Source organism: Carassius carassius, chromosome 4, assembly GCF_963082965.1.
Source record: "Carassius carassius chromosome 4, fCarCar2.1, whole genome shotgun sequence".
In the NCBI taxonomy this organism is placed as follows: Eukaryota; Metazoa; Chordata; class Actinopteri; order Cypriniformes; family Cyprinidae; genus Carassius; species Carassius carassius.
Genome location: NC_081758.1, coordinates 32,832,913 through 32,894,455, shown reverse-complemented (window position 1 = coordinate 32,894,455; position 61,543 = coordinate 32,832,913). Strand labels below are relative to the sequence as shown.

Genomic DNA, 61,543 nt, shown 5'->3' with positions numbered 1-61,543 from the left:
TTTTTTACTCTTCAAATAATAGTGCCTATGTGATGATTCTACTGTTTTGTATTTATCGTAGTGATGAAACGAGCGTTTCGAGCAGCATGTATGATGAACTCTGCCATTCAGAGTGTGAGGAAATGGGGTAAAGCTCATTTCATCACAGTTTATTAATTAACTGCAATGTGCCCTGGACATTATGCACTCACAAAATAACTAATTTTCAATTGCTTCCTACTAATAAGCCTAAATAAGTGAGGATTATTTTTTAAGACTATTTATTTTGTAGGTCCCAGTAGCCAACTCATAATGAGGAGTTTCAGAGTCCATTGCACACACCTGACAAGAGCACCACTGCTAATGTGTGTGTTTGTATATCCTTTTACACCATAGATGTTTTTTTATTTTGGGGGATATAATGTTGAGAATTGTGTCTCTCCAACCACTGAGGAGCATTTGGGGGGGCACCCCTCGAGGGTGGAGGCAGATCAGACGGCTTCTGGAGGTGGATCAGCTGGCCCAGGAGACACAGAGGGCTGTGAAAGAAGAGGAGGAGTGCAAGAGGAGATTAGCAGAGAGAGAAAAGCAGAGATTGGAAATTGAGAGGAGAGAACGAGAAGACGCAGACTCAGAAGGTGATGCACTGCATGGTATCATATTCTATTCTGATTTGTAAATAATAAAGTGATGGTTTACTAGGAAAATTTAAAATATGTTATAATTTACTCTTCCTCATGTCATTCCAAACCTGTATGACTGATTGAGGGGAACACAAAATATTTTTTAGGGGATTTTGTAATTTGTTTTTGTCAATACAGTGAAAGTCTGTGGTCACCAAAATGGTAACCTGCACTTTTCAAAAATATAATTTTTTGTGTTCCGCAGAAGGAAGGTTTTTAAATTGTGTGTAAATAATGACAGAATTTTCCTTTTTGGATGATCTTTTTTTTTAATTGTTCATTACTAATGAAGTTTTTAATCTAAATGAAACATTTGTGTTTTGTCTGTATGTTGCAAAAAAAAAATCATCTCACCTGCTTTAGGTCATCTCAGTGTCTGAGAAACTGGCTCATAGCTTCACACCATTAGTTCTGGAGCAAGATGATGTAACACATAAGCCTGTGTTATGTTTTAAAATAGAACACAGTTGTTTTAAATTGAAATAAAATTTCACATATGTGATCCTGGACAACAAAACCAGTCTTTAGTGTAAATTTTTCGAAATTGAGATTTATGCACAGTCTGAAAGCTGAATAAATAATCTTTCCATTGATGCATGGTTTGTTAGGATCGGACAATATTTAGCCGAGATACAACTATTTGAAAATCTGTAATCTGAGGGTGCAAAAAAATCCAAATACTGAGAAAATCGCCTTCAAATTTGTCCAAATTGATTCTTAGCAATGCTTGTTACTAGTCCAAAAATATTTTTTTATATATATTTACGTTAGGAAATTTACAAATATCTTAATGGAACATGACCTTGACTTAATATCCTAATGATTATTGGCATAAAAGAAAAATCAATAATTTTGACCCATACAATTTTTGGCTACTGCTAAAAATATACCCCAGCGATTTAAGATTGGTTTTGTGGTACAGGGTCACATATATGCACAGTATGTCAGTAATAAATCAGTTATTGCATTTACTGTTTTTACTGTACACACAGAAATACAGGAGATTTAAAAATCTTAATGTAATGATAGCGTATACACATTTTACCTCATTTTATTATATTTAATATTAGACATCAAAGCTAGAGTAACTCTGAATTGAAGAACAAAAAGACATTTGTATTTGTAAACAATATAAATTAAAGCATTATATAATATTTTGTTTTGGAAGCAATTGGTAAATGTGAGACTGCTACATAACATGACACAATCACAGCCAGTCAGAACATACTTGATGTATAATATACAGTTATGTGGAACCAATCTGCTAGACATCTGCTAGAAGTCTAAGTCTCCTCCACACAAGACAAGATTTCCTCTGATGGTTATGATTCCAATGTGTCTGTCTCACAGGAGAGAGGCAACAAGTGAAGGTTTAGTGGGTGATGGAGAGATAAATACTGATCCAGTCTCCTTGGTCAGCGGGTCCAATCAAAATTCACAAAATCCAGATATCACAAACACAGCCACTGTGGAAATTTCTGAAGCTGATGGGAAAACAGTCTCTCTCTCTCTCTCTCTCTCTCCTTTAATCTGCCTCTCTTTTTCTTTATGTCTGTCTCATTCTTAGTGTCTCTGTCTATTGTTCAGGATTTGTTGTGGGTAATGGGCCATCTGCCGACTGGTATCTGCCATTTGTAACAGCGGCTGATGCCAAAGTGCTGGAGCATTCTGGGAAATTGCAGTAGCTACTGGATATTTTACGCTGGGCAGAGGAACTACAGGACAAAGTGTGAGGAAAACATTCTTGAATAGAAGTAGCACTTTTTATAAGCTTTGCATTGGTTGTTATGTTCATATAACCCACCGTTCAGAAGATGTTTTAAAAACAAATTAATACTTTCAGATTGATCAGAAAGGGATAGTAAAACTTTGCCATCACAAGAATAAATGACATTTCAAATAGAAAACAGTTGTTTTAAATTGTAATACTATTTCACAGTATTACTGTATTTTTGATCAAATAATTGCAGCTTTGATGATCATAGTAGACATCTTTCATAAACATAAAAAGAAAAAACATTCCAACCCCAAACTTTTAAATGGTAATGTAGATGAAATGATTGCGGTTTCAATGTTCAGTCATAATTAGGTTTTTATGAATGTTGTTTGCTTTTCTCAGGTTAGTGTTTATCCAGTCTCTGATATCGCTTGACCTTAATGAGAGTTTCCTTCTGTATGCAGATGAGACCAGGGGGAATAAATGTTGTCCACAAAAAGGTAAATGAAGAGTTATACAGGAGAATGTAAGAAATGTAATTTGTTAATTTCCCATAGTTATGTTTGTGTGTGTGTCTATTGTCAGGAAAATAAATTGTGGGTTAAAAATAAAGATTATTATGTTTTATTATGATTATTATTATCCATGTTTGGATGGCAACACCAGTGCTTGTGCTTGCAAGAGATGGGCTCAGGAGTTTAACAACATTAAAGAAATAAGGTACACTCAAAAAGTCACATCCACATCACATTTAAGTTGTCTGCATTTCTTGTCCTGACTCTTGCTGTTTCCTCTATGTCAGGGGACGGTTGTTTCTGATCTCCACTCGCAGGGGGTCTCTGGGAATCAACCTGGTTGTGGTGTTTGACGCTTGCTGGAATCCGTCATATGACATCCAGAGCATCTTCAGAGTCTATCGCTTTGGGCAGAAAAAAATTGTATGTGTGTACCATTTTCTAGCCCAGGTATACAAACGACAGATACTTGGGAGGAACTGAGAAGTCAATTGTCATTGTTAACCTGTTCAAGAAGATTTTACTATTGAGTAAAAAATGTCTTAATTTTTTTTGTTTAAGGTTTTATTTTGTTTTTTCACATACATTTTTATAGCTTTAACAAAAACTATATGGGAAACTATTTTCTTGCGTTTTTAATGTGGCGGTTTGTTTTGTATTTTTTGGGGCTGTATGGAAAGTTGCTAAACAGTCTCTGTCTTATGTTCTGGACCAGCAGCAGATTCAGAGACACTACACACACAGACAGCTGAATGAGTATCACTTCCAGCCAGATCTATGGCCCAGCACACATAAATGGCCCTGCTGTGGTACAGACAGCAAACAGACACACAGAGAACCATAATGTTTTGTCTTCCAGGATGACGTATTGGTCTGGCAGCTACAGAGCTGTGGGCAGCTCATAGTAAGTTATCATGAACACAACTCATTGTTAGACCACTGGGAAGAAGAGGAGCTGTGCAAGGAAGAGCACAGAACAGCCTGGGATTAATATCGTGCAGAAAAGAAGGTACAAACTGTAAATCTCAAGTCAGTGGATTTAAACTGTGGTATGGAGCGCCCTCAGGTGGTACACATCACATACCAGACAATTTACACTTAACTTCACTAATTATGTTTCTTTATACACCAGGGGTTCTCAACTCTGACCCTCAGGTCCGAACTCCTGCAGAGTTTAGCTCCAACCTTGATCAAACTCACCTGCCTATAACTTTCTAGTGATCCTGAAGTCCTTGATTAGCTTGTTCAGGCGTGTTTGATTAGAGTGGGAGCTAAACTCTGCAGGAAAGTGGACCTCAAGAGCCAGAGTTGAGAACCCCAGTTATACACTGTGTGTGTGTGTGTGTGTGTGTGTGTGTGTGTGTGTGTGTTTATACTCAGCCATGATGCGAAACACTGTAAAGTCACAGAGCGGAGTGCAGCGGTGCCAATGCTCTGCTGATTTCATAAGGTTTAAACCTACACTGGCATTAATATCAGCACAAAAATTTGTGGCGGGAGCTTCATGGAACAGGTTTAGATGGCCAAGCAACTGCATGCAAGCCCCACATCACTAAGTACAATGCCAAGCAGGGACGTGCACAGACATTTTGAGGGGCAGGGGCTCAAGTGAAATTAAGGGCACTTCTCATAATTAGTTTTTTTCTTTTTCTTTTTTTTTACAAAAAAGTATATATATATATATATATATATATATATATATATATATATATATATATATATATATTAAAGCAACTCTGACTTCCTTTTAAAAAGAAATAATTAAAAAAGTTAATTAATTTTATCTTCCTCAAACTCACGCAATTGTTTCATTTTCAAAAGATGTCTACAAAATAATCAGTTCACAGAAACCATGGTCTCCTTAGTCTTCACTAGGTTTATAGAGCCGCAAAGGAAACCATTCCACAATGTGCATGTTTTGAAAACATTTATGCTACTAGTTTCAACTATATATGAAGAGTTCAGATAAAAAAGCCTCTAAGAGCCATCTGAAATTTTCTTATGAGCTTTTTTTTTCCAAGCTCGTATTTAAGTTCAGTTATTTAACTTAAATGACAATTAAAAGGTAATTTTCATTGGCAGTAATGTGAAATAAGTGAACATAAACATACAAGCTTGATAAAAATGATCATTATTGAAGGAAATTTCAGATGGCACTTAGAGGATTTTTCATCTGAACTCTTCATATTTACAATAACCTAAATAACTGCATCAAACAGAGGGGCGTGTTTTACTAATAATTTGTTTATTTTTGCACAAGGCACTACATCGTTTTAATTATTTCGGTGTTATCAGAATACATAACACTTTAAAATTAAACTTACCAAAATAATTGAGTAAAAATTCAATAAAAGCCAATGTCATGTATGTATTTGTGGTGGTATGGAGTACTATTTTATAAAGGTTTCGAGGAAATAAAAAAAGTTAAATTACTTAAATAGTTAATTTATAAATATTGTTATTTTTGAAGTTTAATGTTAACTTATTTCTACTCAAATGCACACATTTGCATCTAATTGACAGGGAAATGCAGGTTAATAGGATAAACAAAATAACTAAAGCATATCACCTGGTGGTGATATATGCTTATTTTATTAACTTATTTTATTACATGGCTTGGTTGAATTCCAATGTAGAATGCGGTCTGTTATAACCAACAGACCACTGTGCGGAGTATAACAGACCGTTGCCATGAAAAACAGAGCGTTGCTATGGACTCACAGGATTCTAACCGTAGAGACGGAGAGGACTATTTTCTTTAGCGGAAGCAATACAATCGGGTTTAACAATCGGGGGAGAGGGAGAGGGAACGCTTCAGAACTCCTGACCTGATATTTAGATACTATATTTCAATAAATATATTTGTTTGACAGGGAAGCTGTGTGCAAACAGAAATATATATTATTTTTCAAAAATAAAAAAAAAGCATCCCAGAAAAAAGGGCACTTTCTCTCCAGGAATAAAAAGGCAGGTGCTCAAGCCCCCTTTCATGTCTATGTGTGCACGTGCCTGATTCGTATCATATCGTAGCCTAAGCTTTAAATCATTGCCTTTTAATTATATACAAATACTATAACGTATATGATGTATTATTATAGGTAAAGTTACTCTCTGATTTCTGAGAGATGAGAGAGGCGACAACAATGCGGTGTTTGATTTGCGCTCTTTTCACTCATAAAGTTTACATTCATTCACTTCTTGCGCTGATCCCCTGGCTCACCTGTTATCTAGCAAACACCAGACTGTGTCAGCTTCAGCCTAGTTATTCCTTGTCCGTTATTCGTTTTTAAGCCATTATCCTTGCCATTCCGAAAAAGGTATTCGGCTTCAGGCACAACCCTAATTATTACATTAACGTTACATATTTTATTTTTACATGCAACATAGATATAGTAACAGCTCCACCCAATATTGTAATCCTAAAATTCACGTCGTAGCCTACTTGCAAACACTTTGTATGCATTATATAATGCATGCTGGAGTAGTCGATTGTTTCCAACAGCGCCGAGTAGTCTATGCAAGCACTAGCACAGCATGACAAAAATTTCACTGTATTTATGTGCGCATGCCCAGTAGAGCCAAACGTATCCCTTCTAGCCTTGCTGCGCGCATTTGTCATATCCCGAGCTTTGCGTGTGTCTGTGCACTGTGCCAAGGCATCAGTCATATCAATTTTTGCTGTAACTGTAAGCTTAGCTTTTCTTTTTTTTTACTTGTCTGTAAAATCTCTGTACTTTTGTCATTTAAAGGCCTTCGTGCAGAAATTGTCTTTAAACCCCTTCCTGCCATCTGCACCATACCACACTAATGGAAAAATGGTGTGCACAAATGAAGCGGTCCTTCATTGACATTCAACCTGTAAGTATAAATAACACTTAAAATTACAGTGCCCTGTGTAGTCAAGTCACCTTTATTTATTTTTGTATAAGACACACGTTGTACAATACAAATAGTTCCAAGAAGATATTTTGAATAAAAAAAATGATGACAGAATTTTCATTTTTGGGTGAATTATCACTTTAACCAATTTACATTCGCTATAGCTTTTAACTCATTTAAATTCACTCATTTGTAAAGTGAGTGTATCAATGAAATATCAACACAATGCATGTTAACTGAACTTTTTTTAATTCTTTTAAGGTTGGCACTAATTAGTGCTGTACTTGAATCACGAGACAAGCCAGAATCCACATGTCCTGGTGCTTGGTGACAAGGAAAACTCCTCCCAAGATTTTATTATTTTAAATGGGGAGGCGATGGAACAGAAAATGATACTACAAGCAGTCTATCTGTGTTTTAAACTTTTCTTTGTATATGACATCTACTACCCAAAGCCCTCTGCTCATATTTGAGAGTTTTTGTAACACACAGTCTTTAATAGTTTCTTCTGCACACTGTCTCCTCCTTAAAAACTTGGTATTTAGTAATCAGTAAAAAACTTTTTTATTTTATTGATCATCAGTAGGTCCAGCAGTATATTTTTTATTTTTATTACTTGATTTTATTTTTATTATATGTTATGTTCATTTTATTTGAAAGTCGTAATATTTGCCAAGTATGGTAACCCATATTCGGAATTGGTGCTCTGCATTTAACCCATCCAAGTGCACACACACACCCGTGAGAAGTGAACACACACCCGGAGCAGTGAGCAGCTATAGATCCAGTGTCCGGAGAGCAACTGGGGGTTCAGTGCCTTGCTCAAGGGCACTTCAGCCATGGGTATTGAGGGTGGAAGAGAGCGCTGTTCATTCACTCCCCCCACCGACAACTCCTGCCAGCACCGAGACTCAAACCTGCGACTTAGCACATTTGTGTGTTTTGATATGAATATGAATTGACACATTTGTACATCTTGAAAATGTCAGTTGTATTTTTACACGTTCTTGTACATTTAAATAAAATATTTGTAAATGTGTTACTTGCATATTAAAATAAAATCTGTAAGTTACAACAAAGTAGTTTCAAAATATGGTTGTATTAAGTAATTTTTAATAAAAATACTGATGTTAATTAATATAAATAATTAACTCAACTGTTGGGTAACTTTTAACCCAACAGGATCTTAACCCAATGGGTTGGGTTGAAATAACCAACAGATGGGAAGGTGTTATACCAACCCATAGTTGGGTTACTTGTTGGGTTATTTTTAACCCAACATTTTTTAGTGTGTAGACACACTAATCAGGTGTGTTAAGGCCAGTTGGAGCTAAACTTTTCAGGACATTGGCCATCCAGGATCTAGTTTGGAGACCCCTGTCCTACAGAGTTGTTACTTTGCACATGCATTTTGATCATTACAAATAATAATGTAAAATTATTTTCTTAGAATAGGAAATATGCTGTTTCTCGCATCACAAACATTATCAGTAGTTAAGTATGTGGTCTTGAAGAGGACCCTTTTTTCTCTCATTTGGACTCGGTCTTGACTTGGACTCGAAACTTTTGGACTTGGACTTGACTTGGACTCGAACCTCTTTGGACTCGGTCTCGACTAGTCCTGGACTTGGACTTGACTTGGACTCGACAAAGCTGGACTTGACTACAGCTCTACTCTCAATATTACCAATATGAATGTAGTTTTAACTGAATGGATTCACAAGATAATGCTCAGGCACACGTTTTAAGACCTCAAAGCAAACTGCTGTTGTCAGAACCTTAAAAACAACACTAATTCCTTACTGTACTGAGCGGCCCTTTGGCGTTTCTAGCTACCTGAAAACCAGGGGGAGTATGAAGAAAAGTCCTCAGCACAAGTATATGCTAATAAAATTTGTTAAAAATTTTTATATATATATATATAATTTTGTTTAAAATTTAAATCCTCAGTCTGTGTTATGACATGAGCACTCTTCTCTGTTCAACTGCTTTGTATTTGCAATGAAATAATAGAAATAAAGAAATAAAAACACTTACTGTGTCCTGCGGGGGCGCTGTTTCTCTTATTACTTTGCTTGATTACTATGGACTCGTCGTTGCGGTCACAGATTGTCCAGAGACAGATAGACGTGCGCTGGTCTCGAGTCGACGGTCATCATGATGCTTCTGCCCGCGTGTCTCCGGCGCTGCGCGCGGCTTCTCTGCTGGATCCCGGTTACGGTCATTATTATGGTTGTGATGTGGTCATACTACGCATATGTCGTGCACTTCTGCTGGAGTGAGTAATATTTTTCCAAAGTCTTTGAAGTTAGCAGTTTTGTGACGCAGATTTCGTTATATATATAAATAAGATTACAGGTGATATCAAAATGTAGATGTTTGTGTCTGCAATATTTTTTGTTTTTTAACTTTTATACAAAACAACTGTATTTGTCACGTATGTGTAATTTCATGTCAGTTACAAATGACTCCATTCCTGATGTGAGGTTCTATTTAAATAATGGACATTCATTTTGTCTACTTAAATATACAAAATGTATTATGCCATTCAGCATCACCAACCCAATCCTTAATAATGTTAGTGCAAAAAGCTTAACCAATTTTGACTCGAAACATTGCAAACAAATATAGAAATACATAGTCACTCACCTAACTGAAAAATGAAGCCTGTACACTGGACTATTTTGTGCAATATTTGTTCGGTTTAGTAGAAGTGCATTGTTGTTATTTAACAGATATTAGTGATTTTACCCCGGTAGCACATTTCTTATTGGTTAAAATCATGTTGCACTCACCGATCTCCTCTTTGGCTTGGAAAGTCATTGAGCATTAGTAATTATTCCGAATATTTGTAACTCATTCAAATGTGTGTTATAGGCTCCATATTATCAGATCTTATAAATGACTGCGTTGACTCTTGTTCATTTTTGTGACAGTCCTGCTCACCTGTTCGATGCAGAGAGGTATGAAATCTTATTTTTTTTCTAGATATTCATTGTATGAAAATATGCAGTTCTAGTGTTTGAACTAACAAAATTGACATTTGCTCCCGGTTATTTTGATTGATAATTGTGTGTACTTGTCTGGACTTGTGTGTAATTGTCTGGACTTGACATGGAGTGTACCATGGAATAACCATTCTTTGAAGCACCTAACTTGGAGTACCACATAAACAGTGTATGATAGTATATCTATGTACCTTATTTAACCCTAAAAGGTGCATATTTGTACTTTTTGAAAGGGTACTGCACTTTTGACAGCTTTTATACATTTTCCTGAGAGTGTTGAATTGATGCTGCTCTGTTGCACTTCATTATGCACCACTGTGTTTGTTGTTAGGATGACAAAATGTTTAAGCTTTTTGTTGAGGCTTGGTGGTCTAGCAATGTCAAAATGATTAAGATGGCCAATGAAATCAAAGAAGAGGGTGTTTACTGTCCAACATGAGTCCGAACATGAATTACAGTTCTACACATTGAAAAAAAAAATATTGTGAGGTATCATGTAATAGCTAAACATATAATATTTGAGCGGTTTAACAAATAAAAATGTAAGTGACAGATAATAGTAATATTCAGTTATTCAGACTGCTTTTATGTCAAATCTCACTGTTTTGAATTGAAAGTAGAGCGTATCATTTACATGATTCATGTAACTCTTAAACGAATGTAATTGAAACGTTATCCTTTTTATGCACATTAGGTGTAAGACAAAGAAGTAATGTGTTCAAAATATATTTTGTAGGATTAAAATGTTATTTGCAAATAATTAAGATAGATTACAATCAATTCTAGTTCTTTTGCTGTCTATTTCTTTATTCCTAAACTCCTTTCAGTTGGATTATTTCTTTCAATTAAATTTGGTTTGGCCCCCCTAATGTTTGACATGGTTACGGCCTTGCATCACTGTACCATAGTATATATCAGGACTTTTTGGCTAGGGGAATTTAAACTGCTTCTCAGTTCTGCTGGCTTCACCCCAACAGAAGTGATAAGTAGATTTGGGCTCTTACGGGGGTCAGGCCGTCCACCTGCAAGTTATTCAAGTCAGGCATGTCATACGTGACAAATGAGCGTTAAAGAAACCCCTCTCCCTCTCAGAGCACCGCAATCTAATTGACTAATTGTATGTATGTGTGTGTGTTTGTGTGTGCGCGGATGTCTGTGTTCAGTTTCAGCTCTCATTTTCAGACCCGCTGCTCTATGAGGAGGAACATGGTGCTATGGAGAAGAGTCAGATTCTCCTGGAAATCTCCCAGAAGTTTCCAGTTCACACCCGTACAGCAGCCGGAGGTCAGGAAACCCTTCGGCACATAACATATAAAAACAATAGTGTGCCAGTGGTGCCAGTACTGAATATGTAGCACTATGGCAAGATAGATTATATTTTAGATCTATAATTTTAAGTAAATAAAATATGTGCAGTCCTTTAAGTGTAGCCCATTTCCCAAAATAAGTGACTTTTATTAGTTTGTTTTATTGAATATTTCAAAGAGTCAATATCAAACACTATCTTCATTTTCAGAATTAGGAAAGAAATAATTTTTCCCATATGTACTCAGAAAGGAGGTTATATCTGAAATAAACCCAAATGTATTGGAATCAGATTGAATCTAAAATTTTTATCGATACCCAGCCCTGCAGATAAACAAAATTCATTATTTGCTGAAAATGCCACTGTCTTGGCTTCAAAAACATTATGTGTGGTCCTCTGAATAATGTAAGTTAGTCTGGTTTATTACATCTTAAGGAGAAGAAAACAATGACATAATTTCCTTTTATACTATTTTATTTAATACAACTTGACAAATGATCAATTCAGAAACACCAGTGTCGATAATAAACAAAACCAAAAAACAAGGAGCAAAAAATTTAATGTCACACTACACTGCAGGAAGGAACACGGAGCCATGGATAATCGCAAAAGTCTTTATTAATCTAACACAGGGATAAATCCAACAAGGAAAACAGGAGAAAGACCGACGTATGGAACTGATAGACCCGACAACACTGAACTGAAAGGACACGGCTTATAAAGGCAGGATGATTGGGACAACACAGGTGCTAGGAATAAAACAATTAACATAGGACATGGAACACATGGAGGGAAAACCCAACCCAATGAGTCCAGGAGCGTGACAGAATAAGAAATTCATTGAGTAATACATGTATTTTATATATAGATCAGCATGTGCTAACAGTAATAGTAAGGATAACAATTGTAGGTGTTTTTTTTTGAGTAAACTAATAATTTTAGTATAATGCATAACTATTTTATAAATGTCATAAGTGTTTTACCTAAATGGCCAGTAGACTCCCTTAATTTAAGGGATTTTTTTTTTTTAGTTTGGGATCTAAGCATTAAAACACAAACTGAATTTGTACTGATTTTCTTATTATTTGTTAAGTGATTCATTTATCATTTTTAAAGCCATTTCATAAATCAAGACATGATTTATAGTGACTTTAAATCACTTATATGTTGAGACATAAGTTTCTGTTAACTAATCTTAAACTATCTTTTAATATAAGAGATTCTATGATGAACGAAGACATGTAACCGTCTGTTATTAAAGTGGGATTCCATTTACCTAAATGTTGGAGAAAATGTTATTTATTTATTTGTTTGTTTGTGTGTGTGTTCATCTCAGCTATCAGGTTCTGTCATCACTGCCAATTGATAAAACCAGATCGCTGCCATCACTGTTCTGTCTGCCAAAAGTAAGAATCGCTCTCTCTCTCTCTCGTCTTTCTCTCCCCTCCCTCTCTCCATTTCTGTGTGCGTATCAGTGCATCTCCAACTCATCTACACACTCTTCCCTTAATGAAAGGGAGACATAGAAATCTGATCTGTAGGTGAGTGTGTGTGTGTGTGATAATTACAGGATGTTGTTGAAGCGCTTGGTCACATTTATTTGAGTGGACACAGTGAATCTTCTCAAATGAGTTTTGCTCTGTGTCAGTATCACGTTCCCATCCTTCATTTAAAGTCCAGGTCTTAGTGTGTGAGAGAGTGAGTGAGAGAGAAAAAGAATGACTGTGTGTTTGTGGAGATTTTGAATGTGTGTGTTGGATTACACTGTTTTTTTATTTATTATTATTTAATGAGAATAGTTCCTGTGGCTTGTGCACTTCACTCCTGCATTTTTTTTTTCTATAGGTGTGTACTAGGGATGCCACAATTCTCAATATAATATTGAACCGTTCGGTACGACATCCACGGTTCAATATGCGCTTGTGAATTTCGGTTTTTCCGGTTTTACGTTTAAATAATTTAAGTTTGTTTTATTTCTCTCCGAATTTACTGTTTGTGTGTGCCTGGTCTACGAGCTGAGAGGAGGAAACTCCTCCCCGCGAGTAAATATTTAGGGGGCGCTGAACCATTATTCCAATCCACACTTTAACATGGCGAGTGGCGGTGAAGTGAGGCTAAAGTCTGAGGAAGCGCCGGCGTCTTTCAAATCCGTAGTGTGGAGACATTTCGGTTTTGCCGTCGACTATAACGCCGAGGAAGAAAAAACGGTAAACAAAAAAATGACTGTCTGCAAGCATTGTTTTACACGTGTAGCCTACTCAAACGGTAACACTTCCAACATGACTGCACATCTGCGGCGCCATCACCCAGCAATATCACTGTCTGAAGGCAGGATAGCAGAGCAGGTAATAAAGTCCTCCAAAAAACAACAGACCCTCTCTGAATCCTTCCAGCATACATACCCAACTGGTTCCGAGAGACACATAAAAATAATAAAGGCAGTGGGGGTGTTCATTGCGAAAGATTTGCAGCCGTTTTCGGTGACTGGAGATGCAGGCTTTTGTCATCTTATAAAAACTCTCGATCCGCGTTACAGACTACCGTCTCGCACTTTTTTCAGCACCGAGATAATTCCCGACCTCTATGAAAAGACGTGCAACAGTATTGTGCACGAATTGGCTAAAGCACAGAGCCTTGCTCTGACGACAGATGGTTGGACCTCGCGGGCAACCATGAGTTACCTCACTGTAACTGTTCACTACATGTCGGATTGGGAAATGAAAAGCGCTGTACTCCAAACGCGTCCCCTATACGAAGGTCATACAAGCGCTCATTTGGCAGAAGAGTTGACAAACGGAGTGAATACGTGGAAGCTGAGGAGGCCAATTATGTTACTCCCAGTCACCACAGATAACGCTCCGAATATTGTGAATGCAGTCCATGAAGCTGATGGGCTGGGGCCACAGATAAGTTGTTTTGCACATGTTGTAAACCTAGCAGCCAAAAAAGCAGTGTCAATCAACACAGTGTCCCGCCTCCTGGGGAGGGTTAGAAAAATAGTGACTTTTTTTCACAAAAGCACCAAAGCCCACCATGTTTTGACTGTGAAGCAGGAGATGTCAAACTTGCCCAGACACAAGTTAATTCATGATGTCACAACTCGGTGGAATACAGTACATGACATGTTGGAAAGATACACAGAACAGCAGCCCGCCATCTATTCTGCCTTACTGGACAAAGATCTGAAGCTGTCTGTCAAGAACGTAACCATGTTGAATGACAGTGAACAGAAACTTGCAGAAGAACTGATTCAGGTCCTCACACCACTGAAAACAGTGACAACTCTCATGAGCAGTGAAACAACCCCCACTATATCAATGATCCTTCCTCTGAAAGAGATGATTCTCAAATCCATGTCACCAGGAGACCAGGACAGTGTGACAGTCAAAGAAGTCAAAGCAGCCATTATAAATGACCTGGCAAAGAGGTACACTGACCCCAATGTTCATGATTACCTCCAAATTGCCACAGCCCTTGACCCCAGGTTTAAATCCCTGCCTTACCTTGATGAAGACTCTCGCGATAAGCTCTACAGGAATATCATCCATGAAATTCTGGAGCATGAACAGCAGGTACTATTTGATTTGTTTTTGGTTTTTATTGTTTGTTATTTTGATTGTTTTATCTATTTAGATGTTTTTTATATATTGTGTCCTTTTCACTGATCAATATAATTTCACATTTGTCATATGTTACACTGGAGGTGGTTGTGGTTCTGAGCTGTGTGTGCTTATATGTGTAATAATTATACTAAAGGATCATTCTCTTTGATGCAAAGGGTCTAGTGCAGAATCCTGTGCCCTTCACAGATGAAGACAATCCATCCTCTCCCCCTCCCAAGAAGAAGACCGCAATGTCAGAGGTGTTTGGGGAGCTTTTCAAAACTGAGGAACAGCAGGGTAAGCCATTTCCCCAGATCATTGAGGAGGAAGTCACTACGTACAAGTTAGCAGACAGTATTCATGTGGATGCTGATCCATTCATATGGTGGAAAACAAATGAATGCAAGTTCCCCCATGTAGCAAAAGCTGCACAACAACACCTCTGTGTCCCAGGAACCTCTGTTGCGAGTGAGAGAATTTTCTCCACTGCCGGGGACATTGTAAGTGCAAAACGCTCTCGCCTTGCTGCAGAGAATGTTGAGAGGCTTATCTTTTTACAGAAGAACTTCAAAATTCAAGAATAGATAGCTGACCTAAGTCAAATTGCACTTTACATTCTGAATAAAGGAAACTGTACTGGAGTACTGTTAAGGTTAATTAAGATGGTTTATGTTTACTGAAGTACAAGTATGTTTATTTGAAATGGTCAATTTATGTTTACTTACTTGACATGTATGCTTATTTTCAAAATTTAGGAATTTATGTGTTCCCCAGTTTGTACATGGGCTACCAGCAGCTGTGTGTTTGTTTAAAAAAAAAAAAAAAAAAAAAAATTATATTATACAATACACTAGGAACTAGTGGGCTTTTCTTTGCTCTTAAGTAAAATAAAGGAGTATTGCAATAAAAATATTTTTTTTTCTTCTTAACCTTTTACTGTTCTTATTGCCTAAGCATAGAATAAACAACCGAACCGAAAACCGTGGTTTAAAAACCGAGGTATGTATTGAACCATGGGCTAACCGTATTGTTGCATCCCTAGTGTGTACTAAAGATGGATCATCGTTGCCCATGGTTTGTAAACTGGCTGTTAAAATAAAAAAATACCCTGCTTACTTCCTAAATGCATATTTCCAGTTAATGTAAAGCTTATTGGTGAGAATATTTGTAGGTTTGTTATGTTTAATGTAAGTATGTATGTAAGTAATGTAAGAATCACTTATTCTTACTTTACAGTAGTAGATTATACGAAAATGAACATTTGCTGTAAAGTTACGCAACCGCAGGTCATCCAAGGTGTAGAGTTGGAACAGATTTGGAGAAAATTTGGATTACATCCCTTTGCTTACTAACAGAGGTGGGTAGAGTACCCAAAAACTGTACTCAAGTAAAAGTAAAAGTACTAGTCTTGAATAGTTACTTGAGTAAGAGTAAAAGAGTATCGGATAAAAAATCTACTCAAGTAGTTAGTTACTAGTTACTTTGGGTCATATATACTGAGCCTATTTTTATTTAGATATATAGATAAAATGTATGTAATGTATGTGTGCGTGTATAAATGTATATATTTCATCAGCCTTTACTCCAATTTATGTAATTTATTATAAAACTCTGTCTGTTTACTTAAGTAACAGATATAGGTGTCATGCCATAACATATTTTTAATACGACTGACTTTATATTAAATGTGAATTTAACATTGAAAGTTAATGTGATATAAATATTGCTACTAATCTTTCATTGTTCAGAAAGAGAGCAAATAACATTTACATTATTAAAGATCATTTTCACTGACAGTCTAGATTTCAATCACTCTCAGAAACTCCCATTAAAATCACTGAAACTGTTAACACTGTGAAATCAATATCTTAATTAAAGATTCGTACACACATCTGCACTTTGTTGTTTCTGACGAGAGAATTCGCCAGAAAGAGGTATTCAGTCAGTGAGCGAGTGAAGGAAGCACCGGCATTTTAGCGATGACTCATCGGAACACATCTGATGGGCCAATGCTTTAATAAGCTCAAAAGAATCATGTGTGATTGGTTATAATGCGCAGCGCTGTAAAAACGCGTCTGTCTCTGGCTCAGCGCCAGCAAGCAATCACAGATCTGAAGCAGCTGATGATAGGCTATGACTTGCTGAACGTAGGCCTACTCGCAACGGTGTGATTGTATTAAAATTAATAAAATCTTAATCGGCTATTTTTTGTCTTTTGGAAGCTGCATTCAACTTGACTCCCCTCTGTTATAAGCCACACACGTACAACAAACTAATGTCAGAGGTATGTGCTGTAATCGAATGTAGCCCAAGTTATTACCTGTTAAACAGTAGACAGCACACGCGGTGTTCATCTAATAAGGATCTCCATCGCTAGCAAATAATAACCTTTGCAGATTTGCTTTCAATTCAATGCAGTTCCAGCCACGTTTTCAACGCTGCTGATGTTAAACGTTACAACTCTGAGTGAACCGCTTCAGATGCTCAGCGCGTGCGGCAGGGAACTGAACGAATCCTTCAAACTGATTCATGAACCAGTTCACTCGTTTGCCAATTGGTTTGATCAAGCCTTTGAACAGAATTGACTCAAAAGAATGAATCATTCGCGAATGGGCATCGCTCATTGCCCAGAGAAAAGTAGACGGCGCGTTTGGAATAAACTGAAGCAGTTATAACATTTATTGCATTAAGATAAAGTAACGAGAGCAGCGTCGCCCACAGTAACGAAGTAAAAGTACAGATTTTTCCCCAAAAATTTACTCAAGTAAGAGTATAAAGTACCCATCTTTAAATATACTCCGAAAAGTATTAGTTACCCCAAAAACTTACTCAAGTAAATGTAACGAAGTAAATGTAACTCGTTACTACCCACCTCTGCTTACTAATGGATCCTCTGCAGTGAATGGGTGCCATCAGAATGAGAGTCCATACAGCTGATAAAAACATCACTATAATCCACACCACTTGTGAAGTAAAAAGCTGTGTGTTTGTAAGAAACAACTGCATTGTTGTGAATTCTGTCGCTTTAAATATTAAGTTGGTTGCGTGTGTGATATTTTAAGTTGCCTTGTAAGCAAATAACGTAGTGCAGCGTTCTCAGCACATACGGACTCAGCGTAATTGGCTATTCACTAAGCTACTCCAGTTGAGCGATCATATCGCGTGCACGCATTCATGTGCAGTGTTTATGTGCAAGAGAAAGTTTATGACAAAAGATTACCTCAAGTACACTATTATGTGTATATGGTCACTCTTGTGCAATAAACAGTTAAACTCTATCTGATGACTCCGACTCCCTGACCAGAGTTCTGCAGCGGTCAATAATATAATCCACCAGTTTCAGTGGGGCAAACCCCAACATATGGTCCTTCGAGCCGGATCTATTGACTACTGCAGTGATGTCATTGGAAGAGCGATCAACCTCTCTCCCTCATGTTGAGACGTCAGACAGACCCTCACGGCATCGTCGCACACCTAAGCATCTGGAGGAGTATCTCCTTGATTACAGCCATCACCGACCTGCTCTTTCCTCCCCACCTACAGCAGAGGTGCCAGCGGAGCAGAGAGGAGCAGCAGCCGCAGTGGGCATAATTAATCAATCACGACCAGTCTCCAGCCAGGGTGAGCATCCAGCCACAAGCTCCACAGACTTATTAAGCATGAGTTCACTGAGGGAATTAATGAAGTCTATCTCCGAGAAGGAAAGAGATGAAGCTGCTGATATGGCTGCACTTCAGAGCAAACTCAAGCAGTACGAAAAACGACAGCGTCGGCGTCAGGATCTGATGAAACATATCACATCATTCCTGAAGGAAGAAAGGGATGAAGAGGTGCAAAGTGTAAAGCCTGCCACACCACCGATGAGATCACCTCCAGAAAACTCACCTCATCCGACCCCTTCATCAAGTCATTCTTCCTATTCATCACAGTCACCTGACATTGAGTTACATACCAAAGGACAAGGACATGTGAGTGCCACACGAATAAATGTAAGCATAAATGTTTAACTCTGGTTTCGTACCAATAAAGCCAGCCACTTCACTCCCCTTGTACTCACCAATTTCGTCTGGTACGTTACCTGCCGCCGTGCGCCAACATCAGTATGGCACAAGAGCAGATACTGTGCCACTACTGCTTAATACACAGTTTTGCCCATATGATGATGCTGGAACTGCCTTTCAGCCTCGGGTGCAGCCACAGTTAGTAGCTCCCACGCCAACCTACCAGCATCCCAGTGTGCCTTACATCTATACAACAGTGGCATCTTCTCCTCGACAACCTGTCGCGGCTCCATCTGCACCCAGTTTTTCAGTTCCTCACTATACTACAATGCCTCCAGTAGCATCAGTGCCTCAAACCCTGCACAGTGCTTCAGTTCCTGCCATGAACATTCCTGCTCTCGCAGACACTTCTCTAAAGCCATTGAGCCAGCCACTGAAGCGACCAGAATACTTGGTGCCTCACCGCCCTTTGCATGCTGTCCCCCAGCCAAAGATTCCTGATTTTGTGAATGACAATGAAAGGGAATTCGCTAACCTGAAGTTAGCTTTGGACAATCTTCTGGAACCTCATGCAGAGCTAGATGAAAAATACAAGTATCACATCTTGCTGGAACACCTTAAATTGCCTGAGGCACAAATGATTGGCCAGTCCTGCCGCCATCATCCCTACCCGTACTCTGCAGCTATGCAAGCTCTTCAGTTACAATATGGCCAACCCCATCAGCTGGCGCAGAGCGAAATAGCAGCAATCCTCACAGCACCAGAGGTAAAACCAAACGATGCACGCAGTTTTCAGAGTTTCGCTCTCCGTGTCCACCTCTTAGTGAGCATGCTGTTATCTTTGGAGGGACCCAGAGGGATGGAGTTGAACTGCTGCTCGCATGTGGATCGTTTGCTTAGTAAGCTGCCGAAGTACTTGCGAGATGGTTTCATAGAGTTTCTCCAGCTACAAGGGAAGCTCAACTCCCCCAGTATTAACCCGTACAACCTACAAGACTTCACAGGGTGGCTCGACATCAAAGCTCAGCAACAGAGATTGTCTAGTAGGTTAGTGCAACGCTATCAGTATGAAAGAGATCACAGTGGTTCAAAGGAGAAGAGTGCTGCTAAACAAAAAAGCCAAAGTACAGCCTTGTATCATGGTGCAGCACCCACTGAGGATAAAGCATTCCCCAGTCCTAAGGTGTCTTGGAAGAAGACCCCCCTCAAAGTCAACTGCCTTTTCTGTGGCAGTAAAGACCACTACATCACTCGATGCAGTAGTATTAAAGAACAGTCAGTGTCTGATCTTTGTGAGTGGATTTCAGAGGGGAAGCGCTGCTGGAAATGTGCCCGTTCCCATGCGCATGAGACCTGTAATCTGAAGAAACCCTGCAGTGACTGTGGTGGTATTCACCTTCAAGTGCTTCATGGCGTTGCCCGAAGTCGTGCAACTGATACATCATCAGCTTCCTTGGAGAGCCGCATCTACCTCTTGCCATCCATTGCATCTGGCAGAGTCCTTCTGAAAGTGGTGCCTGTGCTGCTGCACCACAAATCAAAGACAATAGAGACTTATGCAATATTAGATGACGGAGCTCAGCGCACCATGATCCTACCTACTGCTGTCCAACAGCTCCAGCTTGAAGGTGAACCTGAGACTCTAGCACTTCGTACAGTCCGACCGGACACTACTCACCTCAATGGCTCAAAAGTCACCTTCGATATCTCTCCACGAGGTAAACCAGAGAAACGCTATCAAGTGTTTGGAGCATTCACAGCTTCTGGCATTGATCTGGTGGAACAGTCATACCCAGTTCAGACTCTTCAGAGACGGTATGCACATCTAAGAGGAGTTCCACTACAGCCATTTCACAAGGTACGTCCGCTGGTGCTCATAGGTTCAGACCAAGTTCATCTTATCACTGCTAAAGAGCCTATTCGTCAAGGCACCAAAGGGGGACCCGTGGCAGTTTGTACAGCTCTCGGCTGGGCACTTCAAGGGGCGGAAATGAGTACTACCGGCCGAGGACCAGTGCAGCAGTGTTTCTTTGTTTCCACCGACCACCCAGATGATCTTCTTTACAGAAATGTGGAGCGGTTATGGCAACTGGATGTGCTGCCCTTTCGCAACGAGAAACTGGTTGTCCGGTCTAGGCAAGACAAAGAGGCCATGCAGTTGCTTGAGTCTCAAACTCAGCGAGTCAATGTCAAGGGAGTACAGCGTTACGCCACCCCTCTTCTGTGGAACTCAGGTGCTCCAGAACTTAAGGGCTCCATGCAATCCGTCCTTGCAAATCTGAGGAACACTGAAAGGAGACTCCAGAAGGACCCTGACAAGGCCTCAATCTATTCAGGAGAGATTGCCAAACTCATCGAGGCAGGTTACGTAGTCAAGCTCAACCAAACGGAAGCGACACAAACAGAGGCATGGTACCTGCCCCATCATCTCGTGAGTCATAACAATAAGCAACGACTGGTGTTCGACTGTTCTTTCAGATACCATAGTCGGTCCTTGAATGATCAGCTCCTCCCAGGTCCTACACTTGGACCATCGCTGTTAGGAGTACTCCTGAGATTCAGACAGCATCCTGTGGCAGTAAGCTCAGATATCAAGGGCATGTTCCATCAGGTCCGTCTGTTGTCGAAGGACAGGCCCTTTCTCCGTTTCATTTGGAGAGATTTGCAGAGTGAAAACCTTCCAGATGTATACGAGTGGCAGGTTCTGCCATTCGGCACGACAAGCAGTCCATGCTGTGCAATCTTTGCTCTGCAACACCATACTTGCAATTCTGAAGCCAAATATCCAGGGCTACAACAGCTAGTCCACCAAAGCTTCTATGTGGATAACTACCTGACAAGCTTCCCTACTGTCTCAGCAGCCAAGCAAACTGTGGATCAGTTACGCAGCATGTTAGCAGAAGGAGGGTTCGACCTAAGACAGTGGGCTAGCAGTCATCCAACGGTGGTAGCTCATCTTCCGACGGAAGCCCAGTCATCAGCCACAGAGCAGTGGTTAGTGCAAAACCGTGTTGACCTTATGGAGCCCACATTAGGCCTCAGGTGGAATTGCGCAGCTGATACCTTCGGCTACCATTATCGGCTCATTGAGCATGCAGAACTGACTATGAGAGCTGCTTACCAGGTGTTGGCTTCCCAATATGATCCACTGGGGTTCATACTACCCTTTACCACCAGAGCAAAGGTGATCATCCAACAGTTATGGGCTAAAAAGAGAGACTGGGATGACCCAGATCTACCACCAAGCCTTCAGGCCGCCTGGACCGACTGGGAAAGCGAGCTAAAACAACTCAGTGCAGTTTCCATTCCTCGCTGTTACACACCAGCCTCTACAACTGCAGCAGAACAGCACAGATCCCTTCATGTGTTCTGCGACGCCTCTGAAAGAGCATACGGGGCAGTGGCATATTTGGCTGTTCAAACCAGTGGTGACATTCATGTTTCCTTCATAATGGCCAGATCACGGGTTGCTCCTAAGAGGCAGCAGTCTATACATCGCCTGGAGCTTTGCGCTGCCTTGGCTGGAGCTCAGCTGGCCAAACTGGTGAGGGATGAGCTGACACTCTCCATTAGTGAGACAATTCTGTGGACGGACTCCATGACTGTGCTAGAGTGGATTCAGTCAGACTCCTGCCGGTACAAGGTGTTCGTTGGGACACGAGTCACCGAGATCCAAGAATTAACAGACCACAGCTCATGGAGATATGTTAATACGCAGGATAACCCAGCTGATGACATTACGAGAGGTAAAACCCTCCAAAGTTTGGCCGAGCCCAGTCGATGGAGTCAAGGGCCTCCATTCTTGAAACAGAACCCAGAGCACTGGCCTAAAAGACCTGAAGTTGCACAGTCAGAAGTAGTTTCCGAATTGAAAGGCCTAACCTGCTACTCCGTAATGGCAGTTGTAACAGAGTCCAACCTCCCCGATGTTACGCAATTCAAGACCTGGCGAGAGTTAGTGGGGGCAACTCTGCGAGCCTGTCAAGGGGCAGCCGCATCGAATAGTGTAATAATGACTAACAGGGAGGCGGAAGCTGTCCTGCTGAGGGAATGTCAAGCTCAGAGCTTCCCGGAAGAGGTAGCTGCCCTTAGAGCACAGAAATTGATTCCTGTGCACAGTCGATTAGTTAACCTCGCTCCAGAGTGGGACCCCCTGACCAACATGATACGAGTTGGGGGGCGTCTAAGAAGGCTGGCAAACTCAGACCCAGAACAAATCCATCCCATTGTATTGGACCCAAGACACGCAGTAACAAAGCTCCTTATTCAAGAATTTGATGAGCGTCTGTTACATCCGGGAGCTGAGAGAGTCTACGCTGAGGTACGGAGGCAGTACTGGATTCTCAGAGGACGTCAGGCTATCAAGCACCATCAACTCCATTGTCAGTCCTGTCAGCGCTGGAGAGCGCAGCCAAAGGTACCTCAAATGGCAGATTTGCCACCAGAACGCCTCCGTCTGCTCTGTCCACCCTTTTATTCAACGGGTGTTGACTGCTTTGGCCCATACCTGGTCAAAATAGGAAGGCGGAATGAGAAACGCTGGGGCCTGATCTTCAAATGTCTCACAACAAGGGCAGCTCACATCGAGCTTCTTAATTCGATGGATGTTGATGCCTTCCTCCTTGCACTCCGCCGGCTCATAGCCAGAAGAGGTCAACCCCGCGAGATTCGCTCAGATTGTGGCACCAACTTCCGCGGGGCAGAAAGAGAGCTACGGGAAGCCTTCTTAAGCATGGAGTCAGAACTCCAAATCCGTCTTGCAGACCACCAAATTGAGTTCAAGCTTAACCCGCCCAGCGCTCCACATTTTGGCGGAATATGGGAGCGCGAGGTCCGCTCTATAAAAAATGCTCTTCAGGTAGCCGTTGGTAACCAAGCAGTCACAGAGGATGTTCTGTCCACAATCCTAGTGGAAGTGGAGGGGATTCTCAATTCAAAACCTCTGGGATACGCCTCAACAGATGTCGCCGACATCGATCCAATTACTCCTAACCTTCTCCTTATGGGGCGGCGGGATGCATCTCTCCCTCAGGTGGCGTATGCTCCAGGAGACATGGGGCGGCGGAGGTGGCGTCACTGTCAAAACATGGCGGACCAATTCTGGATACAGTTCACCAGAAACTACTTGCCTACGCTTCAGACCAGGCAGAAGTGGCATAAACCGTCAGAAAACCTGGAGGTCGACTCTGTTGTACTGATTGTGGATCCGCAACTCCCAAGAGCTCAGTGGCCCATAGGTAGAGTTCGGAAGACATTGCCTAGCAGTGATGGATGTGTGCGAACTGTTGAAGTTGTCATTGACGGTAAAGCTTACATTAGACCAGTTGCTCGCTTGATACAGTTGCCTGCTCTAGAAGGTAACCCCAAAGACATTTAGAGAATTCCCTTGATTACCCATTTGCTACTCAAATGTGGGGGCGGCTGTTGTGAATTCTGTCGCTTTAAATATTAAGTTGGTTGCGTGTGTGATATTTTAAGTTGCCTTGTAAGCAAATAACGTAGTGCAGCGTTCTCAGCACATACGGACTCAGCGTAATTGGCTATTCACTAAGCTACTCCAGTTGAGCGATCATATCGCGTGCACGCATTCATGTGCAGTGTTTATGTGCAAGAGAAAGTTTATGACAAAAGATTACCTCAAGTACACTATTATGTGTATATGGTCACTCTTGTGCAATAAACAGTTAAACTCTATCTGATGACTCCGACTCCCTGACCAGAGTTCTGCAGCGGTCAATAATATAATCCACCAGTTTCAGTGGGGCAAACCCCAACATGCATCATAAAATTGTCATAAATTGTTTGGCCAAAATACAAATTCCCTTTACATAATAACACTTCCTCTAGTGAAAAAGTCCATCCCCTGTTCCATCCCCTCTCACTTCAAAACCCACCAACATATTTGTTAAGAACTGTTATAGACTGTTCATGATTGTAAACAGTGCTTGTTTTGTGCATAATTCTCTCCTGATTCAGGCAAAAGGCCTGGTAAAAGCAATGTTATACGAAAAACGTTTTAATGATGGCTTTGTTTATTATGAACATGCGGCTTTTCGTGTCGATGAGTCATGTGGATTGCTTGTGGATTATTGTTTTTATCAACTTGTGTTGACAAAGTGTAATGCAAAAATTTCTTTCTGTTCCGATTAAGAAAAAAAACCTACACCTTAGATGATCTAAGAGTGAGTAAAATGGTGGGTATGATATTCCTTTAAACATCTTTAATTTGCCACTGATGTTGCTTAGGCTGTGCAGGCTATTGGAAATTCAGGCATTCATTTACCTTAAATTCAGGAAGTAAAATGGCTATTTACATTTACTTAAAAAATGTTTAACATGTTAAATCTTGCTTAAATGGCAAAATGACATCGTCATTTACAACAAAAAAAACTCTGACGTTCATTCTCTTCTTGTGTGTGCTGTTGTGAGCATGTTTAGGCTGAATAACTGTATTGGATTCTCCAACTATAAGTTCTTCATGCTCTTCCTGCTCTACTCACTCCTATATTGCCTCCTCATCATCACAACGGTTACCAACCTTCATCCAACTTTGGCTGGTCAGTGCATGTATTTTTTTGCAAGATTCACATGCACTTTTAGTGGTAGAGACTATTGTCAACCTTTAGATGGCATGTCCACAGTCCACCTACGGTCGCTTGGTATCAATTATTTGAAATATATTACACATACTAATAAAATAAAGCTTTGATGCAAAGTCACTTTGGATAATTTGTGAATAAATGTGATAAAAAGGTTTTATCTTTTGTAGTATAATGAATTCTTACTTATGCAATAATCCTCATTATATTACATTCTTAAATCAAGACTTCTTATTTCTGTGTTTTATGGAATCTTACTATAATATTCCTGAATTACACTCTGCTCTCTCTCTCTCTGTCTCAGGGCAAACTGTTTGATAGTTGTGTTAAACTGCATGTTTTGTTCCCGACACTGGTGTCGGCCATGTTTGCTGTCACCCTCAGTTTTTTTGCTTTTCTTCCACATCTGGCTTCTCACCAGCAACAAAACTACTATTGGTAAAACCTGCATTTCATATATTCACATATTTTGTATGAGGTTTTGCAGGGGTCATTATAGCTCTCACTCTCTTTCTGTCAGAGTGGTTGTCAGTCCCCTTTTTTGCGGATGGACCAGGAAGTGAGGCGTTTGATGTGGGTGTCTGGGCAAACTTCTTACAGGTGTTTGGAAAGAAAAAAAGTCTCTGGCCATTTCCAGTATCCAGCAGGTCAGCATTAAGCAATAATCATTGTTCTGACTCTGACAGTGTTCCTCAAATCTTGCCCTGGAGGGCCAATGCACTGCAAAGTTTATTTCCAACCCTGATCAAACTCACCTGCCTGTGATTTTCTGATGATCCTGAAGACATTGATTCGCATGCTCAGGTGTGTTTGACTTTGGTTAGTGCTAAACTCTACAGGAAAGTGGATCTTGTGGGCCAGATTTGAGGATCCCTGCTCTATGAACTCAATAAGTCAGTTTGCATGCATGCTAATAAGCTGACAACGGTTGTGTAAATGCTGTAACCCATTTTCTTTTATTGGAATAATTCATAAACGGCGAAAGCATATTTTGCACAGATTTTGTGTGGTATATAAACATTAACCTGCTTTCTGTCGGCTTATTGAAGTACGCATGACCCAGAAAATGATTTGAAAAAAAAAATGTTCTCATCTCGTGCAGCAGATGTAGAAGTGCTTCAGTCAAAACGCTGCAACTGCATGAGAGGATAATATGTGAGCTGTAGGTTTCCTGCTGACATGTTGCAAGCTTTATTTAACATCACGACTGACAACATATGGAATACTCCAGGTCAGATATGCAAATGGTTAGCTATGTTTTGATGTCACATAAGGGAAATAGACTGATTTATTAATAAAGCCATGTAAACGCAGTTTACTTGCATTGCCGGGTTACTAATGTGCTTGTAAATGGGGAAAACTGGTTATTTTAATAAGCTGATATTTGTGAGTTATCAGCTTACTAATGTGCATGTAGATGTGCACAATGATGCATGACAACCACAAACAATCATTTTTGAAAAATAATTGCTTATTCAAATTAATAATAATAATAGTAAACGTAGAGAACTATTCAAAAGTCCGGGCCCAGTAAGACTTTTTTTAATAAAAAATTGTTTTTATTCAGCAAGGACACATTAAATTGATCAAAATTGACTCTGAAGACATTTATTCCTACAAAAGAGTTCTGCTTAAAAAAATGCAGTTTTACTTTCTATTCATTAAAGAATCCTGGAAAAAAAACATGATCATGTTGTCCACAAAAATAATAAGCGGCACAACTTTTCAAGATAACAATGAATTATTGACAACAATAAATAATTTTTCTCAAGTACCAATTCAGCATTTCTGCATGGAAGTTAAGTAATGGCTGCTGAAAACTCAGCTTTGCCATCACAAGATTAAGTAATTTTTTTTATATAAAAATAGAAGATAGTTCTTTATAATGATAATAATATTTCACACTATTAATGTATTTTTGATCAAATAAATGCAGCCTGGGTGAGTATAGAAGACTTCTTTCAGAAACATGTATTAATGCTTATGGTCTTATATCATATTGGTATTGCCACCATATTACAAAACAAGTTTTGTCAGCCATTCTGGTCTGTTTTTACAGTGGTTACCATAGTTAAATAAGTTTTAGGCATTTTGCCTAATGACACTGCTTAGTGCTTACCCATGGTAAAATCACTGTAGGCACAGCTGGGAGAGTGAAAAACATTTCCTGATATTAACATTTTCTAGTTATCAGATTGAAATGCAAGTATTGATCCATTTCAATACGGTATACCCTTGTTCAATACTGGCATTCCCCCGTTTAGTTAAATGGCAGCAATCAAAAGAATTTAAGATGTGTGTGATTTATTTTGGTGTAATGCCATAACACAGATGTCATAGCTTTTGTTGACCAACTGTTTCTGTTGTGTCTGTTACAGTCAAGAGGATGGACATTCTTTCCCCTTGAGATGGCAGATGTCCTCTCACAGTCATTCAGTGATAAATGGAAATGTACATTATGCCATGGAAGGAAGTGTGGGTAAGACATATTTTCTAAATCAAATTTCATAAGTGGTTAATTATTTATAGCTAGTTTGCCAGTTTGTAGAGTCATCTAATTTTGTTACTGCTGTAGTCAGTTTGGTAAATCTTTTATTTAGAGGGAGACTGAATTTATCGCAGTTCTCACGCTGTCTCTGAAGGTGATCTCCTCTCTGCTTCTGTCATTAACTTAAGTGTGCTATCACAAAGAGTAGGATTACGAACACTTACTTTAAAATTCCCCTAATGATGTAAAACAAACTCCAAATAGCATTTGGAATAGTCATTTTTTTAATTCTCAGTGACTGGCCATTTAAGAGAGAAATATATGGAAGCTTTTATTGTAATACAAACATTTTTTATTTTGAAATTGGAGTCATTTTGGAAAAAAAGAGGTTCAGACTGTAAGTTTATACTGCCCCCTTGAGGCCAAACCAGGGCTGCACAACCTGATCGAAAATTCTGATTTGAGCTATTTGTCTGTCTCGTTCTGTGCTGCCATCAGTCTCACCTGAGGGGGTCTCTGTTACCATAGCAGTGGATGACTAGCAGTAATGAAATAAGGTATGAGAAATTATAGTTCTGCTTTTCAAGGAGACCTCCTTGAAGCAGCAGCATTCACATATTCAAATTGTTATATATTATAAACCATTCTTTGTATTTGTAGGTTTGACAGAATGTGTCATGTAACCTCATCACAGTGAGTCTCTCAACTGAGGCGATTTTAGAAAGATTTCAATCACAGATTAAGCTTACAGGAGTGGCAGAGGCCCTCAGGGAGACAAGGATGAGGGTAAAAACAACTGCCTGCATGCTCAGTTTTCACCTGAAACACTTCCTGCAGGAGTTCTCAAGTCTCTGAAACCGCTCTTTTACTGATCAGGGTGTGAGAGAGCCTTATCAGGTGTCCCTGTCGAGTGATAATGTTTTCAATTCATTATTTTGTGGTGAAATGCAGTCTGGTGTTTTGTATGAACTTTATTTAAATTTTATTAAATAACAACAACAGTTTAATACAAAATATTTTATTTGTATTATTTTTTTCTGTTAATTGATAAACCAATCACACGTACACGGAGATGCTTTCTGTGTGCTTTACCAGATGGATGAAAAAAGAAAACAAAACATGCAAGCCACTTCACAGCTGAATCCAAGTGAACGTGTGTGCAGTTGCTGGGTTGTCAGTCTGTGCCGAAATACCTCTGGCCAAAGTGTGTCGGAGCAACGGCATGAACTTCAGTTGTCAGTATAGTGATGTCAGGAAACTCCTGAACAATAGACTGTGCACCTGCACACAGCATTATTCAAAAATAGACCATATGTAGAAAGAAGGAGAGGAATACTTTTATTCTTAGAGGATGCATTAAAATGCATAAAATGCATTAAAACCAAGGTGAGAGTAAAGACATTACAAAAAAGAAAAAAAAAATCCAATAAGTGCTGTTTTAATGAACTTTAAATTTACCAAAGTAAAAAAAATAAATCCACAAAAGTATTTAGCAGCACAATTTTCAAAACTGTTGATAATAATATACATTTCTTAATATACTGATGACTTGAGGTGCTAAAATAGAAGTTATTTTAACTTAATATTATAGATATTCAAAATCAAATATTTCAAAATATTGCTCATTTTACTGTATTTTTGTAAATAAATGCTGCCTTGGTGAGAGAAAACTACTGACCCCACCTTTTTGAATTGAAGTGTATATAAATTATACGTCAAAATATTATTATAAATTAGTGAATATCAGGTTTACAGTTAAGTTCTACATTTTTTCTTTAATTCAGAACTATTAATATTTGCTAAGATATAATACAGATAAAAAAAATAATACAAATATTTGTCATGTAACTGATTCATAAATGGGAATGCAGGTCAAGTCTTTACTGTGTTTGTGTGTGTGTTTGTGTGTGTCTTACCATGTGGAGTGGAGAATAGACTCAGTAGTATGATATGTTTGGCCAGCAGGCCGTGTTCATTCAGCACCCGCACCGCTTCTATTACAGTGTTGCCTGTACCTGAACACACATTTACACAACAATGCCATTTCTGGAGGACTTACAGGACGGCCCAGATGAAATTGCAATTCCTGTCTTATTCAACAAATGATTTATGCCATGACCCCAAATCAGTGCAGAAGATGCAAAACGGAAAAATAAATTAACAGATTCTATCATATGGTCAGGTACTCACTAAGTATAGGGTACATAAGCAGAACCTTCCTCCTGCTGATGTCAGGAGGGAACTTTGCATAGTAAACTTTGGCCTTTTGGGTCTCCTCATCGCTCTGGATCAGAATCTTCCCAATACGGATTGACCGGCAGCAATCTCTTAGGCCTTGCTCCATGGCCTCACCTGCTCACACAATACAAGTGTTTTGATTTAGCATTGTATTAGTATAAAGTGAATGCACATAATTTTAGGCAGTTTGTTTTCACCAGGACTGTGTGTGTGTATGAATGAATGTTTGACAAAAAGAGACTTACCACTCCTCATTATACTAACACCACAGTTCCCCTTTTCAAACTTCACACCTTCATATTTATGTCCTGCATAAGGAACACAGATTGAAAGCTTGGTTTTTGCACAAATTCAACAGGTGATGGTGGCTATGCTAATGTGCAGAAGGATTACAATAAACTGGGGGAATTAATCACCATGGTGACAGGCTCACCTGTTGGTGTGGTTACAGTGCATTCACTGTAGGGAAGCTGATTGAGACCCTCCTCCACCACTAATCTTATCTGGGAGCAAAACATCCAACCAGTCAGATTCAAATGGAAGGGTAGCAAACAAAATACAGAACACAAGAGCCACTCTACTTATTTTACAATACAAAAACAATCAAGTGGATTCTTTAATAATAATGTGAAAAGAAAAAAAAGAAATAAGGGACTGTATGAAATGCAATCAACCATGCATGTGTGTTGATTGAAAAATGACTAAATGTAAGACTAAGTTTATATATAATACCATCAATAAGGATAATAGCTGGTTATAAACAAATAGTTGGATATGTTGACATTTAAAGATTACTACCAATTTTTTTTCGGGTGATGCTTACCAATCTATCAGCACAGAACACAAAATCACCTCTACTGGTAGATCTGAGTAAAACAGAAAGAGAAAAGGTCACAATGTGACGAATTGTTGTAATATATGCTACTACGTGTGCAACAAAATGACATGACATTATATCCCACTTTATTCTGTGTACATTTTTAATGCATTGTGATATGTTACAGGCTTATGTTACAGTACACATGCTGTGGTCTTCTGATAAACTCTGGGCTAAATATGGGACACGTAATGTGCACTCAAAGGCGTACTGGACACTCACTTGTCCCGAATGATTGTCTGAAGTTCTCGTATTTGGTCATTTAATGGCAAGAGTTTCAGCTGAGGTCCTATTTGTCGCTGGATGTCGCTCGTGGTTTGGTTTTCACACGGTTTCGTGTCATCTTGACAGGGCTCTGCAGCAGCGCTGCTGGGGGCGAAGCGGACGTGCTTCGCGGCGTGTTCGGGGCTCTCACTCTTATTCAGCTGCTGGTTATGGCACGGCATCTTCTCGATAAGATCCGTTTCCATAGAACTAAAACCACAAAAAGAAAAGGAGAAATAACTTCCCCAAACCACCTGGTCCACTTAAATGATTGCTGTTCCACGGACTATGTGTTCAGTCATGTCTACAGCTGAGCGGAGGAGACACGTTACATGAGGCACGTTCCCGGGAACAACAACCGGACGTCATATCCGCTGTTCACATGATTGGATAGAAATCATGGCAGTCAAAAGCTCATTGACGTAAAGGGCGGGACACTGCGGCCCTCATTCAAGAGAACTTTAACACATCATGTTTTAATAAAGGTAATTACAAGGTTAAATACGATATAACAAATGCTATCATAAATAATAATCTTACAGGACATTGATTCGATACACCAACAAAGAGTGCAGCAAAAAAAACAAAAACCCGGTAAATGATTGTCATACAAATTCCAATAAACATTTACGTTCGTCAAACACGCAAAATAGAGCCATATAACTGAGTATTTGTGTGTTTAAATTAAGAAAGAAAGGTGGCAATTGTCTAATTTACAAGAACAAAGATTTTATTTTTATATATTTTTTTTTCTGCATGGATTTCTAATTCCCTCGATCTATTTATTTATTTTAATTAATTAATTTGTTTGTTTAGTATGTGATTTGTTTTGTTTGTTTAGTGTCATAAACCAAGATTATTTTTATTTTCAATATGATTAATTTTTTTTCCAGTTATGGATTTAAAATTCCCCTTGCTCATATTTATTTATATGTTTGTTTGTTTGTTTGTTTATAATGTAACTACGTATAATGCCAAATAAACTCAATCTACAGAGACCCCTAGCTGGTGTTTGTAGCTTGTAAACATAAGTGCGCATGCGTGCGCCTCTGCACCTGTTCAGCAGTGCCGCGCGCTCCCGATTCCTCAGCGCGCCGCCGTGCAAAATATGGGGGCGCGCTCTTTATGGCAGGTCTCAAAAGAGGGGGAGCAGCAGGAGCGCGCTGCCGTTGTAAGGGACGGACGGGGTACAGCTGAGAAAAACACACACGCACGCACACCCCGTCTCCGTCACACACGCACATAAGGCAAAAACAAAAGCGACTCTAAAGAACGAGAGAGCGGAACGGTATAGCATGCGGCGAGGAGCAGGGGCTGCAGCAGACCTTTGTTTGTTTCCTGGAAACCCTGGAGCGCGAGGGAATAAAATGGAGTGGTAGGGGCTCCGAGGTGCGAGAGGCGCGTCCACCTGCTGCTACCGGGAAGGCAGTCCGGGCTCGCTAGGGGGGGAGCATGGTGAGACCGATACACTGAAGAGGGTTACAAAAAACAACAACAACATATGACAACATTCCACACGCCGAGCGATAAAAACGGAGTCTTAAGAGCGGACGGGACGTGCGGCCCCGGGTGTAACGGAAGGTGAGTATGTGGGCTGCGCGTGTTTTACGTGCGTGATGCGGTGAGTGGGCCAGCGTGACGCGCGTCAAACGCTGCAATGAGGAGAAATGGTGGAGCGAGTGTCAGCTGTCACGATGCGTCTATACTGCACAGGTGTGTTTAGTGAGGAAGATGATGAAGAAGAGGAATGGCTCAATGTCCTGCGGAAGCTATGAGTCGCAGGTCGTCGTTTGAGGGGACAGAAAGCATTGGTGCTCATGACGAATACATGAGGCAAACAGCCAAACACACACTCTCTCTCTTACACACCATCCCCCCTAAGCCAAGGCAACAGCTATATACGCACTCGTTCACACACACAGCAATAACACGAACGTTGTCATGTGGCGATATTCTGTAGGTGCCGTTTTACGGATTTTCATTTTCCCCGCGTTTTGCTTGTAGTCGGCGCGCGCGGCACAGCGCCTGCGACCGATGCGGCATTTGGCGATGGGAGATGCAGAAAAGCAGAGAACGTATCATAGCGCACCAGGCCTTCAATAATTAAGGGTGGGCTCAAACCTGTTACGTCTCTCTGAATAATGTAAATGCTCTGGGTTATCCGAGGTGTTGAAAGCGTGCTCATCTTGGCGTCATCGTGTTTAGAGTAGGCTACGGAGGAGCTGTCAGTCACCGGACACCTGTCCTGCGGGAGGATGTTATGGAAGTTTCTTTGATGCTGTCAAACTGCACCGTGCGCGTTGGGCTATAATAGAGCTAAAGTTCTGTCGTGCACAGCTTAAACCACCAAAATCAATCAATTGACGAAACAATCAATCAGAGGGGAAGCTTAGGTCTGTTTGTTTTCCACACAGAAGCCAGACTTGCAGTCAGTGTTTAAACGTTCTACCTTAGGTAGTCAGTGTAGTAATGCTTTCTGTGACATAAATGCACAGATGGGCGATACTTTGATGGCTTGTCTGAGAGATTGACCAAGGACAGATTGCAACAGATTTATTGATCTCTGAAAAAGATCAAACAAACTTACTCAGACATGGATTTAGTCTCTCCTTTTCTCTCTTTCTATGCATCCTTCTCTTTCTCTCTAGCTCTCCTTCTCTCTCTCTCTCTCTCTCTCTCTCTCTCTCTCTCTCTTTCCCTCTCTCTTCTGTAATTCCATTGTCTGTCTCTTGGGTGGATGTTGAAGCTGAATAAATATTAATTTTGGTTTTTAATAAAAGCAGTTTGCAGACAGTGCCACTGCCCTGTTCTCTCTCTCTCTGTCTGCAGAGCTGTCAAGAATTAGCCCAGCCATGGTGTTCTCAGAACAGCCCAAGGCTTTTTCTCGTACTGTTACTGGTTTGGAAGAAGCAAATTATTATATAGCCATTTCCAAATCTGAAACGGTACATGCCAGAGAATGTTTTTAGTGTGTAACCGTGTGTGGCGTGTGTGTGTGTGTGTGTGTGTGTGTGTGTGTTCTCTTACTTTGATTTATTCTGGCATCAATCCTGTTGTCTAAAAACAGATGATATTCTGAAATGAGCCAGAGAATAAATATTTACCTTGCATATTTTTAAATAAGACAAATCTGTTTAGAGTAGCAGTTATTGAAATAGACTGGCCATAGACATAATGGATTTGAAAGTAATAGTATGTTGTATATGCTGATAATTATAGTAAATGTTGACGTCTTTATGAGGAAAAATCTGGTATCACCTGAAATCTGAAAGTTTTTAAAGTTTAAATTTTTTAATTCTGCATCTATCCACTGCAGTTTCAAATGGAACTCCAAGCGATAGACTATTGAAATTTATTTTAAATTATTTAAATAACATCTATATTTGAAGTGTGTATAGAAATATAATTAAATTGGAGCAGCAAACTATGAGTACTGAAATATTTAATGCCCACTCAAAAATTTTGATACTTCATAAATCTTCAGTAGGTCAGTTCTGAATTCCTATGTATATTCACATCATGGGAACACTTCAAACAGTGTATTAGAGATAAACATTTATCCCCACAGCATAAGCAGTGTTGTAATGCTTATTTATTTATAAAAAAAAATTAAAAACTGCACGTCTTTTTACTTACATATATGGCACACAATTCGGACGTGCACACACAGCCTGAGGTAAGAGAGAGTGCACTTTCTTTTCTCTTTCTCTGCTATTATAAAGCTCTTTTATTTCTTTCACATCCTCAAGAGTTGTTCTTCACAGTGAAGGGCAAGCAGAGGACAGAATGATGAAAAACAATACAACTCCCTGTAATACGAGAGCAAGCAAAAGACAGAAAGTTAAAAAACGGGACAAAAATCGAGGAAGTACAAGAGAGAGAATTCTGATTTGTAACTCTTACTTAGCATGATGAATAAAAAAAGTTATCTTTGAATTGTGGGAATTTAAACTAAATTTAAGTTTTGAAAATACTGATGGTTTTGTGTGTGTGTGTGTGTGTGTGTGTGTGTGTGTGTGTGTGTGTGTGTGTGTGTGTGTGTGTGTGTGTGTGTGTGTGTGTGGGTGTGTTTTATTTTTTTATTTCTTTTTCTGGTCAAGTACCACTAAATTCTCAACAGTCATTCTTAATCATTAAGCTGATGATAATCTTTTAAGGGAATACTTCACCCAAAAATGAAAATTCATCTCACCAACATACCAAAATGTCTTCAAATTCTGTATGACTTCATGGAATGCAAAAGAAGTTTAGGAAAATATCCTAGGTTCTCTTATCCTTCTCATCATTTCTGCATTTCACTTCTGCTGTAGGTTGTGTACTAGTCTTATACGTGCTACTGTGTACTGCAAATAATTTTGGCAACTATGAAAAGCTGCTTGAGATGTTAATCATTTTGGACAAAGCATCTGCTAAATGAATAAATATAAGTTTAACACCTTAACAATACTACTTTAACTAGCTTAACTTGGTTTATCAGTTTATTTGTCAAATTTAGATTTTGCAATGTTTTTAAATAGTCTTCAGTGCTGACAGATTTTCTCTGTGTGTTTCTACAGGCTGGACAGCAGTAATTATGTTAGTGAGAGAGAGATTCAGTTCAGATTGATGGATGTTCTACAGGAGTCCCGATTCTCTGGGGCAGATCGCAGCCCCTGCTCAAGAGATGCTAGTGAAAATGGTAGGCGTTCCCATGCACATACAACCCGAATTCCGGAAAAGTTGGGACGTTTTTTAAATTTTAATAAAATGAAAACTAAAAGACTTTCAAATCACATGAGCCAATATTTTATTCACAATAGAACATAGATAACATAGCAAATGTTTAAACTGAGAAAGTTTACAATTTTATGCACAAAATGAGCTCATTTCAATTATGATTTCTGCTACAGGTCTCAAAATAGTTGGGACGGGGCATGTTTACCATGGTGTAGCATCTCTTTTTCTTTTCAAAACAGTTTGAAGACGTCTGGGCACTGAGGCTATGAGTTGCTGGAGTTTTGCTGTTGGAATTTGGTCCCATTCTTGCCTTATATAGATTTCCAGCTGCTGAAGAGTTTGTGGTCGTCTTTGACGTATTTTTCGTTTAATGATGCGCCAAATGTTCTCTATAGGTGAAAGATCTGGACTGCAGGCAGGCCAGGTTAGCACCCGGACTCTTCTACGACGAAGCCATGCTGTTGTTATAGCTGCAGTATGTGGTTTTGCATTGTCCTGCTGAAATAAACAAGGCCTTCCCTGAAATAGACGTTGTTTGGAGGGAAGCATATGTTGCTCTAAAACCTTTATATACCTTTCAGCATTCACAGAGCCTTCCAAAACATGCAAGCTGCCCATACCGTATGCACTTATGCACCCCGATACCATCAGAGATGCTGGCTTTTGAACTGAACACTGATAACATGCTGGAAGGTCTCCCTCCTCTTTAGCCCGGAGGACATGGCGTCCGTGATTTCCAACAAGAATGTCAAATTTGGACTCGTCTGACCATAAAACACTATTCCACTTTGAAATAGTCCATTTTAAATGAGCCTTGGCCCACAGGACACGACGGCGCTTCTGGACCATGTTCAGATATGGCTTCCTTTTTGCATGATAGAGCTTTAGTTGGCATCTGCTGATGGCACAGCGGATTGTGTTTACCGACAGTGGTTTCTGAAAGTGTTCCTGGGCCCATTTAGTAATGTCATTGACACAATCATGCCGATGAGTGATGCAGTGTCGTCTGAGAGCCCGAAGACCACGGGCATCCAATAAAGGTCTCCGGCCTTGTCCCTTACGCACAGAGATTTCTCCAGTTTCTCTGAATCTTTTGATGATGTTATGCACTGTAGATGATGAGATTTGCAAAGCCTTTGCAATTTGACGTTGAGGAACATTGTTTTTAAAGTTTTCCACAATTTTTTTACGCAGTCTTTCACAGATTGGAGAGCCTCTGCCCATCTTTACTTCTGAGAGACTCTGCTTTTCTAAGACAAAGCTTTTATAGCTAATCATGTTACAGACCTGATATCAATTAACTTAATTAATCACTAGATGTTCTCCCAGCTGAATCTTTTCAAAACTGCTCGCTTTTTTAGCCATTTGTTGCCCCCGTGCCAACTTTTTTGAGACCTGTAGCAGGCATTAAATTTTAAATGAGCTAATTAAGTGGATAAAAGTGTAAAATTTCTCAGTTTAAACATTTGCTACGTTATCTATGTTCTATTGTGAATAAAATATTGGCTCATGTGATTTGAAATTCCTTTAGTTTTCATTTTATTAAAATTTAAAAAACGTCCCAACTTCCCGGAAATCGGGTTGTATAAGACGCAGCATTTTACACAGTTATGCATTTACTATGAAATATTAGGCCTGTATTTTATCATTATCTGCACATTGTTTAAAAATAATATTGACTTCAGTGTAATATGTAAAATTCCTCTTTATTTCTAAATGTACATATATTTACAGATGTTCGACAGGGAAATTTTACATTAAGGATCTTTGTCTCTTCCTTCCTTCCTTCCTTTTTTTTTTTTTAGAACCACATGACCCATTGGCAAATGTATCACATGATCTAAGGCGCTGTGATGACATTGCTCCTGCAGCGCTGTCCCTGCCCTCTCTCTGTGGCCAGAGTCAGACCTCTGAAGGTCCTCTTAGCCCAGGCGACCTGCATGATGGGTCTGTCTCCAACACCACCTCTCTCTCCTCTCTCTCTTCATTCTCCTCTCTTTCCTCACTTTCATCTCTCTCTTCTGTGCCCTGTTCCAAACCTGTGACGCCCTGGTCTGTGGCACAGACCTGTGACAGGTCATCCTTCTCTAACATGGACTCCAGGGGTGGAGACTGCCTTAGCTGTCTGATCCCCAAAAATCCGACCGAACCGGAATCCTGTGAGTCCGTACTTGGCTTTGCCAGCATCAATTTGCAATGCCTTGGCCCAGCCCCCAGCGCAGGTCGCTATGGTGACCAGGTTCTATCTGACCAGCTGCTCAGTGGCCCCGCCCATCCAGCTATGACCAATGAGGGGGCTGAGGAAGGGAGGTCGATGCAGGAGAGCGAATCAGATGAGGATCCTGCATCCAGGAGCATATACGAAGGTCTTGGAGAAGAGGCGCAGGACTGGAGCTGTCTAGAGACTCTCATCAGTGAGAGTCGTATGGAGCTGTTGGACTTATGCTCCCGCAGTGAACTTGCAGTCAATCTGTTCTGTGAGGAAGATGTGGAGAATTACATGTTTCAGGAGGAGGAGACTGCACTCAGTACTGACGTCTGTTCACTAAAGATACGTTATGAGTCCTATCAGGATGGAGTGCAAGAAAGGAGTGAGTCTGCCCTACAGGATGAGTCTCAGCTAGGTTTCTTTCCAAGCTTACCTTGCAGTAGAAAGGAGGGGCCAAAAGAGAAACCAGACCAATCCATTGCGATTAAGGCAGATGACCATGTGACCTCCAATATTAGCCCAGACAGTAACTTTCTTTTTGACATCAGTAACTCTCCGGAAGATTCCGGTGAATTCAGTGATGACAGCTCTTGCACAGTCTCCCCAGACAATGGGCTCTCCCTCCGCCATGGCTGCTTGTCCAGAGAAAACTCTAGCTCCTCCAGCCAGCTAAGTTACCGCCTTAGAGCCAAGAGAAAGGTGGCCTACCGAGAAGACTACTTGTATGATGTGGACTCTATAGAAAGTGAGAAAAATGCAGAAAAACGAGAAAAACAGCCTACTGGGTTCAAGAAAGAGCGTGATGATGACTGGTGCCCGAAGAAGAGGCGGCGGTCCAGTAGGAAGGACCCACCTGTCTTCATCAAATACATAATTATTAATCGTTTTAAAGGCCAGAGGCACATGAGAGTGCGGCTAGGACAAGTCGATCCATCACCTGCTGCGGTCTGTCTGAGTCCAGATGCTCTTCTACACTATGAGAGACTTGCACCATTAAAAGCATACTGGCAGGAAAGAGAAAGGGAGCAGAATAGATTAACAGCTGCAGAAACAACCAAACGTCTCAATGGCTGCAAAAGACCAAGCATTACACCCAAACGCAAGCACAGGATGGCCAGACTCAGGATCCAGCAGATCCATACATTGCAGAATTCCCTCCCAACTCAAACTATAGTGGTCCCTGTCCACAAACAACCACAGGGGACTGAATCCCTGAAAAGCACAGAGGAACTAAAAGAGGACATTAACTCCATTACACACACTGCCAGGGCTAAAAGCAGAACACAGGAGAGAGAGGAAAGAAGAAAGGCAGGTAAACCAGGGAAGATAAAAAAGTTCAAAAGTGAAGCAAGACTACGGTTGAAAAAGTTAAAAGAGTCTGAGACACAGGAAGTCCCAGAAGACTCTGAGATTGAGCAGTGCAGCCCATGTTTACCAGAAAACCTAAGTAACTCTTTGGAAGTTAATGTTACAAATGAAACCTCCAGTAATGACCCTGAAAAATGCACTTTGACCCTAACTGCTCCAGGGACTGATGGAAATGCTGAGCTCCTCCCCGGGGGATACCTGCAAACTCTTCTTGAAGCCGCTGAATCATCAAGCACAACTAACATCAACTATTTCAATCCAGAGCTACAGAATCCCACACTTCAGCCAGTCCAGAGCTGTGTTCTCTCCCCTCCTCCTGAATCAGAGCTGCCTCAATCTCCTCCACCTATGAACCATGGGCCCCACCACACACATTTTATTGAGCCAAACCTTACTGAACCAAACAAGCCCATTCCATGGCCATCCCAACCATCTGCTGAACAGCTGCCCTTCTCCCCAGACATCCCCACCCAGTCGCCCATGATGCCATCGGGCTTTCCCACATCATTGCCTGTGTTAGCAGGGGATAGCACAAATGTCACAGGCTATGGGAAAGTGTCTCTATCAGGGTGCAGGGTGTCATATGAAGAGTCCCAACCTGATGCTGATTATGGCTTGAGTCCGGCTGGGTCTCGGAGTGAAAGTGGTGTAGGGCGCCTGGTTAGCTTTAACTCCCTGGGGTCACTTTCTGCCACCTCTAGCAACTATAGCTCGCTCAGTCTGAGAGAGGGAGAAAGGGAGAGAGAAGAGGAGATTGGTGAGATCAACGATGGCTTCTTGCCGCATTGCAGCCCACGGCTCATCCTGCAGCAAAGTCTAGAGGAGGTTGCTCCTCTTCGAGAGTCAACTGACCTCTTGGATATCTCCAACTTTACCCCTGACAAGTTCCGTCATTCATCACTCTCTGAGATGTCCCCACCAGACACACCTAACTCTTCCCCTCAACTGCTGGGGAATTGTGGTAAAGTTGGAGAGTTCTCGGAAGCAGCAGAAGCAAATGTACAATGGAACTGTGGAGTTGTCACACAGCTTAATCAAGATGAAAACCCACACCTCCTTCAGATACATTCCTTCAATACAGCGGAGGAAGAATTAGGGCTAAGGGTTCACAAAGGTTCAATGAAAAAGGGTGGAAAAAATGGACAAGGCACCAAAAAGAGCAAAACTGCTAAAATGGTAAAAGGAGAGAAAGTAAAGCTCCCACGTCAGGGTTCTCGTTCTGTGCGGAAGATCAAAGCCTTGCTAGAGGGAAAAGCAGCTAAAAGTGGTGGAGGGTCAGAAAGTGGCACTTCTTCCCCTACCCCATCGCTTGGATTAATCGGAGCTCAGGGGGAGTGGTCTATTACTGGTGGACTGTCAAACGATGACCAACGAGAATTCCAGGAACCATCTAACATCCTGTCCAATATTGTGTCTGGCATGGCTGAGGTACAGCGTTTTATGAGAGCCTCTGTGGAACCTCTTTGGGGGCCTTGTCTTTCACCAGGTCAGCATGCCCTTCAGAGCCAGACTTTGAAGATTCTGGGTAGTGCTGCTGACCTTAAAAAGCGGGGTGGTGCCTCGGGCGGAGGTCGAGGGAAGAAAGGGACTGGGCGTGGTGGTAAAGCACTGCCTAAACTTCTCCCACCAGGCTTCTTTCCTAACCTGGGATTGGACTGTCTCCCACTTCCACACCGCCCTGCCCACAAAAAAATGTATCGTCACAAAAGCAGCGCTAAGTTTGCCCGTGAGGAACTTTTAGCGGGTAAAAGGGACATAAAAGGAGTAGCACTGACCGCTTTGGTCGAGAAACGGAGGTAATATTTTCTCTCTGCAATGTGCCCCCTTCTCTTTCTCCGTTCCCTTCCCTCGCACCCTGCCAAATCCTCCTAAAATCCTTTCCACATTTCAGAGCTGCATGGCACCGACTTAACCCACAATCCTTTGTCTAGCCTACTGGAAGGTAGGCACATCCTGCATGTCAGCCCTGCTAAACTACCTACTAGACTCACTGAAGTCTCACTGTCATGGCTGCACCCTACTCACCATTGCTGCTTTGTTGCATTTTTATCTGACAAATTTCCAGTTGTTTTTATTTGCGTTCTGTTTGTTTTGCAAGAAGAAAAATGCCTTGAAAGTCTTTGGATTATCTTTTAGTGTGGTATATTTCTAAATATAATTTTTTTTTTTTTTGTCTTTTTGTTTTCCGTTGCAGCTATAACACTGAATGTGTTAAATCGGTGTCACAGAACCATGGTTTAGACCGAGCCCAGTACCCTGCTCTGTCTCTCAGCAAATGGTTGTTTTCTGTTCAGGGGTCAAAGGTTTTATGTAATATTTTGTGCTAAGAGTTGTTTCCCCTCATTTCTGTGCCAACCCCTCAGAACAGACAAGCTTAAAGAAAGCATTTTAACCAAGATGCTCTTGTTTTCTGAGGTTCTGAAATTTTAAAAGAGATTTTTTTCATTATTGTTGTTTGTTTATAAGTTGTGAAAAGGGGGTTCATTCATCTGTTCTCCAGTGAATCTCCTCCTGCCAGTATCAAAATGCTGTTGTACACAAACATATGCACTATTTACAGAAAAAGATTATATCAAACATGTTTAAATTAATGTGCCAAACTATGAACAATTAAATGTACAGACATTTTTATCTACATAAATATTTGCTGTTTTATAATGTGGCAGTGATTGAGGAGCGTATGTGTGCTTGGAATGGGGTGGGGGGGGGGGGTTGTTAATCTGAGATTCATTCCTGTTGCTGTACATCTGTACAAACAGTAGCGACGAGGAGTCATCTCAACAATCAAAAGAAAAATTGTTGGTTTATTTTCTCTGTTTTACACTCCTGGCTAGTTCAAGATTAGAGGCATGAAGTGAGAGATGCATGATGAGAATTGGTGTGAGGAAGCTGAAGTGCTATCTATAATGGCAGAGAAAAACATTGGTTGCCTTTCATTCTGATGTATTTCTGGATGGTAAAAGCTCATTGTTTGTTTGTGTGTGTGTGACAAGGTAAGAAAATTATCATTCCTTCTTACAAGACATATAACGCATTCTAACTTGCTTACGTCCCCAAGTTTCTAGTTCAGTAAATATATTTCTCTGTACTGCTAATTAATTTTACACCCTCAAAACCAGTTAAGAAAAGGACCAAATATTTTTTGTAAGTTTTTCTAATTTGTTGCTAATTATATGCATGCATTTAAAACATAAAATGGATATGTGCTGTGAATGCTGAGCCCCTGTATTACTTTCTGACTCGCCTGTTTTTCTTACCTGATCTCAAAACCATATTTTTTCTATTGCTGTTGGAATGTTATTTGTGTTATAAAAAAGGGAAACATGCTAACTTGGTTACCCCCATTTGCTGTTTACTGCTGTTTGCTTCAGGATATCTTTTTTTTTCTTCTACAGATCCCTAGATCCCCTCTTTTGTGGATACTTATTTGAAAATAAATATTTTATTATTTTTCTTGCCTTTAAGTTCACAGAGTGTGAAACACTTAAGTTGTTCAACACTACATTGTATTGACAATTGTAGATTGAGAACTGTTCCTCCTTTAGGGGGTATTTGTGCAAATTCTATACACATTGCTTTGAATGAATTGAGGTTGAAATTATTGGAGGGTTGAAATGTTGAAGAATACATGTGCAGATGCTGAGTGGCATTCCACAGCTAGTGGTGCAATTCAGAAGTGAGATTTGAAAACGCCTTGATTTTAGGGTGAACTAATTAGAGCCTTCATAACCAAGTCAGCCTCATCAGACCCAGCATAGACCAGGAAATACTGGCCGGTAAAATTAATTTTAAGTTTGTTATCCAAATGTTTTTTTTTTTTTTTGTGCTGAGTGAATGGAGATGTAACACAGTTGGTTCAGGTCCGTTGGCTCAGGGAACCCAACTGCAGTCACATCTCTCATTCCCTCAGCTGCACATCTTGCCATACAAACTCAAGCTGCTCTCAGCGCTGCCCACTGCTGTACTGTTTTTACATAGCACTACAGTTGCTAAACCTGCAAGACATCTGTGATGCCAGTGCAGGTGCTCTTGTTAATATTTTCAGAGCAAATTTTTACACCAGTGAAAACTTTATAGCACACATCCCCTGCACTGACCGAAGCATTCATATTTTTTAAAAGTTCTTAAACAGTGTTATTCCCCTATTAAGTGCATCATGAAAAATCAAAACAGGCATATCAAAAACTTAATTGTGCCCTATTTATGAATGTATAATATTGTCAAGTTGGAAGTATTTTTTTTAATGATTTATTTGACACTACATTACTTGTAACTACTTTTGCCTTCTTTCATCATCAAGGGGAAAAAAAGAAACCGTTTCTACTGCCTGGTCTGTCTTCAGCAGGTGGATTCTCAATGAACTCTTGATGTAGGAAAAAATAATAATAACCTGTATATTTTCATTGTGCCAATTTGTAACACATTTTCTAAGTGTATATTTTTCTTAGAAAGTGATGTGAGGTCGTTCTTACTGTGGCTTTGTTCTTTTCCCTTTTCAGCAAGTGAAAAGGTAGCTAATTGCCATGATGTTTTCTTTCTTTCTTTTTTATTTCTCTCTTATTTGTTTTTTGTTTGTTTGTTTTAAAACCAAAAATTGAAAATACTATAAAAAATAAATAAAAAAAAACTATTGTAAAGGAGAGAGGAGAAGAGCAAGCTGTGACTCTTTGTTGAGAGTTTTTGTAATTGGACCAATCTTGTTGTAAGAGTGTTGTGCTCTAGTAAAAATATATATATTAATTTAAAAATAAAAAAGAAACCATGAAAACAGACAGTGGAACAATAACACTAATTTGTGATCTCATTGCTGTTTTATAGATTTTCATGTAAATTATTCTAGTATTTTGTTTTTGTGGTATCTGTCACAAAAGTTGAAATATTTGTGATCAAGCCTGTATGGTGACAAATGTAATACTGGTAACTTGCTGAGTTTTGTAATCATGTTTATGGAATAAATATTAATTAAAAGAGCTTTTGATCAGTTGTTTTGGTGCGGTCTCATTTTTGTTCGTGGAAACGTGAACATTTTAATTTGATCAAGCTTTAAATTCCTACATTGTTTTGTGCGTACCTAGTCTGGTACCAAACCAAAAATAATAGCTTTATATTCACTGTAAATCCGTTTTGATGGCAGGTTTTGCAAACTAATCAACAGCCGTCCTTCAATCAATGTCATTTTTAACCAATATGCACGAACGCAAGTGAAACTAAACTGGACGATCATCATAAAGTGTGTTGCGCATATGTGTCTGTTTAGCTGCCAGTCATCCAGCCCCAAGAAATATGTCCAATCATAGCTCCGACATTGACGCGCGCCGCAGTTTATGGGAGTGTTTAACACGGAAGTGGGCGGGACTACGAAAGCACATAGTGGTTTTGCTACGCGAACGGATCCGAATCGATCAGAAGAGAGAACCGGCATCAGGTCCTCGGCATTTTCTTTAATATTAATTTAGAAGAGTGTTTTTTTTTAAAACACCCCTACAATATAGGCACCACGGATCAGTCCAGGATGCCAAATATTAAGATCTTTTCTGGCAGTTCGCATCCGGATCTGTCGCAGAAGATCGCGGACCGACTGGGACTCGAATTGGGCAAAGTGGTCACCAAAAAATTCAGCAATCAGGAAACCTGGTGAGTTATTTAGAGTCAGAATTGCAAGCTTTCCTAGAATGTTTTGGCTAGAATAAACGAAATGGTAAACACATGGTAAACGTTTTTTTTTAGTTTGTAGTTTTATGAATTGGAAGGAGTCATATGGCGCAATGCGCCTCATACAGGCAGCAGACTCAATTTCCCAGCATCCACCTGCACTAAGCATGTGACTCTGGGGCCGCTAATGCTAATTTTAAACGTCCTGTCTGGCCTCCTCTGCCACGTGAAGAGTGTTACTGCTATTAAATGTAGTGCTGCTGCGTTTTTAATTTTTTTAGTTATTTTAATAGTATTAGTTATAGTTCTGTGCGTATAAGACGTAACAAAAAGGAAGGAATATGCGGATACACAACCATTTTCATATTTTGAGATGAAAATATAATGTTGAGTGGAAGACTTGTTACCTTAAAGATAAAATGTGTCTCTCACTCTTTATCTGCAGCTGATATGTGATAAACGCAGCCAGGTTCTTGACGCAATAGTTTCAGTTTGCTTTTTAGTCGTTAACAACACAGTCTGATCCCCAGTGGTGACCATATTAATATAAGATCAAATCAGATAACACTCCTCTAATCAGGCAGACAAGAATATATTTATAGTGCATTGTCTTTAGTGACTGAGACTCAACCATGTTTATGTGTGTTTTTGTCTTTGTGTAGTGTAGAGATAGGAGAGAGTGTGCGTGGAGAAGATGTCTATATTGTCCAGAGTGGCTGTGGTGAAATAAACGACAATCTTATGGAGCTGCTGATCATGATCAATGCCTGTAAGATTGCATCAGCATCCAGAGTCACTGCGGTGATTCCTTGTTTCCCCTATGCTCGTCAGGACAAGAAGGACAAGGTGGGGGTGAGGGGAACAGCTTGCCTATTAACACGTACACACAGTTAATCATACATTAACCGCATCACTGTTGGTGGATCCATGTGGGCTACTTTCTGTAAGTCTTCTGTGTCAGTTTGTGTTTTCTGGCCCCTTGGCAATCTGAAAGACATGGCTAATTATGCTTGTTTAGCCATGTTAATGTGTATCTGGTTAGTAGTTTTTGATGCTACCCTTTCATGAGTGTATGTTTATGAGTATTTTGTCTGTAGAGTCGGGCTCCAATCTCAGCCAAGCTTGTCGCCAACATGCTGTCTGTATCTGGAGCAGACCACATCATCACTATGGACCTACATGCATCTCAAATTCAGGTACACACGGTGCAGCACCTTTCCACCAAACACACTCAAAATTAACAATTATCTCTCACCAGCAGAGATGACTGGCATGAGTACTGGGTGGGCCTTAATTTCTTCAGCATTTTATAGCTGTGAGACTTGGATAGGAAGATATATATATATATATATTGATTTAATGTGTTTTTAGGGGTTCTTTGACATCCCAGTTGATAACTTGTATGCTGAGCCGGCAGTCCTCAAATGGATAAAAGAAAACATCAATGAATGGAAGAATTGCACCATTGTTTCTCCTGATGCTGGTGGAGCCAAGAGGTGTGTTTTCATTCCTTTTCTGTCTGTTTCTAAAAACATTGGGTCTCATTCACTAGCTGTACGTACACACGGATGTGTGTGATATGCTTCACACAGATTTTTATGAGCAAATCATGACTTATCAATAACTTATTTTTTTAATGATTTAAAGAAAAAAGAAAAAAAAAAGAACGCTTGATGCCCCACATAAACAAAATTATATACTCTAGGTGGGCTTATAAATGTATTAAGATGAAAATTTATACATGGATATTAAATCTTTAAATACTTTCATATAAAACATTTTATCACTAGTTTAAAAAAGTGGCCTGATTTTCCAGATTCGCTGAGAGTGGCTAAAGGCCCAGTGTGCTTCAAACAAAGTTAGTTTCCATTCTTTGTTTGGGGCAAAAAGAAGTTCGAAAAATATTTACGTATTTATTTATGCTGAGTGATTATGTACTGTTTCCAAACTTTCCAACACCCCCTGTGCTGCTGGAGGCGGGGTGTAGATTAATGTAAATGTTTTGTGATGCTCGTGCATAAGCCCTAAACACAACAACAATGAAATGAAGAAGTGTAGACAATCTAGATGTGAGACGGGCCCCAATGGTCAGAATATTATAGACAAAAGAATAATGATTAGCAGCAGTTCAGAGACAAGTATCATATTTGCAATACAAAAGAACCATACCATTTCCACAATCAGTCCTTTATGGGAAGTGTGAACGTCTCACAGTCTGAAAACTTTAGCATGATGTGGAACAAATATTGGAGTCCTCTCAATAACACAAACCCGTTTGTTACTTTATTTTATTAGTACTCAACTGGATAAATGTATTGTTGTATGTTCTTTTGGCATTTAATTTATTGTATACCTTTTAAATTTGTTTATTGAAAGAACAGCAGCAGTATGGTGTAGCATTTATTTAAAACACATGTATTTGGTACTTGCTAATTTATATATTTCCTGTTTCATTCTTTTCATGGCTTTAGAAAACTTGCATCTGATGTTTCTCTACGTTTCTTTTTGCATATCTTCGGGTCGTCAGCACCAAGCTTTGTTGAAATTTCTTTCTAGGAATTAAATACTTTCTCTGAATGTTTAATGTCTCCGCGAGCAATAGTACAGGTGTGGATATATCTGGGGCAGCTCATCTATTCGACACTCCATTGTATTCATGTTGTAGTGACCAGTAGTGTGGTTCTCCTGAATGACCTCCGCTGAATAAGAAACGAACCGTGAAAAAAAATAAATCCAACTCAGCTGGAGATGGGTGTAGATTCAGGTAAACGTGTGTTGCAACGCTCATGCATATGCCCTAAACACAACAATGAAATGAATAAGTGTAGGCAATCTAGATGTGAGACGGGCCCCAATGGTCAGAATATTATAGACAAAAGAATAATGATTAGCAGCAGTTCAGAGACAAGTATCATATTTGCAATACAAAAGAACCATGCCATTTCCACAATCAGTCCTTTTAGCATTACGTGGAAAAAGTCAGTTTGTTACTTTATTTTATTAGTGTTCATTTATTTTATTAAACTGTATAAATTGTTATATCTTTTATATTTTGTGGTGTCATGATTTACTTTAGATAAAAACAAACGTTTATTATAGTATGTTCGTTTGGCATTTTAATTTATTGTATACCCTTTAAATATGATAACTGAAAGAACAAGAGCAGCAGCAGTATGGTGTAACATTTATTTGAAACGCATGTATTTTGTACTTGCTATCTTCTATATTTCCTCTTTCCTTTCATTCTTTTCATGTCTTTGGAAATCTTGCATCTGATATTTCTCTATGATGCTTTTTGCATAACTCTAGGTGGTCAACACCAAGCTTCCTTGCAATTTCTTTCTAGGAATTAAATACTTTCTCTGAATCTTTAAAGTCACTCCGCGAGCGATTAGACCAGTGGAAGCTCAAAGGTGTTTTCAGAGCCAAAACGAACTCCCCCAGAAATTTTGCTTTGGTCAGCTGTTTTGGACTGCCGAAACGAACTCAAAGTGTTTAGTTTCGGCCTGATTTTGTGTAAAATTACATCATATCAGTTCTTCGATTTCGTTTGGAGTACAGCCTTTAAGCCTGTGCGGAAACCTCTTATATGGAAATGGTTTGGGTGTGGTTTATACAAATGGCTAACCTCAGGCACACAGTGGCCAGTTTAGAAAACTCCAAATTCATTGACATTACAACAAGGTTAAGAACAAATTGGAGTCTGTTCGCACATGTTGTGAATTAGGTGGAATTTTTTTACAGAAAGTTTTCCTGTGTATCAATGAATAATTCACACAAGCATTAGTGAATGAGACCCAATCTTTTGTTTTATCATATTTGAGTATTGGATTACATATCATTTGATTTTATAGCAGCATAACCATTTCAGATTGTTAAACCTGGAGAGCTGTAGTTCATAATGTTGATAAGGCTCTTGAAGACGATGGACATGAGTGTGTTTTACTCTTTTAGGTGTGGGGGGTAAGGAAATGTCAGTTTTGTGTGTGTGTGTGTGTGTGTGTGTGTGTGTGTGTGTGTGTGTGTGAGACTTGGCTAACAGTGGATACCGTAGTTTGGCCTAAACCTTTAGCTGTACATTATAGTGGTTGGCTTTTTTTTTTTTTAATCCGATTGCTGTTTGAAACCTTTTTAAGCTTGGCTAATTTAATCATGCTGATTACATCATGTGATTTTGTTTCTTGAGATATTGACTGGCTACAGCGACCCTTTTGCAACAGTTTAAGACACTGGAGAGAGTGAGCTTATTCGCACTGGTGTTCTTACTTGTATTTTTACTGTATCCTTTGTGCATGTGGTTTCTTGTGACACTTGCAGAGAAGTCTGAATGCATCCATGGTCATTTCCCACTGTACTACAGAATGTTACTTAAATTATGTTTTCTATTTTATCAGAGTGACATCTATTGCAGACCGGCTGAATGTGGACTTTGCCTTAATCCATAAGGAGCGGAAAAAGGCCAATGAGGTGGATCGTATGGTGTTGGTCGGGGACGTGAAGGACAGAGTTGCGATTTTAGTAGACGACATGGCAGACACATGTGGGACAATATGTCATGCGGCTGACAAGTGAGGACACGCATGATACACAGTCACTTTCATGCTCAATCAAATGCGTTTTCATGAATATCCTAGTAATCTGTCAGGCCTCATGCCTCCATGTTCCTGCCTGTGTTTAAATGCTTGTGTGTCTCTGTCCTCTATCAGATTGGTGTCTGCAGGAGCCACTAAAGTGTACGCCATCTTGACTCATGGCATCTTCTCTGGGCCAGCCATTTCTCGTATCAATAATGCCAACTTCGAGGCAGTTGTGGTCACCAACACAATTCCACAGGAGGACAAAATCAAACACTGCAACAAGATTCAGGCACAGAAGTTTATCTTATAGAAAATTGTTGAGGTTTAATGCTGGGTCATAATTTCTAAATAATTATTTGTAATCTAAGTTAAATTGAGTTATTCGTAAGTTAAACATACTATTCTATCAAAAGGAAAACAGGAATATTGTTCAAATATTGAAAATTTTCTGTTTTAATATATTTATGTATTTATTCCTGTGACTGAACAGATGAAATTCAGCAGCCATAACTTCAGTCTTCAGTCGCACATGGTGCTTCAGAAATATTTTTTTTATGCTGAGTTGGTGCTCAAGAAACTTTTCTAATTATCATTATTGTTGAAAACAGTTCTGTATAAAATGAATTAAGTAAATTTACTGACCCCAAACTTTTGAACAGTAATCTGGTATTACCTTCTGGAATATTATATCTTATTTGTTTTGTTTTTCAGATCAGTTTCTTTACTGTGTGTGACTAATTTATTTCTCTTTCCCTCTCCAGGTGATCGACATTTCGATGATCCTGGCTGAAGCTATTAGGAGAACGCATAATGGGGAGTCAGTTTCATACTTGTTTAGTCATGTGCCCTTATAATATACATACACACTAAACAATGTCTTCACACATGCCATAACTGTGTACAAACTCATAAGATGGAGAACCATTGCTGGCTCTGTTAAGTCATGTTCCTTTGTAAGAGTCTCATACATGAACCATTTAACTGGAGACATATTCTGGACAGTGAAAGAAAAGAATGAAAGCCGTTTGTGCAACACACAGCTCCCTCTTTCTGTTGCATGTGCTGACTCACTTTTTTCCCAAGAGTATTGTGATATGTAACAACTCCTATCACCTTGATTTCCATTCACTCTTCACTCACAATATTTCCCCTGTCTCTCTTTGGTATATAAACATTACCTGCATGTTAGACTGAGGATTCACTTGAAAGTTGCTGTCTGTTATTTTCGCCTTAGAAACCATTTAAACCCAACGAGAAGACAACCCCTGCTTATAATGGAAAATCTCTTGTAATACTGGATTTTTTATTTTGTTTTAGCTCTGAAGTTTATTATGTAACTTAAAGGTAAGATAGATGTTTATGACTTTTGTAACACTTTAATTTTTTAATAGAATCTAATAACTAACGTGTGGTAGACTGAAATAGAATGTGGGTTAAGCCCCTTTAGATTGCCGTTTTTATGGCAGCCTGGGTTTTTTTTTTTAGTTTTTTCCCCCCTCTTCTCAGGTTTTAGGTTGATATTTTTATTTTTCTTCATTACTTTATTAATTTTCATCTCTTCGGGGTCTTTTGACAGAATGAAAACCAGTATCTTGGTGGAAAAAAATAGGTCACATTTTTAAGTTGTGATGAAATGTTTCTTTTATATCTATGTTCATGTTTACAGTTACGCAGCATTTTTGACTGCCTGAACACAGATCTGTGAAGTTCCCTTTAGATTTGACTCTAGAATTGGCCCGACCAATCAGCTTGTTGAACTATATTTCTGTTGTTTCTTGCTTCTAACTGTGTGGGTCAGTATGTTTGGTTTTGGAGTTTGTTTTCTTTTTCCATGCTACTTAAGCGAGAACAGAGATAATACACTTAACTATCCTACAGCTTACACTGGAGCAGTAAATGAGATGACAGAGCTTGATTTGATAGATCTATGCCATTTGCCTTAATGAAGGAGATAAATGCGGACGATTGCATCTCATCTGAATGCAGAATAATGAATAAAGTATTCCATGTATAAACTGCACACCCGTTTGTGGTCTAATTTTCAATTTTTATGCAATTTCATAATTATATTTTTTCACCTTGATGTTTCATGTGTTTTAATTATTTCTGTTCAGTTTTTAATAATTTAAATATTTTAAATTGCTTTTCTTAATTCATAAATTCAAAAACATGGCACATATTTTTGTGGAAATATTTAATTTGATATTTCCATATCACACGATTTAAACGTTTATAGTAACATGGTGGTAATAATTTAGTTCACTAGCTAGGTGGCGCAATTTATTAGTTTTACAGTTTGAAAGGCAGACTTCTTGGAGTTTTTCGTAAAATAAGAATAATTCCGTAATTTAAAAAAAAAAAAAGAATTGTGTTTATGTTTTAACGTAATTTAAAGACATCAACAAATATGACTGCATGAATGGTTTGAATCCAAAGAGCTATAAATCTATTTATCCGTCAATCAACAGAAACAATAATTAAGTCATTAATATTTAATGGTGAAGAAAACGGATTCCCTAAATAATCGTGTCGTTTGTCAGGATCACATTAAACAGACCCTCATCCAAATACTGACGTGTCTCGAGCACAGCATCGAGCTCGCGTTCTCCGTGCTGTCCTGACTTTATCACCACACACGATTGCGGGATTACCGTCTTATCTTAACTAACTAGCAATGTTCCCACGGCTCCACACTGCAAGCTATCCTGTTATCATCCACTTGTCTTATTTATGGATGCCTGTTTTGAAGTAATGTTGAGTAGCGTATATCATGAGTGACAGAGAACGCGCGTGATTGGTCACAAGGGTCGTTCATTAAATAGATCAAATGATATTTCCATAGTTATTATGACTGAGGGAATGTTGTTTTCTGTCACCAGCAAACAAATACAAACGGAGTCGCGCGGTGAAAGAGAGAGAGAGAGAGGACAGAGCGCTCGCCTAGTTACCTCTTTTCGACCTCCTCAACTTTTAACCCCGGAGCGCGCAGCCGTCGCGCGCGGTGATGTTGACGGACAATCGCTGATTATTTACCGAACAGTTTGGAGTCTGAGGATAAATTCTGCAGCAGATATGTGAGTACTGCGAATTTCTCTTCTGACGATAGTTAGGATGGCTCCTCAATTTTGAATTTCTATTTGGAAAGCACAAGAGGAACAAGCATATTTATCTTGAAGGAGAAGAGGTGTTCGCGCGATGTGGGTGTTTATGGTGAATTTTGTCGCCGTGTGTGAGTTTTATACACTCTATGGTTCGGACATGGCGTGTCATGATGAGTGTGTGAATGAAAAAGGTGTGACGATATAAAAGGCATCACATTAGTGGGAGACGGGGTGGATGGAGGGAGATAGAGAGACACTGCAGAAGAACGGACGGAGCTCGGCAAAGGGGTTTGAGAAGAGAGGAACATCAAAATTAAAGCGCTCTCAACTATTTTTGCAAATATTTTTATTCGTATTTAGTTAGGTGAAGAATTATACGCCTCTTGGAGAAATAGACTAACAAATCAGTCGGGACGAATTTAAAATTACGTCTTGTAGGCTATTTTTCGAAAAGCTCATTAAACAATGAGGTAAGACACAACATAAATCCAAGTATATGCGAGGAAAATATAAAGTTGAAATAAGTTATGGGATTATGTTGAAATAAATTAATAAGAATTTCCGATAGCCGGCATATAGCATGTTTTCCAATAAACGTTTTACATTAACAACCAAAACGTTATGTACTTAAATTCTCTCCAACGAACGCTAAAATAGCTGAAAACGCGAACCAGCAATAATTATATCAAGGCAAAATATATATTATCGACAACTTTATTGGCTACACAATCATTTGAAGAAATTAATTTGTTACAGTTTGTGTGGATTTTTTAAATTTAATTTATTAATTCTGGAGATCACCTTGTGAAAATATTTCTGTTTTCCATTGCGCATCTTTTAGTTCACTGTAGTTAAACTCAAACGGGGGGTATGGCGAATTTAGAGTTCGGATCTCAACAGTCATGTTCCGGCGGCGATTCTCCAGCGATGGAATTCGAGAAGGATAAAGATTCTGGACATCACGGTCGGTGCAAAACCGGCTCGCCACCGCTGCAAACTCGGCTCTCCCAACAGGTCAGCCATAATGTGCACATGCAGCCTAAACGAGAATGCGAGGCCCAGATTCTGCTGTCAGATTTTTTGTCAGTATTTGTTTGGACTATTATTGTATTGTAATAATTGTGTTATTATTATTATTATTATTATTATACTTTCGGTATTGGGCACATTGGAAATTCACTAAGAAGGTGGCATATAAATTAATAATGTTTATATGACAAGCAAATAGACATTTTGTAGCATCACACTCAGGATTCAATACAGGAGTGCATTATTTATGTTTGCCTAGTGTAGCTATTTAAATAATTTCCTCTGTCTTCAAAATGTACACGCGAATCTTTTTAATTTGCTTTCAAACTCAATATTATTAACAACTGGTCTCGATAATCAGTTATGATTCGTATGGAATAATAATAATAATAATAAACAATAAAAAATATTATGTTATTATATTGTTTGTATTTGTCAACATATTTAGGCAGAAAAAAAAATAATATTTTTTATTTTTTTTTGCCGACCCTCGCGCGCAGGGTATGGAGGGAATTAAAGTTTATTTGCACGAGCGAGATCTCTGGGCGAAATTTCATGATGTCACAACAGAGATGATCATCACCAAAGCTGGCCGGTGAGTGACTATTTTTTCTACCCCACAATGTATGAAGATCGAAAAAAATATATATTTCTTTTTATTAAATATTCGTGGATCAGACCTATTTTCAAAACAAAATTGCACAGGAAGGATGGATTTGCCATCATATTCAAACATGCTGGCTGTACTATTTTGGTTTGATTCATTTCCAAATAAATATATTCTAATTTTGCTTGTGTTTTTAACCAGTAGGTCACTTTAAATAAAACTGAAAATTATAAAAAATTAATATCTTTAAATATGTGTGATAGAAATTAATTATTGCATTTTTGCAAAAAAAAAAAAAAAAAAAAAAAAAAAAAAAAGACCTCGTTATGACATCCTGTATGACTTAATGAATCAGGAAAATGTTGACAAACAAGACAATACTCCATTGTATTAAAATTATTATGACCATTATAACCATTATTATTTGACTATTGTTGTTGGCTCTCTAATGGATCATTCATCTTTTACAGACGAATGTTTCCCAGCTACAAAGTGAAGGTAACAGGCTTAAACCCCAAAGCAAAATATATCTTACTGATGGACATTATTTCAGCCGACGAGCATCGGTATAAGTTTGCAGATAACAAATGGTAAGAAAATAATAAATTATCATTTATATAAACTATAATGTTAATAAAATACATACATTAATAGAAAGGTAAACAATTAAAAAGATGTTTGATTCTTTTACAACAAAGAATATTAACAAGACATTTTATTAAAAAGATTTTGAATGGTGATTGAATCAATGTATGAAAGGCTGTTGATCTGTTGAAAATGACTGGATGAAAATTAAAGGTGTAGCTAAATCAATGCATGCAGGAATGCTAAGAGAAAGGTATGCATATAGAAATTAACTCTGTTGTGTGTTGATGATGTTGTGAAATGATGCAAAAACTAATAATAATAATAATGCAGATACAAGTCTTTTTGTTAGTGAATACTGTTCAGTGAGTGGAGGATCCAAAGCAGAGAAACTCAGCTGTATCTGAGACAGAAGTGCATTTTGCAACCTGAACCTTTATCTCAGAAGTCCTTATCTCTTTATATGACCAACTTGTTCATGTCCTATCTGCTCTGCAGGTCTATCAGTGGTAAAGCTGAGCCGGCGATTCCAGGGCGACTGTACGTTCACCCAGACTCTCCAGCTTCAGGAGCTCACTGGATGAGACAGCTCATCTCTTTCCAGAAACTCAAACTCACCAACAACCACCTGGACCCTTTCGGACATGTCAGTGATGTTGCCAATCAAACTGAACTGGTTATTTAAATTACCGATGAACCAAACTAAACTCTCCACTGGTTTACACCACAGTTGGATTGAACTGGACATAGAACAGGGTTTTTATAAGGTCTTAAACCCTTCCATAAAATAAGGCCTTAAATTAAGTCTAAAATGCATAAAGTCAATGTTGCATGCATTGCTAAATTAATATCTTCCTCAGTTGTCTTGTTTTCCAAAACATATTTCTAAACCTAAAATCAAGCTACATTTACTTAATATGCAAAATGAAGATATTTTATTATTTTTTAAATCATACACACAAATGTTTATGCAATTTTACAGAAACCAGATTTCTTATCTCATGTCACTTTGGTCCTCAAGTAACTGTATATTGATTTAAGACTCTTTAGACACTTGCCCTGGACAACAAGTCAAAAGTTCTGAGGAAGGACAGAGGTTTGAAGAAGAGGTTTTCTAGCTTCTTCTTCTTCTTCTTCTTCTTTTTTTCCTTCTTTTTTTCTTAACCAATTTAAAAAGTATAATAGAGATCCAGAACAACAACAATAGTTTCTTTACATTTTCTTTGCTTGGTCTTAAAAAGGTCTTAAAACATCTTACCCTCATAAAACCTGCAGAAACCTTGATGAAACCAACGTGTTGATAAGGAAATCTCATCCTGTTATTTTTTGCAGATAATTTTAAATTCCATGCATAAATACCTGCCTCGCCTGCACATTGTGAAGGCAGACGAGAGGAACAGCTTTGGCTCCAGCAATACAAGTTTCTGCACACACTCATTTCCTGAGACAACCTTCATCGCTGTAACTTCCTACCAGAACCACACAGTAAGCAGCAGGACCTCTATGATAGTAAATAAATGGAAAGATTTGCAGAAAGCAGCAGTGTTCATCTTTAATCCTCGTTTTTTTGTTGTTGTTTTTTAATTTTTATTTTTTTAGATAACTCAGCTGAAGATTGAAAATAATCCATTTGCTAAAGGTTTCCGTGGAAATGACGATATCGAATTGCATCGCATGTCCCGTACTCCAAGGTGGAACACACATACTTTAAACATATTAATAATACGTATGCAAACATTTTTACTTTAGTGGATCATAACAGCACCATGTGTTTGTATGTAAGTATTGATGAATCACTAATGTACTGTATAATTTTCAGTTTTCTTTTATGTGTTCTATGTGCCTGCATGTCATTATGTGTTGCATCTCATAGCCACTGAAGTTGTTGTTTAAGATACACAGAGAATATGTTGTCCTTTTAACTAGCATGGTTTAGGAACAAAAGTCAAAGCTTTGTGTTGCATGTTGATAGTATTGGATGTGACACACAAGAGAGGGATATTTATAGTGTAACAATATTAAGAGCAGAGCTGCACAACACACTGTCACACAGAGGTCACTGAAGGGCTAATGTGTGTGTGTCTAAGTAGATGCGTTTTTGAGAGAGATAGTGAGGAAATCAGAGAGAAAGAGGAATGAGTCAGATCGAAAAGGGGGTATATAGAAAAGATTTTTAGCTACTGTAATTGTCTCTTAGCTTAGAAATTTAATTAGAAACGATCAGTGCAAATGATATCCGTTACCCTCGCCGCCCCACCGTGCCAATGGAATTCACGAGCCTACTCTCTATCTTTTAACACCCTGATAGATCAACTCTAGTGGCAGTGGTTTGTGACCCTTCCCCTAAAAGTTCCCTAATGGACAGGGCTTCTGAAATAATCTGAACATATCTTTTAAGTTCTTTTTTCTAATTTCCCAAATTTTGTCTGAGTCTCTGCTGTAGGAACAAATGCATCTGATGCCTACTTTACCCTTTTTCCACAGTAAGGAGTATCCACTTGTACCACGTAGTACTGCAAGGCAACATGTATCTCCACCCTCTCCTGACTCCTGTCTCTCTCGGTCAGAATACACTTTAACACAAAAACCCAGTCCTGGCTATACCTGCTCTGATATTTCAGGTACATAACCATTAGGCATTTTTTTTTATTACAAGTACCTTAAAGTATTTAAACGACACAAATACAGTAATGGTCACTAGAGTAACAACATCATATTGTAACAAATATATACGAAATATAACTAGGAAAATCACAATTCTTAATTCACAAAGTCATAGTCCACTATTAAGTATTAGTAACCATAACTATTAGTTATGTAATTCGACAGAGAGGTCAGTAAAATTTGGTGTTACTATGAAGAAATGTTTTGAATTGCTTTTTAATGTATTTTAAAATAAGCAATACATATTGTGTTGTAGGACTTAAGGAAATGTCCATAAACTTTACTTAAACTACCAGTTTCTTTTTCATTTTTTTTTACAGATTTTTTTCTTACAATGTAATTTGTTTTGTTATAGTAGCCATAATCTCATGCATTTTTGTTGTCTAGGCCTTGTTCTGTATGTGGAAGAGAGCACTCTGTAAACCTTTTGGCATTCTGCATGCACGCTATTATTAATTCAAAAGCTCTAATGGCAGTCTTCTAAGCAAGCAGCAACAAACTATGTAAACCCAAAACAATGAGCAATCCTTTTAAGGCACAAATCCATATTTCTAAGCTGGATTGCCATGTCTCTGCTGGGATGATTGAAACAGGTTTGTTTTTCTCTCTGCAGGTGACCACAACCTCAATGAAACCCCTCCCACTCATGACCCCACCTACCACCTCTTCACCTACCAGCTCTCTCCGGAGGTGACCCCTGTTCACAGCGCCTCCTGCAGTATGGACACCACACAGCACCAGCCTTGCATGTATGGAAGCTCTCAGGCGGGCTTGGAGGATATCAGGTGGGCATCGTATACAGACAGCACAACTTACCAAAGCTTTTCTTCAGCTAAAGAAATGGGTGGGACATTTTGTCCCCCCACTGACCTCTCTCAGGAACTGTATCCACAATACACCTGTGAGGTGGGTGTCCAGTCACACTGCCTGATGACTGATTTCTCGCTTTATGGTTGCAATCGATCATTCAGCCAAAACCAGCAACCAAACAGCTGGTGTGGGGGGAGCTGAGCAAGGGTGTCTAATGTGTGTGTGTGTGTGTGTGTGTGTGAGAGAAAGAGAGAGAAAGAGAAGGGAAACGAGTCTGTGGTAATGTTCTCATAACTTTATCCTGAAATCACAAGTTTGCATCTGTTTTGCTTCACAGTTTCTACCTTGTTGTGACTGAGGTCTAGCAAACCAAAATTATATATATATTATAATTTATATATATAATTTATATATATTATAATATAATTATAATTTTTTTTCAGTTCTGCTGTATCATCAAAATAATAAAATTCAACAAATTGTAATATAACTACAATTGTTATTTCACATATTATTATAAATATTTGTATACATTTTGTTACATTTTTATAATTTTATATATACTTTTTATAATAATATTTTATATTTGCTGATGCTTTTTGTCCTTAACATAAATGAAAATATAATAAATTAATAAGATAATAAAAAATGTAAAATAAAGTTTCCAGTTATGACAGCTGGAATTTTACAGCCTGAAGAACCATTTTGTTTTACAATTTTAACACTGATATGTATGAACTTATGACACATTAACAACAACAAAAAAAGCTTTATTTTAACAACAAAGATTTGACTAATCCTAAAAATTTTTTTTTTTTTGGGTTCACGGTCACAATCACTGTGGAGCAAGTGGAAACTAATGGAGTTTCAGGATAAAAATGAGAGATTTTCATTTAAAATAGACAAACAAAACATTAAATTTCCTCTTATCTGAACCCAGTGATGAACCTTTGCACGTCCCTTGCATCATCAATGATATGTGTGTGAGATTTTGTGTACATGTGTATCAAATATCTTCTGGTAAAAATGTGTGAATCTCTGTTACCATTACCACAGGAAATGATTTATTTCATCAAGATAAAACTACAGCAGGAATTTAAAAAATTAGGAAAAGGTTAAGGAGGTGGCTTGTTTTATTATCTGTGAAGATTTAGGGAAATTTCCCTTTTTTACTATTTCTCTTTGGAATGCTGTTGGACAAACACTAACAAACCCAAAAGCAAGATTTAAGACTCTCAGACCTCCTTTCAAGCTAAACACGTACATGCGCTAGCTTCAGATGGGGGTCCTTTATTTTGTTTATTCTTGCTCTATTATGATGAAAAAGGGAATGCTGGGTACTGCACGTGTCAGAGTCTGTTAAGGGAGCAGTGATGTTACGAATCCTGTCATGGCCCAAGGCAAGAGACACAGAGAGAGAGAGACAGAGAGGAGGGGAGGCATCAGATGGACATTTATTTATAGACACACCGTGCAACAGGACTTTCATGAGTGAAATATGGTCCTTTTAAAGAATGTTTTGAATGTTGTGAAATACTTGCTTAGATTATTTATAATGAACCATTTATTGATTTTGAGTTCACAAACTGTGTTTGCTGATATTTATTTGTAAAACGTTTTTTTATATTTATTGAGCAGCTTGTTTTACCCTGTAGAGCTTCTGTGTTTTGTGAAGGTGTTTTCTGAAACTTGTTTAAATGTGAGGCTGAAATAAAATGGTAATCCACAGCTGTCTTTTGTGTTGATATGAAATCAAACTTTATTGTACAGATGTCATGCATTTTATGTGTATGTGTGCATGCATACATATATGACAACAGTTTAGCTGTGTGTGTGTGTGTGTGTGCCTTAGAGCTGTAGTTTCACACATTGTGTAAGAGCTTGAGCTGTTGCAGGGAAACACAGAGACAAAAGAGAGAACAAGAAAAAGAGAGAGAGAGAGAGAGAGAGAGACCTATTAGAAGTTTGTCCTTACAGGAATGACTGGAAAGTTATTTTAGGGAAAACTGTTTATCATTTAAAGGCCAGGAATTTTTTTTTTGTGTGTATTTTAACAATCCTTACTGCTTGGAGGAAAATAATAAGTATTTTCAAGTCCCTTTTAGCGATTTATGTTATCATTTCCATAAATGATTGAAAATTTGAAAGTACAGTTAATTATTAGATTTATTAGATTACCATTAATAAATTCCCCTTCCTCATCTCAGCGGAACTGTTTTGGGTGGTTTCTGTTGATGTTCTCGTTCAGACAGAAATCTGAACCCAGATCAAGTCTTTGAAAAGCCTCTGACCCTGACTGGATTTCCCGGCCCAGCTAAGCACTTATTTACTGCTAATTAAGTGATCTGAGCTCATTTTCTCAAACTTAATGGCATCATCCAGCTCCTCCAGGAAACACGCCGCAGCCCCAAGTACACTCTACATGCACATGGTCCAATAAGGGCTCTTTTACCTCCCTGACATTAGCCCGTAATGCTATTAACCCATTCATCGTTAAGATGCCCACTTAAGCAAAATGCGAAAGATTCCCACTTATCCGAATTTATTGCAGAGTGGGAAGAGATCGAAAATCTTAATGCTAATATAGAGTAGGAGTGTGCAGCTCACAACTAATCTGTGTATTCATAATAATTTATCTTTGTTCCTCATTTCAACCTTTGACCTGAAGAAACTTTAGTGACTTTCAGCTTTAGTGAGCATATGAGAAAAAAATTAAATTAAATTAAAAATGTAAAAAAAAAAATTAAATTAAAGTAAAAAAAAAAAAAAAAAAAATTAAAAGTCTTACAGACCCCAAACTTTTGAATCTTAGTATAGACTCATAATGGAGTTACTCATAATTAAGTAAATAGCAGAAGATAAGTAGACACTGTGGTTTAATCGAAGCATGATTTATTTCTTTATTCTCAGAATTATGCTATAAATTACACATTTTTACACAAGATTTTAACTACAATATATAATAACTTATTAAGGTGTATATAAACGTATTTTATTATATGAAGTCTAAAAAAAGAAGAAGAAAAAGTAAAATTACGTTATAATTGATGTTATAGCGTCATAAATACT

General features: G+C 38.9%; 5 protein-coding genes and 2 long non-coding RNA genes across 15 annotated transcripts; 5 read left to right on the top strand and 2 right to left on the bottom strand.

Moving 5' to 3' along the window:
* Window positions 1-2,179: 2,179 nt before the first annotated feature.
* Window positions 2,180-3,552, top strand: LOC132139852 (uncharacterized). Of its 2 annotated transcripts, none has more exons than XR_009433679.1 (3): window positions 2,180-2,391; window positions 2,787-2,879; window positions 3,182-3,552. It is a non-coding gene; the product is annotated as an uncharacterized LOC132139852 (long non-coding RNA). The 2 variants fall into 2 exon arrangements; XR_009433678.1 differs by having other exon boundaries at window positions 2,782-2,879.
* An 8,628-nt stretch (window positions 3,553-12,180) lies between these two features.
* Window positions 12,181-24,693, bottom strand: LOC132139853 (uncharacterized). The gene is made up of 3 exons (XR_009433680.1): window positions 24,466-24,693; window positions 17,649-17,689; window positions 12,181-12,911 (listed from the first exon to the last, which is right to left on the bottom strand). It is a non-coding gene; the product is annotated as an uncharacterized LOC132139853 (long non-coding RNA).
* A 416-nt stretch (window positions 24,694-25,109) lies between these two features.
* LOC132139849 (palmitoyltransferase ZDHHC15A-like) lies at window positions 25,110-28,804 on the top strand. 4 transcript variants are annotated; one of them, XR_009433674.1, is made up of 4 exons: window positions 25,110-25,727; window positions 25,810-25,936; window positions 27,668-27,764; window positions 28,276-28,803. XR_009433674.1 is itself a non-coding variant. In XM_059548500.1 (4 exons), the coding sequence occupies exons 1-4, from the start codon at window positions 25,625-25,627 to the stop codon at window positions 28,317-28,319; spliced, it is 375 nt and encodes a 124-aa protein (XP_059404483.1). In that variant the 5' UTR covers window positions 25,110-25,624; the 3' UTR covers window positions 28,320-28,804. The 4 variants fall into 4 exon arrangements, 1 of the variants encoding a protein (XP_059404483.1); XM_059548500.1 differs by having other exon boundaries at window positions 27,668-27,768; window positions 28,276-28,804; XR_009433673.1 differs by lacking the exons at window positions 25,110-25,727; window positions 25,810-25,936 and adding an exon at window positions 27,104-27,230 and having other exon boundaries at window positions 27,668-27,768; window positions 28,276-28,800.
* Window positions 28,805-28,828: 24 nt separating this feature from the next.
* On the bottom strand, window positions 28,829-31,525 carry LOC132139845 (uracil phosphoribosyltransferase homolog). Its single transcript, XM_059548494.1, has 7 exons — window positions 31,115-31,525; window positions 30,839-30,881; window positions 30,449-30,518; window positions 30,261-30,323; window positions 29,968-30,129; window positions 29,694-29,792; window positions 28,829-29,058 (listed from the first exon to the last, which is right to left on the bottom strand). Exons 1-7 carry the CDS (start codon window positions 31,360-31,362, stop codon window positions 28,952-28,954), a joined length of 792 nt encoding a protein of 263 aa, XP_059404477.1. The 5' UTR covers window positions 31,363-31,525; the 3' UTR covers window positions 28,829-28,951.
* Window positions 31,526-32,221: 696 nt separating this feature from the next.
* On the top strand, window positions 32,222-44,432 carry LOC132139823 (neurite extension and migration factor-like). The gene is made up of 4 exons (XM_059548439.1): window positions 32,222-32,737; window positions 35,713-35,834; window positions 37,678-41,245; window positions 41,644-44,432. The coding sequence occupies exons 1-4, from the start codon at window positions 32,658-32,660 to the stop codon at window positions 41,774-41,776; spliced, it is 3,903 nt and encodes a 1,300-aa protein (XP_059404422.1). The 5' UTR covers window positions 32,222-32,657; the 3' UTR covers window positions 41,777-44,432.
* A 389-nt stretch (window positions 44,433-44,821) lies between these two features.
* Window positions 44,822-51,698, top strand: LOC132139841 (ribose-phosphate pyrophosphokinase 1). Of its 3 annotated transcripts, none has more exons than XM_059548488.1 (7): window positions 44,822-45,083; window positions 45,764-45,947; window positions 46,199-46,297; window positions 46,473-46,597; window positions 49,496-49,669; window positions 49,808-49,967; window positions 50,440-51,698. In XM_059548488.1, the coding sequence occupies exons 1-7, from the start codon at window positions 44,962-44,964 to the stop codon at window positions 50,530-50,532; spliced, it is 957 nt and encodes a 318-aa protein (XP_059404471.1). In that variant the 5' UTR covers window positions 44,822-44,961; the 3' UTR covers window positions 50,533-51,698. The 3 variants fall into 3 exon arrangements, with proteins under 3 accessions (XP_059404471.1, XP_059404470.1, XP_059404472.1); XM_059548487.1 differs by having other exon boundaries at window positions 44,823-45,083; window positions 45,764-45,953; XM_059548489.1 differs by lacking the exons at window positions 44,822-45,083; window positions 45,764-45,947 and adding an exon at window positions 45,989-46,044.
* A 752-nt stretch (window positions 51,699-52,450) lies between these two features.
* LOC132139833 (T-box transcription factor TBX5-like) lies at window positions 52,451-58,746 on the top strand. 3 transcript variants are annotated; one of them, XM_059548466.1, is made up of 9 exons: window positions 52,621-52,752; window positions 53,621-53,793; window positions 54,309-54,403; window positions 54,886-55,005; window positions 55,499-55,646; window positions 56,333-56,485; window positions 56,600-56,691; window positions 57,485-57,621; window positions 58,278-58,746. In XM_059548466.1, exons 2-9 carry the CDS (start codon window positions 53,650-53,652, stop codon window positions 58,673-58,675), a joined length of 1,287 nt encoding a protein of 428 aa, XP_059404449.1. In that variant the 5' UTR covers window positions 52,621-52,752; window positions 53,621-53,649; the 3' UTR covers window positions 58,676-58,746. The 3 variants fall into 3 exon arrangements, with proteins under 3 accessions (XP_059404450.1, XP_059404449.1, XP_059404448.1); XM_059548465.1 differs by lacking the exon at window positions 52,621-52,752 and adding an exon at window positions 53,012-53,249; XM_059548467.1 differs by lacking the exons at window positions 53,621-53,793; window positions 54,309-54,403; window positions 54,886-55,005 and having other exon boundaries at window positions 52,451-52,752.
* The last annotated feature ends 2,797 nt before the right edge of the window (window positions 58,747-61,543 follow it).

Excerpts from the sequence above, each read along its gene's own strand:
- LOC132139849 (XM_059548500.1), top strand. The coding sequence starts at position 25,625 with ATGTTTTGTTCCCGACACTGGTGTCGGCCATGTTTGCTGTCACCCTCA. Across the intron at positions 25,728-25,809 it reads CAGCAACAAAACTACTATTG|AGTGGTTGTCAGTCCCCTTT; the intron begins GTAAAACCTGCA and ends TCTTTCTGTCAG. Across the intron at positions 27,769-28,275 it reads TGCCATGGAAGGAAGTGTGG|TCTCACCTGAGGGGGTCTCT; the intron begins GTAAGACATATT and ends TGCTGCCATCAG.
- LOC132139845 (XM_059548494.1), bottom strand. The coding sequence starts at position 31,362 with ATGGAAACGGATCTTATCGAGAAGATGCCGTGCCATAACCAGCAGCTG. Across the intron at positions 30,130-30,260 it reads TGTTAGTATAATGAGGAGTG|GTGAGGCCATGGAGCAAGGC; the intron begins GTAAGTCTCTTT and ends TTGTGTGAGCAG. Across the intron at positions 29,059-29,693 it reads TCTATTCTCCACTCCACATG|GTGCACAGTCTATTGTTCAG; the intron begins GTAAGACACACA and ends TGCTGTGTGCAG.
- LOC132139823 (XM_059548439.1), top strand. The coding sequence starts at position 32,658 with ATGACAACATTCCACACGCCGAGCGATAAAAACGGAGTCTTAAGAGCG. Across the intron at positions 32,738-35,712 it reads GGCCCCGGGTGTAACGGAAG|GCTGGACAGCAGTAATTATG; the intron begins GTGAGTATGTGG and ends GTGTTTCTACAG. Across the intron at positions 41,246-41,643 it reads GCTTTGGTCGAGAAACGGAG|CTATAACACTGAATGTGTTA; the intron begins GTAATATTTTCT and ends TTTCCGTTGCAG.
- LOC132139841 (XM_059548487.1), top strand. The coding sequence starts at position 44,962 with ATGCCAAATATTAAGATCTTTTCTGGCAGTTCGCATCCGGATCTGTCG. Across the intron at positions 45,954-46,198 it reads ACAAGAAGGACAAGGTGGGG|AGTCGGGCTCCAATCTCAGC; the intron begins GTGAGGGGAACA and ends TTTTGTCTGTAG. Across the intron at positions 46,598-49,495 it reads GATGCTGGTGGAGCCAAGAG|AGTGACATCTATTGCAGACC; the intron begins GTGTGTTTTCAT and ends CTATTTTATCAG.
- LOC132139833 (XM_059548466.1), top strand. The coding sequence starts at position 53,650 with ATGGCGAATTTAGAGTTCGGATCTCAACAGTCATGTTCCGGCGGCGAT. Across the intron at positions 53,794-54,308 it reads AAACTCGGCTCTCCCAACAG|GGTATGGAGGGAATTAAAGT; the intron begins GTCAGCCATAAT and ends CCTCGCGCGCAG. Across the intron at positions 54,404-54,885 it reads ATCATCACCAAAGCTGGCCG|ACGAATGTTTCCCAGCTACA; the intron begins GTGAGTGACTAT and ends CATCTTTTACAG.